The following is a 60,948-nucleotide window of genomic DNA, read 5'->3' as shown; positions in this document are numbered from 1 at the left end:
TCGCTCTCGCGGTACTTTGATGTCATCAACCGATCGGTCTGTGCAGCGCCGGTTCAAGTCGAACAAGCCTATTTATTCACAGTAGCGCCATATTTGTTTTTTAATGGGAATGAAAGCGAGGCTGTGAAGGATAGACTAAATCGTGTTTCAATAAATAAATAACAGCTGTATAAAGCTAGATTAATTATTTTCCACTGCTCGTGTCGTCTTTTCTTTTTTTTTGTCTACTTACATTTCTCGAAAATATATTTTTGCTTTGTTTCGTAAGTAGAACACTTCAAAAACACAGTAGAATCCCTCACAGCCTCGCTTTCATTCTTGTTAAAAAAAATCAAAGATGGCGCTGCTCTGAATAAGGTCTATTCCTGGTCTATTTTTCTAGGACCCTAGTTTTTTCTGACAAAAAAGGTTAGGTGGCACCCAAACCAATTTTACTCAAATAGAGGAAACCAGCTGATATAATATAATATTAGCCTATTTGTGGCGACGGTAATGCCAACCATGGTATCTCCGAGATCATTTTCACTTTCATCTTCTCATCTTGCCGATGCATGACTGACCGCTGCCCTCTAGTGGCAGTTTATTGACTTGCAGTCAAAACACATGAAACACATGGCAATCAAATTCTCTTAACAAAGCTTAATTTAATACATTTGTTTAGAAATACATTAACACCTTGTTCACAAACCACATTCGTGCATAATCCATTGTTGATGCACCACACTGGAATGTCATAGTTTGAGAGTTGTGGATCATGATGTTTAAGTCATCAAACGTAATGGCAGCAGTTATACCAGGCATAGCACAAAATAAGCTCTGAACCACTGGGAACAACAAAAACATTATAAGCAATGTTTTAATGCATAGTATGACTTTCATATCTATATAATAATATATATATATCCAAATGAAAAAAGTAGGTTGCTGTGAAAATCTGTGATGTGTGCGCTGGTTATGTGGGCAGTCAGTTTTGTTACTTTATAATTACAAACAAAATTCATTTTCATTTTAAAATGATCAAAATTGTAAACAGGGAAGCTTTATAGAGCCTGCAACTCAATAATGAGAAAAAAACATTAGAAGACATAAAATAAAACAGTCTTCAAAAATGGCCAATTCTGTTGAATCACAGATCCAAAATACCCAGTGAACCAGCAGCCCATGTCAGGCTAGAACAGGATAAATGGTGTACTTTCAAACCTATTTGCTGTCTTGGTATTTACCTGCGATTGAAATAGAACTCTACCGAGTACTGATTAAGATGAACAGTGCAATTTCACCAAAGAGACACCAAGCCAGTGATATTTCAGTGACCGCATCTATATGTAGAGTTATTCTTATAAAAGAGTCTGTGTGTCCAACATGGACGATTGCACACCAAACTGCATAATGAAGAAAAAAAAAAAGCTTATGTACAAGTAACTAACATACAGTATAATCCATATGATTATGAATTACATTTGGCACATTAAGGTGCGGTCACGTTGTTCTGCAAAATTTCACAGGAAAAATCCAGCCATTTCAATAGGAATCCACGCGATCTGGAATTGTATGAGGGCGAAAGATTTCTCCAAGCAGATTTTGTAACAGTGAGAGAGCTGTGCTTCATGCATCCCTACAGTCCGTGATGTTCTGCAGAAATGTGACCGCACCTTGACCCTGTGAGATTTATATGGTTTCCGTTAAGCAGTTTAACATCCTCAATACTATATGGCACGAAAGCAGCTGGTTAAAACAACGTATGGGCTTGTTCCCATATTACTTTTCATACAAACATAAAACATTAAGTAACCCTGTAACCAAAACAACAGAAGTCAGTGTTATCCAATCCTGATCCAGTTTAAAGGGTGTCATAAGCATAAGTGTTAGCCTGTAGAATCAGCGACATCGTATACGAGTGTTGTAAGTCAGTAGTAAAGCAGGCAGAGAAGCCTCTATTGGCACATTCTTCACCTGCACATAGACTTCAGCCAGATCCCCACAGCGGTCGGTCCGCACAGGGGCGTATCCTGAGGTCGTCCCTTAAACGCTCCGTCCTGGCAGATTCAGTCCGGTCAGGCCTGTATAAACGAGGTCTCATTACCCACAGTATGGGGCGACCATGTGACCTCTCTGTTAATAACAGAGCTAAATGGCACTTTCTGGAGACTGGAAGAGGTCAGGACTCAGTGTGTGTGTGTGTGTGTTTGTGTGTGTGAGGCAGTCAGGCTTTGAGAGGTTCAAGCACCTGTCAGCATCTGGATTCTGCCTTAAATCAGCGTCTGTCTGTCACAGCTCAGTCCTCGGCGGGCGTGAAGAGGCCTGCTGCCCAGGGCTTTTAGTCATAATGACTTGTCAATAACTGACACCCCTGAAATAGACAAGACAGCGGTTTAGTTTAGATTAGTTGTATATGGAGGGTGTAAGAGTGAAACAGACCTGCGTAGCTGCGGCCATTGCTCATGTTGGTGGGGATGAGACTCCATTTATCAGCAGCGGGGTCGTAGTATTCTACAGAGGAAAGGTTGCACGACCCGTCGTCTCCTCCGATCACATACAGTAAACCGTTTATGGCACACACTCCTAGAGACAAACACACGCGACTCAGAACAACAGGACTTTCTTGCTCTTACTTTTAAAAAACAACAACAATGATTTCAAGGGTCTTGAAACAGGTCTAGTTTTTTTACAACAGGAAAAATATAATACCATTTTCTTCAGTGCTTCAGCCCTTATACATTTTTTTGACCATTTCTGACCCGAAAGAGGTTTCTGGTATAGGATACAAACTTTTAAAATGTGTCAAGGCTACTAAAACAAAATTAAAACTGTCTAGATTTGTTTATGAGTTCAAAGAGATATAACCTTTTACAGCTTTTTTATTGTTTTGGAGCAGTTTTTACAAGCGAGTGGTACATTTTAATCTCAACAGATCAAAAGTGCACTTTTTTCAGACATTTCAGCATATTTTCAATTATGTTAGTACAATACACAAAATCACAAAGTGTCCTTTTCACTCCACAAAATAAGGCCCTGTCCACACGGAGACGCGTTTAGCTGTATACATACACATTTTTTATCGGATCGGCGCTTCGTCGAGACAGATCCGGCGTTTTGGGAGACTGAAACCGCTATTTTTTGAAACCGGGTCCCAGGGTGGATAAATCTGAAAACGACACCCTTGTGTTTTCGTGTGTACGGCCAATCCATATATTTTGTGAAACGATGATGTCATCACCCCACGTGTCGACTAGTCAGACGCGCTAAATCAGTAACAACAGTTCATGCTTCAGAAGCTACTGAGCCTCTTTTATTTCTTTATTTATTATTTAGGCCTACTTTAATGTATTTTTTATTTTATTTCTTTATTTGTTTATATTTCTTTCTTATGCTATGATGCTTGTATTTTGTCTGATTAAGACATTTCGTATTTTGTAGGGATGGGCATTTCAAGCTAAAATAATATTCGATTATTAGGTTATTAGGTAATTATTTGATTATTAGGCCTATTCAAAAACGCACCTCTGCCCCTCATGCTCACCGGTGACACGGCGTTCGCTCCGACATTAAATTTCTCTGTACTGTAGGCCTACATGTTGTAGCCATTAAAAAAAAGTTAGTTTCATATTTATGTTTAAATAATATGTTATTTTTTCCATTTCTTATATGTTGATTATATGAAAAGTGAACAGCGTGAGTAGCCTAATCATAAGATGCGCAATATCGAGACACATCATTTTGACCACTTCATTAAGTTTTGTTTTATATAAAGCCTTTCTTTAAAGTGAATTCCTTTTTTTTATAAATTGTAAATTAATTTGAATCAATGTTTCTTTAACCAATTGCCTGGATTTAATAAATAAGAAGCAAATATAGCAGACATTAGCCATCAGGACACGGAGGCGCCGACGCGATATAACTTGCATCGCACGTGAACTGGAGCTTGTCTCATAAATGAACAGAAACTCTCAGAAATATATCTAAGCTTGAAATGTCTACTTTTAAACAAAACAATTCAAAACGAAAAGAAAAAGACAACTCTCTTATAATCCGTATGAAGTGTGCATTTATCTCTATAAGCACCTTCACCTACTGCGAAGGTGGCGAGTCAGCATCGTCACAGAAAATACTAGTTTACTAATAAATAGTTAAAATGTCTCCTTGCTATATTTGACACATTCATAATGATTTGGCTATTTGCCGGTTCTTTGTGGCAAGCTTTATGCGTCTGCTAACTAATCGAATATCGTGACTCATTCCTATTTTGTGCAGGCCATTTAGGGTTTTTCATATTGTTCAATAAAGTTCTTGGTTAAAAAGAAAGAAAAAAAAGAAGCTAATGTTCCTAATATTATTGTATACAGCGCGCAAGGTTTATGCGCAAGTCTTCTTCTCTGTTTTTAGTGTATCTGTGTCAGAAATACAGCGCCTCATACTGGTCTGGCATGTATACTACATCGGTTTCAGTCGGTTTCAGTGGTTTCGTGTGTACGCAGATATTTCTTGAGACGGCGCCGTGTTTACGGAATTTTTTTTTAGAACGAGGAAAAAAAAGATTGGATAGGGAAAGCTCTGGCTGAATGCAAATGAAATGTTTTGTAATAAGGACTTTCATAAAGTCCTTATTACAAAACATTTCATTTGCATCTCGTCTCATTCAGTTTAATTCATTTGTCTAGTATTTGTCTGATCTTAATGGTTAATCAATGAATCATTTGGTACACCTATATATTTCTATATAGATTCTGTAGAACTTGTTTACAGTTTCCAATACAGATAACCAAATGTAATGAATTATTTTTACATTATAAGCGATACAGTATAAATTCAGTCATAAGGTGCAGTGAGAACATTTACTGTATCAGCAGCATACTCTGTTCTAGCACAAAACCTCATGGCCGTGTCATACTTCATCACACCTTTAAATATCACACTGGATGGATATCATTACAAACATTATGGATTTTATGTCAAATACATAAGTTAGGTGATGTAAGTGTATTTTCTAATCATCCGTAGCTTGTATTACTGTAATTATTTCAGTAAAAAGGGTGATTTGAAACACGAATCTGGCATGAACTGACTGTTAAAAGTACTAAATTGAAAGGAGTTCACACTGTTCTCATTACATAATACAATCATTTTATGTTTTGAGACAATAATAAAGTTGGCTGAAAATATGTATAACTGTTGCGGTTGAGACGATTTAGCCTCTTTCCCATATCTCACATTTTAAGACTGAATTTTGTTGATAAACATCAATATGCATGCATAAACTATTCATACTATAAACAGACAACAAATGTAAGTAACATAACAAAATATCAAATTAACTACAACCTTGTTAGTGGGTTGTTAAAAGAAAAAAATCAGAACTATTTCCTAAAGCTCACGCACAATTTAACATTTAAATGAATTTCTTGAAAAATGGTGTGTGTAGTGCAGTAATCACATAGTGAAACTTTGAAATGATTGAATATCATGTACATGAAGCGTGTTAATTCTACATGGCATGTAAGACTTTCTCGCTCTCTCTCTCTTTGCGTTTGTGAGAGCGCTCTCAGCTAAGCGATGGCGAGTCAGACGCTTCACACTATAGTTTACAGTGCGCCGTAAACACACTTGTGAACTTGACGCACAACGTAATGACGAACGCGGTTGCCCAGCCCTGTTTTTTTGAATCGCGAGAGGCACCAAAGCTTACGCTACTCCTACGTCATACATCGTCAAGTGTTACTCTTTTGGCGTAAGTCGACTTGAGTACGGCCCTCTGCTGGAAACTAGTTATTTTAGTCGATTAAGTTTTAAATATGGATATTTTTCTTACACAAACGCATCGCTTCGCTTCAGAAGGCCTTTATTAACCCCTCGGAGCTGTTTCAAGCACTTTTATCACAAATAGATGCGCTTTGATAGACTTTCAAAAAAAATACCCATTGACTACCATAAAAGGCTTAGAAAGAGCCAGGACATTTATTTAATAACTATTATTGTATTCGTCTGAAAGAAGAATGTCATATACAGCTAGGATGGCTCCAGGGTGAGTAAATCATGGGCTTATTTAAATTTTTGGGTGAACTATCCCTTTAACAACCCTGTAATGTCTTATTTTATTCATTGATAAAAATGTAAAAAACTCAAAAATAAAGATTATGCACACATTTAAGGTTAGGGAAAAATGCCCTTCATAAAAGTTAAAAAAAAATGTCCTGGGAATCAAATTAAGGGGACAAATATTAATATATTTAATATTTAAGGGGGCTAATATTGCTCCAGAATAAATTACATGGTTACACTTTATTTTAAGGTGTCATTGTTACAGTGTAATTAAATATTTAAGTACAGTGTAATATTCATTAACTACATGTACTTACTATAGGTTTTGGGTAGGATTAGGATTTGGTTGAGGGTTAATTGCATGTAATTAGGAATAATTTACTGTTATTACTATGGTAATTACGTAACATATGTAACAAGGACACAGTCACTGTAAAATATAGTGTTACCAATTACATTTACACAATTACAATCCAGACAAGTACATTTTTTACTCGCACAAATGAATGACCAATTTACTTATCTGAAAGACAAGCACATGACACTACTCAATGTCGAGCCCTGCGGTCTCATTTCCGGTTACTCACCTGCGTTCCTTCGGCACATGTTCATGTCGCACACCTGGCTCCAGGTGTTAGAGGCAGGGTCATAAACCTCCACACTCTTCCTCACCAGAGGACCATCATGTCCACCTGCAGCATACAGCTGTCCATTGAGCACTCCAACACCTGTAGACACAAACACAGACACACAGTGAATACATGAAGATGCCAACTGTAAGAATCAATAGAAGTCAGCCCAATGTTTTTAAAATCATGTCCAAAGAGGAACTAACCAGCTCCACTGCGTCTAGTGCTCATGTCCGCCACATAGCACCACTTATTACTGACTGGGTTAAACTCCTCTACAGTACTCAAACACTGTCGAGACGCTCCATCATAACCTCCAACAGCATAAAGCTTTCCTGTACAATCATCAGACACATTGTGTGAAATTAACTATCACAGCCGAACAGTTTAAATATGTAACAACAACAGCCTAAAGGTAAAATATTATTTGCAAATTCACTATTGCAAAATCATGCCAATTAAAACATTTTATTGTTGCATGTGTCAATATGGTGAGCAGATTGCTCAACACACATGTACTCAAAATGCTCACCGTGAACTACGCCCACCCCAACACTGCTACGCCTGGTGTTCATGGGAGCCACAAACATCCACTCATTAGCCTTGGGGTTATACACCTCCACTGACGCCAGACCTGGAGAGAGACAGAGATACAAATGAGGCTGGTTGTGCATGTGCTAAGTCATGTTAACGACAACTGCCCAAATGTAAAAAAATATATAGTAAAAATAATAAAAAATACACTACCATTCAAAAGAAGTCTCTTATGCTCATCAAGGCTGCATTTATTTGATCAACAATACAGTAAAAATAGTCATATTGTAAAATAATACAATTTAAAAAAACTGTTTCTGTTGTTCTGTGATGACAAAGCTCGTCTTCAGTGTCCCATGATCATTTGGAAATGATTCTAACATGGTAATTTACGCTACTATCAATGTTGAAAACAGTTGCGCCACTTAATATGTTTGAGGAAATTGCAGTCTAACATATATGGATAATATATAAAATAGAATTTTTTTGTATGGTTATAAATGGTCTTAACCGTCACTTTTGCCCCCTTGCTGAATCAAATTATTTCTTTATTTCTTTAAAAAACAAAACAGAAAAAAACTCATACTAATACTAATAGTGCATGAATAATCCTGAGATTGATTTTTCAAAGATATACCTGTACTCCCATCAAAGCCCCCGACAGCATACAGCAGGTCTCCCAGTACAGCGGCTCCTAAAGTGCTGCGGCGCTCCTGCATGCTGGGGACGGAGCTCCACTGATCCTTCAGGCCATCATACACATCCACCGTCCGGACACGCAGAGAGCCGTTAAACCCCCCCACAGCATACACCTTACCGGCCATATACACCACACCTAAACGAGACACACAGACAGAGAGTGAGACCAAGAGAAGAGCACACATCGAGAGATGAGGAGCAGAACAGAGAGCAACCTGCTCGACAGCGTCTGGAGGGTAAGTCAGCCACCTGGTACCAGCGGTCCTCTTGAAAGTCATAGCACTCCACGCTGCGGATGGCTTTAGGTGCCTGACCACCTACGACCATCATCACCTGCAAGATTCACAACAAAAATCAATCCATCTACCTCACTTACCTTCACAAGAAAGTCACATTCATCAGACTGTGACTAAGATGGTCAAAAGTACCTCAAAAATAAAAACGTAAAATGTAGTCTTATCTCATTATCACCACTTTCATTCCTAAAGTGAATTTTAGTGATTTGATCAATTGTTTTGGACGGCCTCCTTGAGAACACAAGCACAGAATGGCAAGTCTGGTGTGCGATACCAGTGAGATGTTATTTTTATGGTATCCACAAACAATGATTGACTATTCTAAAGGTATAAGACATTAAATGAATTAGAATCAGATTAACTAAAAAAAAAAAATTTTATCGAACCGTGATTTTGATAATCTGGTTTACTTCTGATTATTTTCTTTTGGCTAGTAGTTCTGAATGGCCGGTAACTTTAAAAAAATGTAGTAGCCAAATTTGCTGGTGAGTTCATTTCAAACCCTGAATGTGATGTTTGATCAGTACACAAACTAGTGTTCATTTCGTTAACTAAATCTGTGATGAAAAATCTTCGTCAACAACTTTTTTTCCATGAATAAGATGATGACAAGACAACACCAATGTCATCAAAAGATAAATGTGACTATATCAAGATGGAACATCGTTGAACAAAAAGGTGAGACTAAAAATGTTTTCAAAAAAAGGAGACAAAACATTACAGTCTGTTTTCAACAAGCCCCTACGGGTAGGGGTGTAACAATATATCGTGTCACATTATATCGCAATACAAAAATGCATCAGTACGTATCGTGGATTGAGACAATATGTATTGTGTATAGTTCACCCAAAATAAAAATTAAAAATGTTATACACAGCTACGAACAGCTATTTCCAACAACTCCTATCTACTTGAATGGGGAAATGCTTAAATTTGGAAAAACTGCTTGCCAAACTCACATTTAAATAAATTATTTCAAATCAGCAATAAAATTTGTCATGAACTGTCCCTCAAATAGCATTCAAAAAAACTTATTTTCCTTAACCAAAACTTATTTTTATACTATACTAGCCAATGCTCATGTGCAGTCATAAGAGGAAATTCTCAAGACAATGACTGTTTCATGATGACTTTACCGATTGGCTCTTTTATTTAGAAAGCGGGACATATTCTGTCATATTGTGTTGCACTGTTTTCTCCTTCATTGTAATTACGAGTGCAGCATCTTAGAATATATACAGTCTTTAACAGAACAGCCTCAAGCTTGCTTGTGGTTAGCGGAGATAATAAAGAACTAAGTACATCCCAACTTGCCTGGTACTGTATGTTTGAAGAGAATCTTTGTGTTGCAATATATTATTACCTTGGGCAAACTGACTGGTGTGCGCGGTCTGGTTCTGTCAGTCTTTATAAGGTGCCGCTGGTCTGCAGGTAAGAGGTGGTACTTCATCGCCTCAATGAGAAAGTCCTTACAAGTGTTGTTGTTTTTTATTAAGGGTTCCTCCTCAACAATCTGTTCAAGTACACATTAAATCCTAAAACTAATGCTTAAATAAAACCAGAAATGCAATCACAACATATATAGAGAGCTCGCTATAAAAACTGTGGGCAGTCATACCTGAACCAGGTAATCTCTGGATAGCAAGGGCAGTCGAACATGTTCCATGAGCTTAGGCATGTGCTCCAAACGGGCCTCTTTATCTTGCTTTATCCAGGCGATCATGGCCTCAAAAACCTGGGGGAGTAATAGACCAGAATAAAGTGAACTATATGTTTCTCTGCATATTGTATGATTGCAACTCACAGCCACAGCAGTGACACTGAGGCATCTGACAGATGACAGCAGCCATCAAGTGGGTGTGTGTGAGCGCAGACTGGAGACGCAAGTTACTCTTAAGCAGAGAGCAGCTAATGCAGTGTGAATGACAGATGGCTCGTCGTCTCCTACAGCTTCACACGTCAGGATACGTGTAAAAACCAACCATCAACTGTCTGCTGTCTACAAATCATGCACGGCTGAGCATAAAACAGGCTCTGTGATGTGACGAAACATTGAAATTGAGAAGCACAATATGCAGGTTGGACAACAACAAGGTAAATGAGCTGGGTAATGCGTTACCTTCTCTTCTGTGGACACAGTCAGTTTGTCACTGGAGATGAGACTGCACACCTGCTGCAAGGAGAGGGCCATGAACTCCTCACCGACCATGACATCTGTGAAATGCTGCTCTGTTTGAAACAAGCAAACATGTTTAAAAAAATGGATCGTAACATAAAAATAACTTATTGGTGGGGTGCTTTATCGACTAGCTGTTAACCATCCCACAATGACTCAAGAAAGAAGAGAGCTCACCGGCATAAGCGTGGGCCTGGTTGAGCAGTCCTGTGCAGGCGTGAAGGTCAGCGAATGCTCGGATGCCCAGGCAGTTGGTGGGATGGAGCTGCGTCTGCAGGAAGTCACAGCAAAGCTGTCGAACATCCATCAACTGCAGCAGGCTGGCAGCTGGGAGTAACACCTGAACACAGCAGGAATAACACAAAGAGATGAAAACACATCACACACACACTATGCATGAGGTAAACACCCAGCCTGTGAACCGGATTCATGATGATGACTAACCACCAGTAAAGATCTTGGGGAAGGTAATATCATCACGGATCTCTCTCAACCAGGCCACAGTCTGTTTGCACTTATGCCCTCAGGAAGATGCTACAGATCTCTGTGCACTAGAACATCCAGGCACAACAATAGGCCACCTCCACCTTGAACAGCTAACACCTTGAACTACTATCTACCTTTTTCAATTCTTTAGTGTTTATACCACACAGGCATTGGGCAATAATAACTCTGATGTACATACATAGTACATACATATTTATACAGAGCTTTTTACAGTATTGAATACAGTGGGTGGAGTAATAAAATATTCAACACGTCAACCATTATATATCTCTCTCTCTCTTTTCAGCAACGATTCATTAAGTAGCCAGTAGCTATTAAAATGAATTACATTTGTTCAAAAAGGTATTCTAACAGAAATTGAATTATTAGTAAATCACTGCAAAAGAGTGTAAACTAGTGACTCCACATCTAATTTATATACTGAATGAATTATTCTTAACAAAAGCAACAGCCACAGGGAAGAACAAGACACAGTTAGCTACAATGTGCAGATGCTCTTTACTAATTCAATGGACACTTTCTTCCTAGAAATGGCTTATAGGGAAATTTAACATAGGGTGAATCACTGCACTGACATGTTAAAATCGCAATGAACCAACTAAGCCATAAACAGCTGCTACCCCCACTGGAACATCTGCCCATCCTCTCCAAAAACTAGGCCACTTCACACTGCTCCAGCACAACTGGCATGAAGCTTCTCAGATCATCTGTTCTCCTCTGCTGTATTATGTACACCTAAACAAAAGGCCCAGACACAAACAACAGAATATACTGGGACAATCGAGCGCCAACACAAAGGGCATAGTGCACATCACAGAAAGCTTCCTCTCCCTCACTGCTCATTTCCTCTGCTAATAATGAGAGGAAATTCCCGCCTCTCAGCACTCACAACAGAGCCACAAGCACCAGAGAACCAGAGAGTTAAATCAGCCTTTACACAAAGAGCTACATTCATGTGCCTTGACTTACCTGAACGTTATCCTCAGACACTTCGATCTCAGCGGTGTAAATATAATCCACCAGCTTCAAGAGCGTCTGTCCCTCAACATCCCTGATCTCGACATGGTGAGCCTTGCTTTCACTCATGTCACCTGGACACATCAATCACAATACAGGATCAGAGAGCATGAGCGTTACACATACAGATCCAGCAAACTCTCAATCAAAGATCTAAAAATATTTGTTGAAAATGAGACTTAAGCGAGAATGAACATCATAATGTATTTATGCAGAATAATCAGCAGGGACACTTTATATCACCTAATGTCACTCATATAGCTTCAAATACCTTGTAAATAATTAAGTGTCAGTCTTCAATAAAGGGTTAGTTCACCCAAAAATGAAAATGATCATCCTTTATTCACCCTCAATGTTATTCCAAACCTGTTTGACTTTCTTTCTTATGTAGAACAAAAGTAGTCAATGGGCATCAAAATTTTTGGTTACTAACATTCTTCAAAGTATCTTTTGTGTTTTCCAGTTTTGATATGACATGAGGGTGAGTAAACGATGACAGAATTTTAATTTCTAAATCATAATCATAGATCCTACATGTCTAAGTATTGGAGAACATCCGTGTGCAGCGTGGGACATGTTGCTCCCATCAATGTAAGAAAAGCATTAGGATGTGTATATGTAGAGTACCTGTGAACATGGCGCAGAAGTACGGACTGCAGGACGCTAACACTACTCTGTGTGCTGGTACCTCCACTTCACCCGCCACCAGCAGAACGTCACAAAGCATCCTCCTACTGTGATTATAAAGAAAGGAAAAGAAAACTGAGGATCTAGACCAGGGCTGTTTCACCCAAATATATCATAAGCCAACATAGGTTGTAGAAGCCATTGACACTAATGGTCTTTACGATCTACTTCGACTCACGATAGAGATGTCAGAATACGCAATCGATAATTAACTCTTAGTCAGATTTAGCACTTTTCACAATACAAAATGTTTTAAAGCAGCGTTACAGAATATGTTAATGTTTATAATATTTTAATATCGTCATGCCACAGTCAAATTTAGCAAATTAGAGCTGGCCGATGATATAGTTTACATTTTGCCACAAGCAATGAAGCAGTTGAATAATGCCATTTAGTAGGCATACGAGTGTATACTGTAGACCTATGTATGAGGCTAAAGTTGGGCATATGTAGCCTATATCCAACTTTATATAAAAAGCTGGGTGATAATATAGGATAATATAGTTACATTTTGTGACAATAAAAAGAAGAAAAAAAAACATACAACTTCAAGACCATAACCAAATTTTTGATTTTGTGAGGAACCAAACTTGATGTTAAGAATCTATAGATATAAGTTAAAGGGTTATTTCTCCTAAAAATTAAAACTATCCCATAATTTACTCACCATCAAGCCATCCTATGTCTATGTGTATATTTCTTCTTTCAGCCAAACACAATCAGAGTAAAAATAAATAAAAAATGTCCTGGCTCTTTCGAGCTTTAAAATGGGAGTGAATGGTACCCTAGATTTTGGTACCCAAAAAAGCACATCCATCCTTCATAAAAGTAATCCATACAGCTCCGGTGTGTTAATAAAGGCCTTCTAAAGCTAAGTTAGGTGTTTTTGTAAGAATAATATCCATATTGATAACTTTATAAACTACAATCACTGGCTTCCGGTAACGAGTCTAGTTCCGGCGGAAGAGTTTGGAGGCTGGGATATTTTTTAATATAACTCCAATTGAGTTTGGCTGAAAGAAGATTGTCATATACACCTAGGGTGGCTTGAGGGTGAGTTAATAATGGGATACATTTATTTTTTGGGTGAACTAAACCCTTTAACCTCTGATGAAAAATCTCCCCATCAATGACTATGGTTGTTAACTAAATAACATGAGGTGCTGAGTAGGTTTACCAACCTTCTCAAGTCATTCATAAGACGAAAGGCTTTCCTCATGTGTGTGTGGCTGATGGTGTGCAACCCTGGGTCTTTGACATGATCCTCCTGCGAATCCAAACTAGGCAGAGGACAAGGGACTCCATATCTAATAAATTAAACAAAAATATATCTGCAACTAATATATTTAATTACACTAATGTTCTACCACCATTGAACTCTAAAATAACGGATCATTTGCTCTTAACACAGACTAACTTTTACTAGTTTCGTATGACAGCTTCACTGCACAGTTCTACACCTACCATTTTGATGATACGGAATGATAAAAGATATAGACCACATCAGAGCATCGAGAATCAAGTTATCGCACGAGACGATTAGCACGAGATTAACGTTACTAGTTTGAATGTCTCGTCAACTGCTGGCACAGCAATATTTCAAACGTTTACGAAGATATTTCATTATATTCTCATATATGAAACCTAAACATGAAGTATAATGTTAAAATGTTCGCTTCTGAATTCGCAGAAGAAATGTTAAGTGAATGCACAACATACCGCTAGCAATTTAGCTGCTACAAATAAGTGGTAACAGCAAAACAAAATGCGTTCTCCTGTTCTTTTCACGGTTCAAAAAACAACTTTATCGGTTACAAATCACGTCGGTTTCCTCTTTACCAAAAACATTTAATGAAATGCATCTCTTTTTTGCCGTTACAATACACACACTTACCCTTCACAGTCCATATCTGAGCAGTTTCGCGCTAGGCAGTTGGCTAAAGTTAGCTTGCTACATTATTTTTGTGCATGCTTTTTAAGTCTCAGGTAATTTTTAATAGACGTTAGTGGTCGCTTAAAGCCTCAAGTCGAGTGCTGAATGTCTTCAGTCTGTTCCCTGGTCAGTGCTGTCCCTCATGAGATGGCCGTGGTTGTTTACCTGACAGGATAGCAGCTCACAGCTAACGCTGGGCTCTTTGACTTTACACCCGAGAACGTCGTAATGGTCCTCCATCATCAGAGCGTTGCCTGGCAACAGTGATACAATCGCTCCTAAGTCACCAAGGTCACTGTTCATGGCACTGCCACACCACTGCACTAGCATGCATTTGAGCTTATCAGCTATATATATAAGTTAATCATTCATACGCTTAGAGTTTAAAGCTAGGTAAATGTTTCTCATTGGTCAGCTGATTTCCAATCTATAACAAAAAAACTTTGTTGTATTCATACTTATACAAATAACAGACTCAGAAGTTTGCCAGTTCATTTTTTTTATTGAATTAATATCAGACATTCAATGCCAGGTTCATTCCTGCTCATATGCACACGTACAATGATTCCCATCACTGTTTGCATTTGATTCAACTGCAGTCAAAAGATCAGATGAAGCCGCCCGCCAGGTACTATTATCGTGGCATCATTTTGGCACCAGGCCTGTAAAGACAACAAGACCAGGCATCTCTAAGTTAAGAGAGCATAACAGATTTAAACGCACAAGAGATAAGGTGGAAAATGCACTACATCAAAGTAGAAACTGTTTATCTGTTAACTTGAAGTGCCCCATTATGCTTTTTTTAAGATGTTACCCTTTCATGTAATAATTTGTTACATTTATATAGTGCTTTTCTCTGCACTCTAAGCGCTTCACATGAAAGGGGCGGAACCACCAATGTGCAGCATCCACCTGGATGTGACGGCAGCCATATTGTGCCAGAACGCCTACCACACACCAGCTTACTGGTGTAGAGGAAACTGGAGTGATGAAGCCAATCAGTGTCCACATTTTTCCTGAGCAAATGATAGCTGTGTCCCAATGTGAAGGCTGCGTCCTCCGAAGGCCGCATTTGAAGGCCGATTGCGTCACAGCGGCGCGAAGGCCGTCCCAATTCAAAGGCCCCATTTGAAGGCCGATTGCGTCACCGAGGCGCGATGAAGGCTGTCCCAATTCAATTCCGCATCCTTCGAAGGCCGTATTCGAAGGCCGGTTGCGTCATCGCGGCGCGACGAAGGCTACCCTGATTCAAAAGCGACGCCAAATGCACCCTTCGTTTCCCCGTGAAAGGAAGGATACATAAATGGATCCTTCTCGGTCTATCCTCCCCGATCCTACCCCATAAGTCATTGCGCCCCGGTGGCGACAGCACTTTTATTTAAAAAAATGACGGATGATTGTTCTTGTCGCCTAGAAACTGTGACAGCTACAGATGAAGAGCGGGAGTAACATTTGAACCGCACTTTTTTATATTCAACTGGGTTTTATATTCCCGTAGTACAGAGCCCAGAAAGTCTCCTGTTGGGGAAAAAATCAATCCGTGGCCACGGTTGTGCAATCCCTCCCCTCAGTTTATAAACCGTAATCTACTCACGAATTCTTAAACTGTTCCCTCGGTTTAACAAATCGTGCCCACGATGATTCAACCAGTCCACCTGTTTATGAGGGATGCTTTGCATTGTGTTTAAACTTCATTTTTTTAAATGGATAATTTCTTAAATTTTCTAAAACTCGATTTTTGGGAGAAAAAAACTCAGTATAATAGAATAAGCAAAAAAATACTTCACATATAAAAAATAAATATAACACAAACCCAAGGTTAGGTTTTATTATATAAAAATAAAACATTCAAAAATGATTTCTCATTTATAGTTATAATTATAAACACAAATAATAATAATACTAATTATCATTATTATTATGCCTATAGGCTACATTTAGGCTACATATTTAGAAGCCGCTTTTATAAAAAAAAGGAACAAAGCAATTCGGCAAATGTCAGTCATAATACAGGATAGACAATAATAATACAGGGCTAAGATTATCATAAATAAACAAGATTTCCAAGTTTCCAAGTGTTTGTGTGGAGTGTGGAGGCGCGCGGGTTCGGACACTTGCATTTTTCTATCAATAGTGGAAACAACTTAAAATAGGCTACTCTATAATTTCTGGTCATACAGAAAATAATACATCATTCGCAACTACTTGTAGCCTATTTGTGCAAAAACGAACGGACGCAAAAGTACACGGACCCAACACTAACTTTTTCTACAAATAGCCTACACTATTTGAAATAATTAATAATATAAGGTCCGTGTACTTTTGCGTCCATTAGTTTTTATTTTTTTAACCCGTGATTGAAAAACGAAAAAATGAACGGTTTTTAGGCTATTTTTAAAACGCAAGTTGAGCACCAAAATTCTAATTTGAACTGTACACACCAAATGCTGGGCAAAAAAAAGAAGAAAAAAAAGAGAAAAAAAAGATGTATTTTCAGATTTTTTTGGACTTTTTTCCCCTTTATTAAATATTTGAAATATTCACAAATTGATAGGGAAAAAAATGACGATATTACTGGTTTTCTAAGGCCAAATTAGAACCTGGAAATTAGATTTGAATTTGTTGTTTTAAAGTGGACATTTCAAGCTTGTATATTGGCTATATTTTGTTTGTTCATTTTTGAGACGCGCTCCAGTTCACGGAGATCATGAAAGCGCGCCTGTGATTTTTTATTTTATTTTACAAAAGCACAAAGTTTTCTTGTTATTGTGAGTTTACACCAATAAAATTGTGTATTTTTATTTACACATAAAATATTGTGAGTACAGTTTATAAACTGAAGGGACGGATTGCACAACCGTTGCCACGGATTGTTTTGTTTTTTCCCACAGATGGAGGGTTTTTCCCTCCATGATACGGGGTTTAAAAATATATTTATATTAATCATTTATATTGTCCATTTATGCTACATAATAAAAATACACTAGCCTACAAAATCGCATCAAGGTAAGATATAAGTGAACATTTGAACCATATGCCCATCATGTATGTTTTCTTTTCTTTTCATTACACTATTTACGTAAGTTAACACCCAATACTTGAACAGTTTAAAGTGTAATCTGGCAATTCAGGAAGCAGCTTCTGAATTGGGGCGCAGAAAACATCTGGCCATGATCCGGCTATTAAAGCCGAAAATACATGACTGAAAAATCCTCACCATGTCATCCAGTAAAATATAAACAAAATAATGTTTATTCAATTATATAAAATGATTTATCAGGATGGCAGCCGTAGGCTACTCTCGCACCGTTGCTTGGCGCCAGGAGCGGTAATCGGGAACACCTGGATGCACAATTCGGGAATCATACGAAGGCTACATGCGGAACGTCTGGGTAGGCTGGGTCCTTCGAAGGACGCGTCCTTCGGAGGATGCAGCCTTCACATTGGGACACAGCTGATGAGTGCTGTCATGATGGATCCTAACTTCCGCTTTGATGCTTTCCTGTTCCGGTCTCCATAGGACCCCATTACATAAAAGGAGAGTAAAAAAAAAAACTAAAAAAACAACTGAATTAAACCTTGGAACATTACTATGATCACAGGATTACGGCCGTTTCACACCGCAAGCGTCAGCGGCGCGTGAGCAGCGCGTATTTTTTTCGGCGTGCATGTTAATCAATGAGTGCGTTCACACCGCGAGCAGGAGCAGCGCGTGAACGTAAAGCAGGAGCGTCGCGCGCCCCCAGTGAAGCGGGGGTTTCGGCTTCGAGTCTATTTTCGCTGCGCTGCTCACGCTCAATTAAAGTGAAAGCACACTTTTGATGGACACAAACTGATTTCACAAAGTGCCCAAAACGCATAGAATTTGCATGTCTAGTGTGTTTTAACAAGAATTGCAGTATGTCAGAAAAGGAAATGAAGACTAACATAAAGAAAATAACATTTTATAGAAAATGTACCCATCAAACTTGTTTTTAATTATTCAGTTTGGGCTTTGAACAAACTTCAACTGTGCTTATGACCACCAACTTCTAAAAACAATTTTCAAAAGTCCTTGTAAAGACATGCTTGCTTATATGTAGCCTGGGAGCCGCTGTACAAACGCTTCCAGTGTGAATACTCGCGCGCGTCTGCAGCTTCAGTGACGATGTAGTTGCGCTGACGTGCTGCTCACGCGCCGCTCATGCTTGCGGTGTGAAATGGCCGTTAAACTGCGCTGCTGTTGACTGCAACATCAACCCAAAAAACGGAAGAAATTCCTGGAAAGTACTCGTTTTGAGGACCAGCAAATCTGAAAAGAATGTCTGTATACGGCGTCATATGCTTTGCGTTTTAAGCCAAAGACTGACAAGAGTAAACAAGCATGGCTTGTAGCACTTCAAGTTCGGCGTTTTACAAGTAAAGCCCTGTTTTAAGATCGTTTCTGATGAAATCGAACGGTTAAGATTAAAATTTGGACACATGCTGCTGTCCCGAGAATTTTAGGTTTTTGTGTTATAAATTAGCCCAGTTTAGAGACAACATTACCTTGAAATTATGTCAGCATCGTTTCCTAGTTGCTGCCTTGGTCAAATATTTCAGAGTTACTGAAATATTCAAGAGAAGGTAATGTATTCTTTAACAAACTCATCTAAACCAGGGCTATTCAATATGCGGCCGCAGCCCAGGTCCGGCCCATCAATCATCTCCATCCAGGCCGAGGGCAAACCAACCTTCCTCCTCCTCTTTTCCTGGCGGTGCAGCTAAATTTGGTTAGATATGCCCGTGGCCGCAGTGGCGCTTGCAGCTGTACGCTATACACACTGTCTGTGTACCATGAGGGCTCCGACTGACCTGAGAAACGTTTTCAGTCCGAATATTTCAAAAGTTATTATGCGTGTCCCGTATTTCTGTCGACTGAACCAGCGATATCAATCATTCGTGAATTAATCATTATTTGGTTCGATCATGTCATTTCCATGAATTGGCCAAACGCGCTTGCATAACGGTCTGAAACGATTCGGATTCGTTCGGACCGTTCTGTCGCTGAATCATCTGAAGCGGTCTCTCGGTCAGTAACAACAAATAGAGAACAAATAGCGCTGTTTTCAGTTGTTTCTACTAGTTTACTTTGAACTACGCGGCACGGCCCAGTGGATAACGGAACGCAAGCTTAAAGGAGTTGCGTTTACTCCCGGTCTATTATTAAACAGCGTTCCGACATCCAGTGAGAAGCGTTTCAAATCAATCTGACACATCTCTCTGTTACAAACCACAAATCACTCAATGATTTGAACTAGTTTTAAATCGGATGAAACGGCCTCAACATTCCCAACACGACTGATGACTAAGTAGCAGAAACATTGTGCCATGAACGAAGTTAGAAGACTATAAATCCCCTAATCACCACCCTTACACACATTTACCGTGAATGTACTGTAGTAATTTACCATGGTTTGGGCAGAAATGTGGAATATTTATATTGAATACTATGTTATAGTCATTTATATTGCATTAGATTTATTAGGGGGTTAGAAGAATATATAATTAATTGTGTGTATAGTTTTTACCCGTTTAGGCATTTTTTATACAGTGGGAGTGAGTGAGTAGCCATGCATGGTTTTACCTACGGTTACAAAGTCTCACTGTCTGCAGAATATTTTAATTGAAGCCTATAATAATTCATAATAAAATAATTCTTACCTTTTCAATTTAATTAACCGGCCCTCGAAAGAAGCTAATTGAATAGCCCTGATCTAAACGGTTGGTTGAAGGTGATAAGCGCATTGTCATGTCTTATAGTGCAAAAAATCTGCTTGGACAGGATAGTTCAAGATACTAAAAAAAAATCTAGTCTAAATGCATACAATAATGTGCACTAATCAGTTTATTCTTGTTGGCAGTTTTTTTTTTTAATTTTGATTAGTTTAATGATTATAAACAAATTACAATACCATGGCCAACCAAATTGATATAAAACTGATGAAACTCCACAAAGCTGACACGCAGGCATGTATATAATAATTACAACATAGTTGGCTGTTATTTTATTGTAAATAAGCTACATGTAGGATAAAACGGTGGTACTGGTGTTTCTGCGACAGAACACAGGTGATTTCAGACACAGCAATGGAGTCGACAACGAGTCGATTTCTGGAGTCTGGAGCTGAAATTCATATATGGTAATGGCCATTTTTTTTCTGACGCACACTGTAAGCGGTAGACCAATCACAACAGTCTGGACCATCTGACCAATCAGAACAGAGAAGACTCTCAGAAAGGAGGGTTTTAGAGACGGAATTCTTTATCGAACCATTTCAGACACTGTGAGAAAAGATGTGATGCTGCAGTGTATATCATGGGAAAATAAAGTGGTTTTTGGATTCATGTAAACCTACTGTAGGAGACCTCTAAAACAAAACCGGGAAACTGTAAAACTGCATAATAGGGGCACTTTAAAAAATGCATTGAAAAGCCCTACAAAAAGATAGAGTGATATTTGACAAATCACAGGAAATTCAAAAGGAGCATGTAATCTGATTTTACTTTTGAGATCAAACTTCTTCAAAATGCATTCACTGAAACTTACAATGCAATATATTACAAAATCTTACCAAAGGCATCTTGCCTTGGCATAGGCATCTTCCACAGAAATCTGGCATATGCGTTCATATGCAAACTCTGCAAAATGAAGAGGGGGAAAACAGAATTGTAAACATAACTGGTATGACCGTGTGTGATGTGTATGATATATATATATATATATATATATATATATATATAAAGATACATTTAAAACTAGCTCACCAAATTGACTGGAGTTCTTCCTTTTTGCCAAGCAACTGGATTCACAGCCACAGAAGGGGTTCATCAAGCGGCCACACTTGGAAGTGAGATTTTATTTAAATCCTTCCATTGCATACCCTCTGTGGGAAAAAAAGACAGATGCAGATGCATGTAAGTGTCAAGTCAACAAAAGGTGTCCTGAAACATGTCTGTCTGTCTACTGTCAATCTTTGACACAACCCCATCAGATTTACAGTCTTTAAGGAGGGTCTATGTAGGAGCTGTGCTTTAAGAATGAGAGTAGCAGATCTCACTTTAAAAAAAAAAAAGCCAATGCCAAGAAGTTTTACTGTTGAATCGTCACTAGTCTCACTGAATTATGAATAATATCCACTGTCCTCTTTAAGAGTCCCAGAAATGTAGGACAAAACACGAGCAAAACACCGAGATGAGGAGGGGAGGGGGATTGATAAGATGTAAAGTAAATAACTGAAAGCACAAACCTTGCTTAATAAATGCTGATCTCCTTTGCATTTGATGTCATTAATATCTGGAACTAATGCATCAAGTATACAGGAACTATAAGCTCCATTCTCCGGTTTGACCTTAAACTGGAAATCGGCTAAAATATTGGATTAACACATAACTACATAGACCACAATCACCACAGCGTCACACACATTGAACTACAGAGTATGTTCTAATTGCGACTTTTCCTCTGTTACATGGATCACCGCAAGTTAACGCTATTGACAGCTATTATTTAGGAAATGCTGAAATTTTGCATGCACGCTTTACTTTAACGACTCACAAATACCTGATTTTCTTCCAGGTGGATCCGAAGTATGTTAAAGACACACCTGATGTAATGTCTTGTGTATAAAGTATTTCTACAAACCTGGAAACCTGGTGCGATTATCCTATGGATTTTCAGCTGGGTTTCTACATCTCTGGAGTACCCCTGGAGAATCCAATGACGTAGTAGTGGACACAGCTAAGGTATAGATCCATCTTATTTGATCACTAAAAGTATTGGAACAAAGCTCTAAACATATTTTAAGAATAAAGACAACATAAGGTTGGGTAAAATATTAACATCCCCACATGTCTGATGCAAAGAAATGTAATTAATATTGAGCACTAGAGCCAATGGGTGCGCCTCCAATTTTAGTCTTACCTACTTGGAAAGACAAATCACTAAACGGGCCTCATATACGTCAAAACCACCCAATAAATCTCAGCTTGTAAAGAACCATAATGGCTACGGAGTAATGGTTTTTATTAACAGAAGTACATACAGTTCAGTTGTATCTGAAATAAACAATATTCAATAGGTTATTCCGTTGAAGCAGTAATACAATGAGACAAGAACATTAAAGTCCTTTACTGAATGATTAAACTGTAGAAAAACAACTCAAATCTGTCTTCAGAGTCCCGTCAGAAAGGTTCAATGCAACACCAATGACAATATTTTCAGTTTGCTTTAACTATTTAACAAAAGACACTAATTGGGAGAGACACGTTAGTCACTATATTAACGAATATTGAGGGGTTTTTAAGTAAGCCTGAACATTTGAAACTGAAACTAGTCTATTTAACTTTGTTATTACTCTAACGCCACAGAAGTTTGTTTATTCCAACACGTTTCTTATGTTAGGACGAAAAACTTCTAGTTGCCATCGAGCCTAATTAAAAAAGTACATCTTTAATTGGTTGGCAACAGACTCCACACCGAATCCTTCAAGTGCATTTAGTGAACGTCCACTTTTTCAGTTGCCATATTTCCAGAAATACACCCCCCCCCCCCCCCCATTTTTAATAAGTCGTCATTTAATAAGTCGTCATGAACAAAATCCACCGGCTACAATGTAAATCATATTATTGCAAACTTAAGTAAAAAAGTATTTGAAAATCAGACAAACGGTACAAGACAGTGTATTTAACTTCTATGATGAGTGGAAAAAACTACAATCCCAAGAAGCATTGCGAATGAAAAAAATGACCAAAAACTACTGATTTAAAGTTGAGTGTATACAGAAACAATATTTTATATACACACAATATTTAAGTAGTTTGAGAACGACTATTAAGTTATTTGCCGTGCCTCATGGGAGTAACGATAAGCGGTGCTAGTGTTTTAACAAGCACAATTTGCTTGTTTCAATTCTTTGATTGTGGAGGCTTTTTTTTGCAGAATCGTGGTTGTGGTTCATCACTAGGAATTCAACAAAAAAAAAAGAATAGGATTTTACGTCGAGTTGCACTCAATGGATCACGTGATATCCAGATAGTGCCTGTTGCCAGCCAATTAAATCTTTAATCTCTACAGGGGTTCACTTCGATTGACTTATTTATAGAAGTCGTGAATAGAAGAAAGCAAAGACACAATAAAGATACAATACATAAGTTATACTAACAGGAGAAACACATGCCAACACTAACAAGCAAAAATACTAATGTTAACTTAATCCCAATGCACCAAAAAAAACGTGTGAGAAACAGTTTCGCAAACAGGTAGCCTGCCACCACTGGCCAGTCTTATAATAAGTAGAGATCCAGAGTAACGTAGTAGTCCTATGTCTTGCTGGGAAAAAAACTCCCTAGTATTTCAGGGAAGAGAGCAAAAGGATGTGTTGTAGTAGTAACAGCTGTAAGATGTTGAGCAAAGTCGGATAGGTGAGCCCTACCTATGATTTGCTAGGCTGGATAAGTTGTGACCTCCTGAATGGAGCTTGAGTGATTCAGTCAATGCCACGCCATATTAAGGTGGCTAAATCTGGCTACTTAGCTGAAGATAATGTGTGGTCAAAACTGTGATGTGGGCTGGGGAAGGAGCTGCTCTTAATATGAGACCTAATAAACGCTCCTAATACGAGCCTCCGTAACCCCCCCTGCCGTAACCACCACCACCACCTCGGGAGTAAGGAGCGTTGCTTCTGCCCGAGTAATTACCTTTCATTGGGCCATAGCCAGAGGACTGCTGGCCATAGCCGCTGCCAAAGTCACTGTAGCCGTTACCACCGCCGTAGCCCTCCATTTGGTCCCCGTAGCCTCCCCCATACCCGCCACCGTATCCGCCTCCATAGCCGTCATTGCCCCCGTAGCCCCCGCCGCCGTAGTTGCCGTATCCTCCGCCGCGCCCGCCGTAGCCGTTCTGCGGTCTGCCCATCCCCCGTCCACCTCCTCGGCCTCCGCGGCCACCGCGACTACCAGCAGCCTGCATCTCCTGCTTGGTCAGGGCTTTCTTCACCTCCACTTTATGCCCGTTAATAATGTGATACTTGAGCACCACGGCTTTATCGGCCGAGTCGTTGTCCTCAAAATACACAAAGCCGAAGCCGCGCTTCTTGCCGGTCTCTTTGTCTGTGATCACCTCCGCCTTCTCCACCGCGCCGAACTGGGAGAAGCAGTCGCGAAGGTGATCCTCCTCGATATCGTCTTTAAGACCGCCGATGAATATCTTCTTCACTTTCGCAAGAGCCTCGGGCTTGCCCGCATCTTCCCGCGCAACGGCTCTCTTCAGCTCGACGTTATTGCCGTCCAGGACATGAGGTCGGGCCGCCATGGCCGCGTCTGCCTCCTCCGGGCTCGAGTAGGTCACGAAACCGAAGCAACGCGAGCGCTTCAGCTGCTGGTTCTGCACCACCACGCAGTCCGTGAGCTTCCCGTACTGCTCAAAATGTTCTCGCAGCCCATCGTCGGTGGTTTGGACGTTGAGACCGCCGACAAAGAGCTTGCAAAGTTGATTTTCCATTTGAGCCGTCATCTTCGTAATCTAATCTCTTCTGAGTTGATGTAAAATGGCGGTGAGATATAAATGGCGGCGGTGCGGGCGGAAGACGTCATTTAACCGTAACCACGCCCATCGCAGAATGAGATCACTGGTTTTCAGTTGGTTTGGTTTACTAGTATTCTCGTTTGTGTTTCGTTAAAATATTTTGTACAATTTTCCTAAAAAAGAAAAATTCTGATTAGCTTCCATTTGCTAGGACGGAAATCTTTTCATGAAAAGATAAGAACGTATCGTTGATTCAAAAAAGGACCCAATGCGCATGCGCAGTGAACACAACAACAGCCCACTACAGCAAAACAATGGCGACTGCCGTGGAGAATATCGTTAAAGTGTGAGTACATGTAGTTTTTAAACTCTTTGAATGAATCTCCATATGATATTCTTAAATTATTGCTGAATTGGGATGGTTTTATATACTAAAGTCAGGCTGAAGTATTGTGGTGGTGTTTGGTGATCTAATCTGATCCTCGTTCATTCATCGTTTTCTGTGACATCAAAGAGCGTTACAGCCATGTGTCTACTTTTTAAATCAGTTACACTAGCCAGTCACTGGTTAGTTTGCTTTTGTATTGCGTTCTGTTGTCCAACTTTTTAAGAAATGTCTATCAAATTGTCGTTGCTTTTTTAACACAGGCAAAAATGAATACATTGCATTGGGGTCCATTGATGTCCATTGTTTCCATTATCAACACGTTGTGACGCACGAAATGTAATTTAAAAATACTTTCCCGCTTACGAAAATTAACCATTGTTTTATTATAGTAAAAGTGGGGTAACCATGTTTATTTGGTGGATTGATTACCATTTGTATAACCACAGTTTTACCGTGTTTTTTGTTTGTTTTATTTGTAGTAAAACCATGGTTAATTTTCGTAAGGGCCGTTATCTTCTCAAGACTAAGATTTAACTAATGAAAAGTGAATATGTGCATCTAAACAGTAAACATGAATCACATGCTGTGCTGAAACTTATATATGCTGGTATTCTCTCTTGTTTGTGTGTGGAATGAAGACTTGGAGAACAGTACTACAAAGATGCTTTAGAGCAGTGTCATAGTTATAACGCCCGGCTGTGTGCTGAGAGGAGCATCCTCATGCCCTTCCTGGACTCCCAGACTGGAGTCGCTCAAAGCAATTGCTACATTTGGATGGAAAAGAGACACAGGAGCGCAGGTTTGGCATCAGCCCATTTACACTGCTTCTATTCTCAGTCTGTCCTACTGTTACTGACATGCAGACTTTATGATTACTATTTAAGGTACAGCACCAGGACAGCTGTACACATATCCCGCCCGCCGCTGGAGGAAGAAAAGAAGAGCTCACCCACCAGAAGACCCTGCTCTAGTTTTTCCTCCACTCAAATCTGGTATTCTGTTACAACATTAGTAGTAGATTTAGTTAATTTCTTGTTGTATGCAAATTTCTAAGGCCTATAAACTTCTGATGAATAACTTTGATGAAAAAACTGTTGCGCACAATCTTCTACATGTCATCTGAATGATAGTTTATATTACTTTAGCAAGTAAAAGAGTTTTTAGTAGAATTGTAAAAATGCCCCCGTTCAGGTCGTGGTACATGTCTTTTTGCTGTGAAATCTATTCTGATTTTTATAAAGTAAATGTGAGAATAACTTTTATATTGTTAGTTATATGTCAAGGTAAGCATTTATAGGCTGAAGCAACTGAGGTTAACATGATAAATCACACATCATTTTTAGGATATGAACAATCATATTAGGATATGAGTATCAATATTAATATCAATACATGAGTATCATTGAATTGCATTGCATTATATGTTTTGGCCCCCACAATTAAAACAACATTGCTTGGATCATAAAGCTGAGCATTTAAATATCTTCTTTCTAAGACATTGTGGGGAGATATAGTGAGACAACTGATTATAAAAATCTCAATGATTTACTTTACAAACTATCAGAACTCCGTCTTACTTTTGGCCATACAAATGACAACAACTGCGGCAAATTGCATATTTGTGACAGTTTGGGTCTCTGAATAAAAAATGGTGGTATTTTTTTCTCCTTGAGTATGGGCTTCATATTCTCCCATGTCATATGAGCCATAAAAGGCGGATGTATCAAATACGGTAGTCAATAGAAAAGCATAGAGCTGCTTCTTCTTCTCCTTTTTTTTAGATTGTGTCCATAGTTTCAATAAATGATTCAACTTTTAAAAAAAAATAGTAGTGCTGTAGTACTCGTCTTGATCTTGAGACCATTTTTTAAAGGTCTTGGTCTTGTCTCTGTCTTAGACTAAGAGGACTCAGGATTTTATCCCAAAATGAATACAAATGACCTGCAAATGATTAAGCAATATCACAAGAGCAAGAAAGCTGTTTTCGTGAATATGAGTACGATGGCAAATGTGATACTGATTTTATATAAACGTTAAGAAGTTAAGGACGTTATAAAGTGACACAAATTTTAGACAAAATTGAATCAGCTGCTTTAAACAAATAGGTTGAATAAATGATTCCGTGACTCACTGATTGATTTGTTTCATATTTAAAAGTAGACCTATCATTTTATTTTCCATCATATTTCTATTCTCAAAATGTTATTTTTAAAACATTAATCTCAACCTTATTTATGCAGATGTAATTGTACAAATTGAGATGCAAATTCTGTGCCACTTCTGCAACACAAAGATGAATGTTATGTTTTAGTGATTTGATTAGTAACAGCTCTATAGTGTCTAATTCTAATTGTATTTATTGATTAAATATAAGACATTTCTCAGACATTTGAGGAGGTGGCCTTGACTACAACACTAAAAAAATAGATATTTTGGACTATTATTTCATAGGTCAAGCTTTACATGTTTAAAAAGTTTAGACAAAAAAGATTGAGATATTTAAGTCAGAAAAAATATTTAAAATTAGATTATAAATCATAACTAAATGATTAAAGAGAGGCATGTTTCCAAAGCTGAGCTGGAGCTGGGCCTGAAAAAAGATGTGTTGGGCCCGTTGGATGGGAGCAGTCTGGAGGCCTTGCTGAAAGGAGAGCCGCTGGATAAAAGAGTGCCCACAGAGCTCAGACCACTTGAGGAAGAAACCAGTCTGTCTGAGATCACTGGAACCAGCACGGCCAGCAGCCACAGTGGCTCCACACGCATCAGAAAGGTATATATGCAGGGCTTTTCAATCTGGGCTTTTCATATATTTTCATATATGAATGCATGGCCTGATTGTTTTCTGTCATTCTCAGAGGATCCTTGAGCCAGAAGAATACTTGGATGATCTGGACGATGAAGATTTTGAGGAGGAAACTCCAAAAAGACGAGGAAAAGGGAAATCTAAGGTACTGTGCCTAGTCTGCTGTTGCTTAATTATTTGAGTATTGATTCAGTATTAATCATTGATAATCTCCTCTTGTGATGGTGGCTACTTGTCATACGATGGCCTGAAGGAATAGAGTTAATAAAATATAATTTTAATCTGCCAGGGTCGAGGAGTTGGGAATGGAAAAAAGAAAATGGAAGCTGCTGCAGCTGCCCAGGAAGAACGAGACAAACCGTATGCTTGTGACAGTGAGTTCTGACATGTTATTTTGGATGTGTGTATGTATATATATATATATATATATATATATATATATATCAAAAGTTTGGGCTAAGTAAGATTTGGATTATTTTTAATAATGAGAATTGTGACACTGAAGGAATGGCTGTTGAAAGTTCATTTTTTGGCATCACACGGATAAGTTACATTTCAAAATATACTAAAAAGTGATAATTTCCCCGTATTACTGTTTTCACTTTTTTTTATTAAATAAATGCTGCCGTGGTAAGCATAAGAGATCTCGTACAAAAACGATTTCTTTCAAAAATATTAAAAGATTTTACTGACCCCAAACTTTTGAACAGTAGTCTATGGAAATATGTTTTTGGCTAACCTTGTGTACTGCTATTGTTCATGGAGTTGCTGAATCTTGATGCCAATATCATGACAGCTGAATTCTGAGTGGTTCATGTTTACAGCTTAGTTCCCATCAATCGGTTTGGTTTTCTGGAGAGAGAGCTTTGATTGTGAAAGTTACATAGGACATTGAAAGCCTTTATGCTAAAAGATCAATGCAAATCCTGTTTTTCATAATGCATAACCCTTTTTACACGACTGTTTTAATTTTAAACCTTTTCTTTTTAATAGTCTGTGGGAAACGCTATAAGAACAGACCAGGCTTGAGTTACCACTACACTCACTCTCACCTGGCTGATGAGGAGGGCGAAGACAAAGAAGAACCTGAGATTCACACCCCTGCACCACAAGAGGAACCCAAGAGTGAGCGTTCATTCATGATGACTGTCATTACACATCACTTGTGCATTATCACTTTAAAGGATTTCTATTCTTTGAGTTTAAACCACACCTTTTATAGTTGTGATTGTTAGATCCTTGTGACTTAAGGATATTCTATATGACATTTCAAATATTTGCCACTTTTGTTACAGCTTTGATTTGGATAATCCTGCTAGTCAAAACATTAATAAAAGCAGGACAGCAGTTGATCTGATGCTCTGTTTTATTACAGCCCCTAAAAAAGGACCAAATGGCCTGGCATTACCCAATGACTATTGCGACTTCTGCCTGGGTGACTCCAACATGAACCAGAAAACCGGCCAGTCTGAAGAGCTGGTGTCCTGCTCTGACTGTGGACGTTCAGGTATGACACCTAGGCACAGAACGAACTCTAAACCTCTACGCTCAGATGCACATAATTCATGCATGGCCTTTTTCTCTTATCCCTTATAAGGACATCCTTCGTGCTTGCAGTTCACTGCCGTGATGATGGCAGCTGTAAAGACTTACCGCTGGCAGTGCATTGAGTGCAAGTGCTGCAATGTTTGTGGCACATCTGAGAATGACGTGAGTCTCCGCACATTATCACTCAAACAAACCCCTTATACAGAAAACCATCCGTTAATGTGTTTAAATCCTCTTTCCCAGGACCAGCTTTTGTTCTGTGATGACTGTGACAGAGGATACCACATGTACTGCCTCAGCCCTCCCATGTCAGACCCTCCAGAAGGTACTAGCAATTATTTGCATGTGCACCAATAATTAAAAAAAATTCTTACAATAATTGGAGTAAGGACTTAATCGCAGTAAAATGTGTTCATCAACTCCCGTTTCCATGCAATTTTCATTATTCCCTAAGAATTGTGGTTATTTTTACCGCCATTATTCATATATCCAAATGCACAGCACAAATAATGTACTCACATACAGTAAGTGTGTTATTGGTCACTGTTTTATTCTACTTACGTCAAATGCAAAAACACATTTCTATGGACGTATTGAATTCTTACATGCCTAAAATGTCTCCATTTCGATGTATTCGACCATGAATATACTGCATTTTATTCATATCTTAATACGTTGTCAATATAAGCTTAGTTTCTTAAGCCCCCCAAAAAATGTGATGCCTTCTTTACTGCTATGTATACGAATCTGCGCATGAAAACTTCATCCGTGTACGTCACAAGCACATACTCACTTTGGCTAGAGATGGAATAGAAGTTTGTCATAAGCCACATATTTTACTATGATTATGCTTAATTGCGTCAATTTGATCCAAGTATTTTGTTTTCACAAGGTAAATTTTAATTGCAAAATTTCTTCAATGTCATTATAATCGCATTATGAGGGTGCATGTAAATGTAGTTGTTATTTACTCAGACTCATGTTGTTGTAGACTCATTTTACTTTTTAGCTTTTGTGAAATGCAAAAAGTAGAAATTTTTAAGGATGTCTACATTGATTCTTTCAATAGTATGAGAGTGGGGCATCTCCAAAAATATGCACAAAGCGCAAAAAAACGATTTGTTTTATGCCTGCTACAGTCTATGCTGCCACCAACAAAACCAGTAAAGTAAATAAAGACTGCACTGAGATGTATCTGTATATAGAGTAGGGTGGCCCCCAAAAGAAAGATTTCCCTAGTTGATTCTATATGTTGGTCATCCATTTCAGCCATTAGTTGACTAGTTGCACTTTTATGATATTAGCTAGTGTTTATTAGCTAGTCTACCTGGGCTACAAAGATGGAGTTGGCGATGTTGACTCATCATCTTCGCAAGTAGGGCTGGAACAGCGTGTCGACTTAATCGGTTACGTTGATTACTCACTTTTTATGTTCATCACTAATCTCCTGTCATGTTTCACACAAAACAAAACTCTACAGCAGATGCTAATGGCTAGTATGGCAGTGCCACTTAATACGGTTGCGTTCATACCACGTTTTGTTTTTTACGAGCGTGACAACCCCATTCTACAACCCAAGGCCCTGTCCCAAATGGCGCAATTCATGCGGACTTTCGGTCTCTTGGACTTAAATTGTGCGTGCTCGCCGAGTCTATGAGTCCGTAGGCCGTCCCATCTAGCATTTTAACGCTCTGAAGTGTGCTCAGCAGCGCCCCCTTTGTACCCTTGAAGCGGTCTTCCGCGAAGCCCGCATAGAAGCAGGCTCCACGCACTTTAACTACCCAGGAATCCTTGCGAAATGCCAATCAGAAAACGGATGGGAGGAGACTGTTAACATGGCTTTATGATATAGGCGTACATTTTACCAGTTGCTACTTACAGTTTATACAAACATTATCGACCAGTGGTTGATATCTCAAACATAATAATAGTGTGTTAAATAATACGATCGCATTATGATTCATTACATAAATAGAACCGAATGTCATGGCTTTACTGAGTCATATAAACGTAGTATGAATATTGCAACCTATACATTTTTCTTAAACTCATTTACATTTTAATTTTGTGTTAAAATTGAACATTATGTATTATTATGTACAACTGTGATCATTTACATAACCATGACATCTATTCTAATGCCCAGGTGGCATATACAATTATAGAACTGTAAAGCAGGCTGTGTAGTTCACATGGACATAAGATTTGGGAAAATAAAATAAATCCTGTTATCAATGCTAAAGACTGTAATTTTTTTTAATGATATTTGTGATATTTTTCTAATAAAGGTACTGATGAGATGACCTTTAAGTTTATTCAGCTTCGACATCTCAGCTGAGACCTTCTTCCTGTTTCCGGCGTGACGATCGAGTCTGTCCCAAAAATACCTCTCAATGCGCCCTCGCGGACTCACGCTAAGGGCCCTATAGGTCTGCACTACATGACGTCACCAAAGTGTGGACTGTGAGGAAGTCCACGAGTCCGGAGTGTGCCATTTGGGACAGGGCCCAACTGACACCTGCGCATTTTCAGGACTCAAAAAAAGCCATTTTTTTATACTGTCGCTGAATGTGGTTGTGAGAGTCCTGAAAATGTGCAGTCTCGTATTAAGCGGCGCTGACATACTAGCCATTAGCATCTGCTCTAGAGTTTTGTTTTGTGTGAAATATGACGGGGGATTAGGGATAAACACAAAGTGCGTAATATATTACGCCGAAGCGTCGTTCCAGGCCTACTTCGCTGTATAGTGGATGTGCCTATAGACAGAAAGTGCATTTATTGCTGTTTTAGTTGGTACTAGTTATAGTTTTGCATTGCTGTTGATGATCAGTATTTGGCTTTAATCATGTTTGCAGGAAGCTGGAGTTGCCACCTGTGTCTGGCTCTTCTGAAGGACAAAGCCTCCATTTATCAGAGCCAGAACACCGCAATGGAGTGACGGAGGAACCGCGACGACAGTCTACCTTGAAGAACACGCAGAAACACTTAAACTGTTGTGAGACTTTCCAGAGTGATGGAGAGGCTGGAAGAGAAATCATTGCCCCTAACATAGCCATTGTTTTTTGTTTTTGTTTTACTATGACTGTTACTCACATCATAAGCAGTGTTTGAAATTAAAGAGGGCGCATTTGAAATAGATTATATACACTTCATGCATTATGTGCAGTATTTCCACAATCCTTCATGTTGGGGCCAATGGTTCAGATGATTAAGCACCTGTTTATGCATTGCCAAATATTTTTTTTCTTTATTCCTCATTCAAGATACATTTGTTTACATAGAGCAAACATATAGCTTAATCCTTTTAAGGATGTTATGGATTTAAATATTCATTTGTATAATTAGTGCATCTCTGTTTATCTGTCGTATATAATTATTTTCTTGCAAGTTATTCTTTCAGGAAGTATTTGTGCCAAGGTCCAGATTCAAAAACCAGAAGATGGTGCTGCATTTTTCATTTTTAATATATCATCATGTTTTTGCTACATTTTCTGGATTCACTCATTAATCCATTTTATTCCCACAAAACACTCTCATAAGGCGGAGTATCTTTCGTAGTAGAATTTTGTATGTGATATAACCAATATCTATTATTGTTGACTAACCATATTGAATTATCGTGAGTACTGTATCGTTTTGTATTCGTTTTTTTTTTTTTTTTTTTTGGTATATCATGTCAGTTTGTATTTGGTATTGAATGTAAATGCTGTATTTTTCTGTCTTTTTTATTTACATTTTTCATATTGGCCTTTCCATAATAAACATTCATGTAACAGAGAAATAATCTTAATTGATTATATTTTATGACCACTACTAGCACAGTAAATAAAGACTGCAATGTATCAGTGTATAGAGTCCTACAGCTCAGATCCACAGACCCAGTAAAATATCCACATGTGAAATAATATGCATGAGATATAAGAGTATACTTTTAAAATAGCTTTTGTTTTTAACTACAACATTTTAGATGAAACATTTTATAATAATTTAAGATCTTATATAATGTCATGACAAATGTTTTCACAGAATTAGAAAAAAAGTTTTGCATGTCACACTACTAATATAGTCTACAGCTCTAGCACAAATTTGTATGTTAAAGAGTTTATGCTTGATAAACACATAGCCAGATGCTACATTTGTATTTTAAAGGTGTCAAAGTTAGGCAATTCAAACCTGAAAACTGCTACATGACCTGCCAAGACGTGATTACACAAACAGACAATCTGAACCTCATATATTTGATGCACAACCTTGATCTCTGGGATCTTTTCAAGCCCACATGCTCTCTGGCATCCTAATATAGATCAGTATTTGTCCCTGAACTCATGACTTGTCAACCAGTGCTGAAACACCAATATCATGAATAGAAAATCCAACTCTTAATAAATGTCTTGATGAAGTCAGCCATTTCCTGTTGGGGTCCACCTGATCCCCTTCTTATGCTCCTTCCACCTACAGAGCAGCAGTGCCTTGAACGTGACCCGGAAGTGCTTGTTACAGAGTGCGTAGCAGAGAGGGTTGACTGTGCTGTTGACGTAGCAGAGCCAGTATCCCAGCTGCCACAGCCCCTCAGGAACGCAGTCGTCACAGAAAGTGGACACTAGAACCATAATGTTATAGGGTGTCCATGTTACAATGAAAGCTAGGAGAATGGCACTGAGGGTCCGGGCCGCTTTCTTCTCCCTGATCAGACACGAGGTCCGGGCTTTCCGGCCCTGCTGGCCTGTGGTCAGTGACAGAGCAGAAGGTTGAGCAGCACTTGTGGTTATAGGATTCATAGGCGAATTAAGCGAATTCTGACTGCCTGGCTGACAGCTCCGCGTGGATTGATTATTGACTGCAGTCTTATCCATTCGAACAAGTGGAATGTATTTCTTATTGTCGTCTGTTCTTGGAGAAATGTGGTCCGTGCATATCTGTGGATGGCTGTATGTAGTATATGAGTTGGACGTCTCGTCCCTCTCCCTTCGTTTCTTCCACCACGCTGCTGTTTGATGGGTGATGGTGGGACAGATGGTCTTTTGTCCCTTCCTGTGCTGCTTCTGGTCTGTTTGTGGTATTACATCCTCAACACTGCGAGAATTTCTGTGACAAGATCTCTGGGAGACATAAATGATGACAAAACTTTTTTTTTTTTACATCTTTGCTCTTAAAAAAAAGGAAAAAAACAAAAAATATGTAGGTTGCCCTGGCAGGGTGAAGTTTACTAAAATTACTCAAACTAAAACTGAAATAAAAAATGTAAATAAATGAAAGCTAAATAAATATATATATATATATATATATATATATATATATATATATATATATATATATATATATATATATATATATATATATATAAATGACAAAAGAACATAACAAAATTACTAAAACTGAAAATACTATAATAGTAGGCTACATAAATATTACTAAAATAACACTGGCTCTGACTAGCAATAGCATGTAGCACATCATGATTGGTTGGCATGTCTCTTAAGTCGAACTAAAGCTTGTACCTTATTTCTTTTCATAATCATTCTTTTTCTCTGGATTATTGCTTGAATTGGTCATAAATGTATTGGTTTTCCCATTCTTTTGAACAAGTCTTTTGTATAATCTCTATAACTAACAAAAACCTGTTCCTTACATCTTCCTCCAGGAAGTGATGTCATTTTAGGTAGAAAAACAATGGCACAAACATTAGTAAGGCTGCATCTGAATCCTTCCTTACTAAGCAAAAAACGCTGGTAGGTCACAATGATAAAGACTAATTCATTTGTCTCCTTGTTTTAGGTAAATCACGGCCATGTTGTAATAAATCATTCCCTCATTTTAGTTAAATCAAATAGTACACTGTAGGGAACAAATTGATAATTTGTCGTAAAGATTTTTTTAATTAGTAGCCACAATATCTGTTTTTACTTTCGCATGTCGTGTGCAGGGCTTCGTAACCACTAAAATTTTAAATAATGGACAACCCTTTTAATGTAAAACTCACCTGAGATGCGTTTCCAGTGCGTCCTCCCTGTGATGCTATCAGTCCAGCAAGCTGCTGAGAGCGTTTCTCTGTCTCACGATACACCCGCCAGTACAACGCAACCATAACACTTACTGGCAGGTAAAATGCAGCGATGGCTGTTCCAAATGTGATCACAGGCTGAGACAGGAACTGGATTGAGCACTGGAATTCTGGAACGGTCCGTTCGCCCACTATATACTGCCAGAACAAAATGGCTGGAGCCCAAAGCACAAAGGAGACGGTCCATGCTAGAGTAATCAGCACTGCTGCTCTTCTGGGTGTTCTAGTGGCTCGATAGGTCAAAGGTCGCATGACAGAGAGGTAGCGGTCGACACTAATGGCCAGCAGGTTCATAACAGAGGCATTGCTTGCCACATAATCCACAGCCAACCACACATCACAGGCTAGGTTTCCTAAAGTCCACTGGCCAATCAGGATGTAGGTAGTGTAGAGGTTCATCGAGATGGCGCCCAAAATGAAGTCAGCCACAGCCAAGCTTAAGAGGAAGTAGTTGCTCACTGTCCTCAGGAGTGGGTTGACCCGAAAAGAGATCATGACCAGGACGTTGCCTATGATGGTGATGAGGGAGAGTGGAATGGTTATGAGAGTGATCATTGCTGTCCTCCAGTTGACGGGACCAGAGACCGGTCCGTCTGTCCCATTGAGTAAACTGGAGAGATTCAGAGCGAATGTGGTCACGTTCATCATCAACTGAAGATGGCTGGATAGATGAGATTATCTTTGTCCTTTAAAAGTATGGTGCATGCTTTGCATTGCATTTTTTGGGGGATTCCTGATGTTTGATTACTCTGTGAAGACAAATAGGACATTTCAAACTCTAAATAGCTAATATTGCAGGTTGAATGAAGGCATATATGTTTTATAATACATGTTTAATTCATACAAACTCTGAAAGTTTTTTGTTGAAAGTGTACATTAAAGAGAAAAATGTCTCAGGTCACATATGTAACCCGGTTCCCATGAGAAGGGAACGAGATGCTGCGTCATGGAATTGACCCTATGGGAACGCTTTCACATGAGCCGGTGTCTGAAGCACGTGTCAAAACGAGCCAATTGGCCAAGCTTTATGGATGTCGTGACTTGACAAAGTGCGTGACCGAGTTCATTAATAGACGCATAAATCATCATCATACGTTACTAGGGATGGGTATCTAGAACCGGTTACATTTTAGAAACCAGCTCCAAATTTTCAAGAACCGGTGATTCGATAAGAAATGTGCATTTCGATTCCGCTTATCGGTTCCCATGCACATTTTAGTGTGATTTTAAACCATTCAAGCGCAAGACGACTGGTGCCTTGTTTACTGTGCTCTGCACACATCCAAAACGTGTGCACAGAAAAGTGATATTAATGTGATTTTAAACCATTTATGTGCAAAGATGATTCGTGCGCTGTTTTCTGTGCTGCGCACACATCCAAAACTTAAGCACAGAAAGCCACCTCTCATACTGAAGTGAATTCTCTTCTGCATATTTCTGCACTTGAACGGACAAATACACACAAAAATATGGCAACATGTTCTCGTAAATACAGTCGGTTATGTCTTAAGTGAACGTAAACAGTTGACAAAGAAATCGCATGTGTAACAGTATATTGGGTCCGTGTAGCTCTTAAAGTTACAGCAGCGCAATATTCCCTAAAAATGTGTTGTAAATCAAACAACAAAAGACAAAAAGAAAATTCACTTGCTGTTCAAGACTGAATAACTTTTGTAACTATATTTGTAACGTAGCCTATATTTTATGCATAAAGTGCAGCATATTTTACATTTGATTACAGTTTCTTTATCTGAATACCTGAAAATCTTAAAACACTGTTTATTTAAATCATATCTTTGCTCATTTGTATTTATTTGTGCGATTGCTAATTTGTTTATTTGTTCTTTTTTAATTACTGAGAGTACTTGTCTTTAATAATGCTTGAAATTTATATCAGTTAGGCTAGCTGTTTTTGCTATGGTAATTTTAAACCATAGGCAAAAGTTCCTTGTTTCAGTGTTCTTTAGCCTGTTTATTTTTGCTCATGGTATTCAGCCACAATGAAATGTTTTGCAGTAAGACTTAGAATAAATGTGAATATCTACACTTTTTTTTTACCAGAGGACCAGCCTGCCACAGCACACTAGCAAGACTCTACTCACACTAGCAGCACACTAGCAAGAGCTTTGGAAGATGCCATACTCCTAGTGTAGTGAGCCCTGACCCCTATAGGTGAGGCAATACCGCGCGCCTCATAGGAAAGGGTGATAGCATCCATAATCCAGTGCGAAATTTGTTGCTTGGTGACCACATTACCTCTGTTGTACAAGACCAAAGCAAATGGACAGGTGAGTGGATTTACGCCACTGGCCTAAGCGGTGGACACAGATCCTCAAGGCAAGACCGGACATAACAGATGCAAGCTTTCCTGCTCCTGCTTCTTGCAAAAAAAACTGTCTGACCAGTTACAGAAGGAACTTTTGGTGCAATAAGGCTCTGACATCAGCCAGAGCAAAATCCAAGCAGGATAAGGCAACTGACAGGGCCATACCCTAATACAGCTACTTTTATGGAAACGAATCTAAGGGCTCAAATGGGGCCTCTGTCAGGGCTCAGAAGACCAAGTCCCAGGAGGTAGATAGGCCTCAGTGGTCTGGCACAGCACAAGCCGTGAGACACCAAAGGATGTCTCCCTACCGAGGCTCCATCAAAAGGTGAGTGGTTAGCAGAGATAGCAGCGACATACACCTTATAGCCAGAGCCATCCCTACTGTGAGACGTTCTTGAAGGAACTTCAGTCCTGAACCCACATTTTATGGCATGCAGCTTTCTCGTGGAAGGAGCTTTATAGTTTAAAATTGTGTTAGCAACCTCAGCCGACAGACCAAAATCTATGAGCAGATGCAAACCCAGACCCAAAGTTTCCAGATGTCTGGTCGAAGATGAAATCCCTTGTGCTTTTGAGATAGGTGATCCCTCTGGACCGGAATCTCCCATGGGAGTCCATCCAGGAGAGTTACTGGGTCCGCACACATTTTAGTCCTCCCTCAAAAATATCAAAATGAATTTTAATATAGAACTTAAAAACATGCTCATTAACAAAATTTGATTGGTCATTATGACTGAAACAATAAAATACACACACAAAAAAACATCCGCCATGACCGTTAATAAGAATGGTCAACTCTGATTAGTTACAAAAGCAAAGGAGTATTTGTTCATGTTATCCTGTTTATTGATGGCCAGCCTGAAACACACGCTAGTCAGCCCTGCAAAGTCAATATCATCATCCTGAAATATCATCATCCTGAAATCAACCCTCCATGTGTATTTAATTTACTTGTGCTGTATAGCAACGGAAAGCATAACACTGTATGTAGCTGCATATTTCAAACACACAGTGTACTGTAAGTTACTGTGTATATAAGCATCTGCTAAATGAGACTAAACTCCTTGTTATTTAACCTTAAATGTTTTTACAGGGTAAGAGTTAACCTCACAATAGTGTCCGACTGTTGAAGTCAGCAGTGAATTGAATGAATGTCAAATCAATGGCATTAGAAGGATTCTGGGGTTACTATAGAACACCCTTAATAGTTACAACTGTCACTTGCGATACAAAAAAAAAATACTTTAAGTACTTGACAAACATAACGTTCTAGTCCACGGATGCAGATCCTTCTCCTGAATGCTACAGTTAATCCCGTTGGACAGGTTCCTCTGAATGGAATATCATCACTCACAAAATGCGATGCTCACTCCACCCTCAGCAATAAAGAACATAGAGATCAATCAAGTGTGGAAAATGGTTCAGCATAGCCCACTATGTCTTTCCCGTTTTCATCAATTACAATTATTATTTACTTTTACTAAAATGAACTTCCACATATAATCCATAACCTTTAACAGTGTAATTGTAATAAGATCATTCTAGTCCCCTTTAATCCACATGTTTCCCAAAGCCATTGCCAGGCTTATTGCAACAACTAACTGCTAAATTGTATATGCTCGTGGCTTTTTTTCGGTCCCATATGCAGTAGAAGTAGTAGCAGCAAACACACTGTGATATTATCATGGTCAATTTCTGGGGTACCTCTCAATCAACTCCCTAGCTCCTGAGCTTGTGAATCATTATATCGTGTACATAAGTCTGGGCACTAGTAAGGACCCTGGTTCACAACACATTGGGGCAGTGATTACTCAAACTGTGTACAACGTCCCCGTACAACATTTTACAATGTCACCGCTTGTATTAATCAACAGGCAGAACCTATATCTTTTTGATTTTATTTTTATGCGGTTTAAACATATTGTTCTGTTACATATCCTTACAACATTAGAGCAGAGTATTAACTATTAATGATTACTAGATGTGTTCACTGTCTGTCTAATGTAACGGACGTAGGCCAGTAAGAGCTGTGCATGTAAACCTCACTCTACTGGCCTCAAGAAGCGCACTAGCATCCGCGGTCTTTAGCCTACCACGCCAGACACCCTTGGTCGAATCCCACTCTGAACGGGTCGAGACTGGTTACATTAGCAATGTGTAGCTATGCTGACATAACAATAATAATAAAAGAATGAAAAAACGGTTTGTCTTTTTAAATCTTCTATCTCATATCATTGTATTTATTGAGTTTTCAGAAATGTCACTTCCAGTAAGGGAGCATAGTGGGCATTAATTCTCCCTGGTTTTTGCAGTGCATTGTGGGATTTTTTAGGGAGCGAACATTCCAGTGCACTGGAAGGATTTTGCGATTGAGACAGCCCTTAAAATGGCCAAATCCCTGATCAACGCCCTGATTGAGACGCACCCAGGACCAGGGCTGGGAACCACTGCAGTAGTGCTTTCAGGTGTGCTCTCTTTCAGGATTGCAGAAGAATAAGGAGCAGGACAAGTAACACTCTTACTTAAGCAATAAATCAACAACAACAAAAATAAACATGATGTAATGTTTCTCTTGAGTCATTTTTGCTTATTAGTATTGTCATTATGAATACATAAAGTAGCCAATATTTGTATTATTTCACTGTGGCGAGCAGGACGAGGCCGAGGGCCGTGAGAGATTGGTGATTGATAACGAGCGACACATATTTAATTATTGTAGGTTTGTGTTTCTCTGTTTTCATTTATTTTGAGGAATACTGACTCTGTTTTTGTGCAAGTGAGATAAGTAAATGCATGCTCACATTTAGTCTAGAACTACAATAATCATCATATTTACACAGCGCAAACAACGCCATAGCACTTACTTTTGATTTCTCTCAACAAGGGGACAGTAAATGGGAAAAAGTAACTTGCATTATACTTTGAAAAATAAATATTTTATTGAAATGAAGGTAATGCGTTACTTAGTTACGTGACAAAAGTTCCGTCAGGACCACCATCGTCAAATACGATTGACAATTAGCATACAGTTTGGAGATGCAGCCTAGCTTGGATAAGAGCAGGGTGAGCAGCAATAACCCCCCTTAGGGTAAAAAGAACAGAACCAACATGGGTCTATTGCAGACATCATTAATTCAATATTTTAATGTGCAACATAATTCGAGAATTGAGTCTGATTCAAAGGGGAATCAGAATGCCAAATCCTGATGGACGAGAGGAGGAGCTGGGGAAGGAGGAGGGTATATGGATGCTGTGATAGAGGTCGTATTCCTTGGTAGACGTGGATCAGCTGAGAGTCATGTGAGCTTGAATAACGTGACCTGCCAGAACTGACGCTATACGCTTGATTAATATGATTACGTAACTTGCATTTTTGGTAATGCGTTAGCCCCAACAGTGCACATTGTGTTAAGAATAGGGGACAAGAACAAGGTGATCGTAAGGCGAAATCAATTTTAGGCTAAATCTTGAAAAATGGGGAAGATGGTCACACAGGACCACTTGTCACAAAACCAATGCTAAACTTTTTTTTTTTGCCTCAAAACCATCTCAGTACCCAAAGGTTTTGAGACTAAACTCCTTTGTTTGTTTAGCAGTGGTTTTTCATGTTTTAAACTAGGTGCATTTTAAATAAATTTTTGCTATAGCGGGTGAACACAGTAAAACCACACTGACATAAATTTAGCCAAGGATCAATTGTAACTGCAAGATGTGTTCTCTATAGAGTATTTTTCAAAGATGTCAAGTTTTGCAGTTTCATGAATTCTTTTGTGTTTTATAATTGTTTTACTGTTGAAATTAAGCTGAAAAAATGTTTGTTCAAGAACATGAGATCGACATTAAAATAAATTATTACTTATAATTAAATAAATGTAGCCTACAAACACACACAGTCAAAAAGTAAAATTCACGTTATTTCGTGTAGGCTACCTAATAAAACATACAATACAAAGATTTATACCTGTAAGACTGTGTATTTTCAGCTCGTAAAAATGCATGTTTTAATAAGCAATTTTAATCTATAACAAAATAAAGCAAGTTATTTCTAAATTTCAGGGTTTTTATATAACACGTTTTTGTAATGTATAACTCAATAAAATCCATAAAGGAAAGCTCACCTGCAGTAGAAATGTTGAATCATCTCCTATCTGTTGTTCTCTATGTGTCTCTTGCTCTGAACTCTCCAGCACAGAACTATTCACTGAGCTGAACAATCAGACAAACTCTGAAGCAGGACAACTGCTGCTGACACTCCTCACTTCCAAAACAAACACCTTGGCACTGACTGCATCAGATCCCACCTATCTTTTTCGTAATTTGGCCAAGTGGCATGCAAAACATTTTTTTTAACTGAATGCTTTTTATTATATGATTTATTTTATGTTATTCTTTTGTCACGTGAACCTCACACGTTGTTCCGTTAATCGTCCTGAGAATTATATTTGATGGAGCCACTTTCCCATGTGCAGATAACTTAATTTCTACATTTCTTCTTTGCGCAATTGCCAACAGCAGGGGGCACTAAATAACAAGAAATACCGTCTGGTCACGCTGGGTACTCTTGGAAATATTTTAGAATGCTTGCGATGAAAGTTCAGACGTGATATGTGAGGAAAATAAAACAACAAAAACAAATTCAATAGCCTATTTCTCTGTAAAATATTTGTTGCTCACAAAATTCAGGCTGTAACTCGGGAAAAAAAACTCCCTCCATATCTGACGGTAGGGCACACAGGGGATGGTTGTAACATATTTTACCTTTCTGTCTTTACCTTGGAGTACTTTAAAGCCAGTGTGTTCAAAATGTGATTCAAACTAGTTTCATAATGACATAGTTATTATATTTGCAAAACAAACAGAAAATGCATGGTTTAGTTTCAAACAGGAGGAGTGAAATGTTACAATTCACCCCATAGTCTGGGTTAGTTTAACATACCCTGGGGTGAGATGTAACATTATGATATCCACCGAGGTTATATGTAACATAATGAGAAAAGGATTATGACAAAAAAATGGATTTTGAAAGCTTTTTATTCAACACTGACTTTTCAATATAGGCTAACTGATGTGTGTGTCTGTGTGTGTGTCACTCTCAGTCTCAGTGTGTTTGTCTCTCTCAGTCATAGTAATTGACCATTATAAATTTAACTTGAAAGAAAACATTGTTTGTGTGTAAGCATGTTTGTTACTGTCAGTTATAGTATTGGTTGTAATAAAATTTGAAATTGAACACTTGAACAGTGTGTGTGTGTGTGTGTGTGTGTGTGTGTGTGTGTGTGTGTGTGTGTGTGTGTGTGTGTGTGTGTGTGTGTGTGTGTGTGTGTGTGTGTGTGTGAGTTTGTAAGTCTCAGTCATAGTAATTGACCATAATAAATTGAATTTGAACACTGTGTTTGTGTAAGCACGTTATTTACTGTCAGTTAGTATTGGCCATAATACAATTTAAATTGAACTAGCTCACCTTACAGATAACAGGCAAAACATTACCACTAACAACTTGCATGAAAAATATCTACACAGCCACACAATAAACATAATTTGAATTTGATGAGTTTAACTACAAAGTAGAAATTCCCATAACAAAAATAAAGTAAAAAAAGTTACTTATACCTCATCTGCTGTTTTTGCCACAGGGCTCTACTTTATCACATGTAGAATAAGTACTAAACTCAGCATGTGCGAAGTGAATCAGGTGATATCTAACTAGTTCCTGATTGGACAGATTGGAATTGTTACAACTGACCCGTATTACAACCATACCCGGTCTCCCCTGCTATTTTATGCATATTGTAGAGCAATGGCTGTCGCACATGTCTACATGCATCACAATTGACAAAAAAAGTTGTAAAAAAAAAAAAAGGAAAGTGTGTTTTAGATGAACATCCATATCTATTTTGTCCTCAGAGGATTACTAAACAAACTAGATTAAAGGTTTGTCAAGACAAACTTTATGTTGGCTTGAGAGAGTAGTTTAAAAGCAGTTTTGAGTTTAATTTAGCTTTTTTAGTTGCTGCTGGGGCGATCTGTGTGATCCTGGGTTGTCCTGGGTGTTTGTTTAAGTTTTGCTAGGTGGTTACTAGGGTGTTGCTATGCAGTTACTAAGGCCTACATATGACTAAGCATCATGCCCTTCTGGAACTTAGGATGGAGCAGGAGGTGTGTTTCAGCTTGTTGCTGAGAGCCCTGGAGGATGTTGTGCATCCTCGCGCTCGTTTTCTTCTTTGCTACTGCCTTGTAGCCTATATTTTGAAGAAAAATTTTATATAATGGATACATGTCAACATTGTTCTAAAAAGAAGGGAAGTGCACTTACAAACTATAAAACAGGACGTAAAATGTCATAAAAATTTTCATTAAACGAGTTCAAGTCAATATGGACTTCCACAAAAGCATATGGTGTGTGTTACTGTTGACTGAGCAAACTTATAATAAAAAATGTTAACCTTAATACTTTTTGCCATTAACTATATGAATGAATTTGAATATTGAACATTATTTAGAGTATAATAATAAAGGGAATCATTATAAGTTATACATTAAGAATTTAAATGTATAACTGTTGCTAGTTATTCAACAAAAATATTTTGTAAAGTTAGTCCTGTTATGTCACATCTGTCTAGATTTTGTTCAAGCTTTCTGTCACATAAAGTCCACTGAAGGCAAGCTGAATGAAACCACAAAATAAACCAAACCAAACAATGACTTAAGGTAGGGTTGGCATTTTTTTTTCATAAACAACTTTTATCATTCGATAAATGATGAACCATGTTGGTTCATTTTATGATACGATGTTCTACCTGCCTGTCAACATGTGCATTTCCATACCTCTACACACTCTGTTCGCACATCACTCGTCATCAGTGCATTTCATGAGGCTATGCAGAGTTGTAGAGAGTCACTAAGTGGCAAAAATGTCTGGGGTTACCTGTGTAACCCATGTTCTCTGAATGGGGAATGAGACGCTGCGTAGCAACTCAATGGGAAACACCCTTGGGCGCTGCTGATTCTCTGAACACATATAGAATCACGCCAATTCATTTGCTGATGGCTCGGGCTCCTCCTCAGTGGAGCTACGTCACTCACTCTTAATACAGTCTACTCCTCAGATTTTCCACCAAAGAAGCCCCCCTCGGCAGTGCAAAGAGCTTGGCAGCGAACGCAGCATCTCGTTCCCTATTCATAAAACACAGGTAACCTGAGACGTTCTCTTTCATAGGTTAACTTAACGCTGCGTAGCGATAACGCAATAGGAGCGAAATACCACATACGCCAAGCTAAGCGCTGCCAGATCTGGCCCAAGAACTTTCCTCTCTCTCTCTCTCTCTCTCTCTCTCTCTCTCTCTCTCTCTCTCTCTCTCTCTCTCTCTCTCTCTCTCTCTCTCTCTCTCTCTCTCTCTCTCTCTCTCTCTCTCTCTATATATTTCTCTCTCCTCCAAAGAAAGGAAGCTTCTGCACCTCATAAGTCAAAGAAATTACGTCTCTCATCCAATGAGAGATGCTGTGCTTATAAGTGACAAACCCTCTGTGGCCGGACCCAAAGCATACAAACAACTGAGACGACTTGCGCCACTGGCCTGAGCGGTCCACATACACCTTTAAAGTGCCTCAACTGCTCCGGCCACAAACTTATCCTGCAGGAATTCCAACACTAAACCAACCGGGCAGCTGACTGGGTCCACAAGTGTTATCAAGCTCTCCCGAACATAAGCGGACAGACCAGAAGCCATTAGCGACCACCCCTGATTGGCCACACCCACAGTCTCCATATCTCGGGTCGAGGATACCAAATCTTGCGCTGGAGCTGAGACAACAGATCTCTCCTGATTAGAGTTTCCTACAGGGACCACTCCACTAGCGAGCTCAGCTCCGAAAACCACGTCTGGGATGGCCAGAACGGTGCTACCAATAGAAGGCGAATCCTGCAGTCCCATCATCCTTAAAGGACTGCAGGGATAAACTTGACTGGAGGGAATACATATAGTCTCAAATCCGTCCATGAATAAGCAAAGGCATCTATCCTGAGAGGTGTCGGATGAGACAGGGAGAACCACAGGGGGCACTGAGTTGAGTCTTGCTACGTAAAGAGCTACCATTTGGAGGTTCAGCATCCATTCCCCCGACCTGATTTACTGTGTCGACAGGAAGTCCGCTGAGGTTCAAGGCTCCTGGAATATGAACTGCTCTCTTCAGGGTGTGCGACCGCGAACCTCCCAGGTGATTTATGTGGGACACCACTGCCTTGTTGTCTAATCTAACAGTAACATGACAGCCGATCAAAGAAGTGATCCAGAGCCAGAGATTCGGCTCGCAACTCTAGGCAGTTTATATGCCATAAAAGAAGTTCGCCCGTCCGAACACCGCAGGCCAGTCTGCCCTCGAAGACCACACCACAACCAGTCAGGGAGGCTTCCATCGTCATAACCTGACGCGACAAACCATGCCCATCTTAACCCCTTGAAATGGGCAAAGCACGCACAGAGACTGGAAACTCGAGCGGGGCCAAGCGGGCTGGCATCGAGAGAGATTCAAGCTGGACATCCAAGAAAATGGTCTGCTGAGAAGGTGTTAAGACGCTCTTCTGACCAATCAGCCTGAGACCAAGAGACTGGAGATGGTGGAGAAGGACGTCCCTGTGACAACACACTAACTCTCTGGATTGAGCCAGAATGAGCCAGTTCCCAAGGTAATTTAGCCCACGGATGCCCCAGAGCCTCAAAGCGGCCAGAGCTGCATCCATGCACTTGGAGAACGTCCGCGGAGCCAAAGCCAGACCAAATGGAAGGACCAGATATTGGCACGCCTTTCCCTCAAAGGAGAACCTGAGGAACCCCCTGTACCGTGGAATGACCTAGAACCACCTCTATTGCTACCTTCAGGAGGAACAACGTCCCTTACTGCTGTAGAATAGAAGCCTAGGACACTTTTCGTAACAGTGGGATGAATCCCATTGAAGCAAGGAGGATTGGAGAGTGTATCCGAATTGGATTGTTCGTAGAACCCAGCTCACACACCTGGCCAAACCATGCGAGGTGGAGGATGTCTCTGCTCATCACTCCTCCCAGAGGTCTCTTTCCTGTGTGTGAGGCAGTCCCTATGCGCAAAGGCAGGATAGGGAGGTTCACGAGCCCTCCTATGCATGAATTGATTAAGGGCAGCAGATTGTGTCTTACTAGTACAGAATGTATCGACCATTAAGCTGACCGATTCTCCAAACAAACCTGACTGGGAGATAGGGGCGTCCAGTAGGAAGACTTTCTCCTTTTCACGAATCTCACGATTGCAGTGTGCTTAGTCGCACGCAACGGCAGATCAGTAGCTCTGAGGAGCTCCTTGACTGCTTCCTGTGTCAGGCCCCGGCCTCGTCCATTTCCTTAAGGATGTATGCTTAGTAGGCCCGAAGAATGGCCATGGTATGAAGCGCCATGAAGCCGCAATGTATGATTTGTCCACGAGGGGCGGAAATGGTCTTACAGGGCTTTGAAGGGAAAAGTGTTCGGGACTTCCAAGAGGGAGCAAGAAGGCGAAAGGTGAGCGGCCAGCATGTCCTCAACCGCTGGAATGCTAGTTTAGCCCTGCTCCACAGAACCATCCAGGTTGGTGAAGTCAGAGGCCACCGCATTAGTCAGACAAGCGGAAAAAGGCTGCTTCCCGGGTCTTAGATCTCGTAATGAAGATCGCTGAAAAATGGCAGCTTCCTTCTAATTAGCGCGAATTAGATTGGTAACTCAAAAAAGCTTGTCGAGGATGTCCACAAGTGTAGGCCGCAGAAGGCTGCGCTTCCTGGCTGCTAGAGAGGAGAGTGTCGGCCGCAGGTCCAAAATCCCAAATCAAAGACCAATCAAAGTAAGAACAGCACTGAAGGAAGCCGTAGTTAAAATAGGAAACCCTAAGGTTGTACAAGATGGAAAATACGGATATTCTGTAAAAACAATAACACCAAAAAAGAGTGGTAGCCATTACAGGAGTTTCTACGGATGTATCAGTTGAGAATATGGAGAGAAATATGTCTGGGGGAATCATCAATGAATGTTAAACGGCTGAAATATGTCCAAAAAAAAAAAAAGAGAAAGTGGACAGTCTTGATGAGACCATTTAATGAGGACAAACAAACTCCCTAATACAGTATTTATTGGGTTTGTTAGTTACATTGTCCATCCATACGTCCTTCCTCTTTTGGGCACGTGGCAGCACTTTGTAAAGGTAAACAAAGCTGTGCAAAATGCAGAATGTATAGAAACAGAGTGAATCTGATGTGTTGCAGATGTGGAGGTGTACAGTGGATGCCAGGCTAGGAAAGAGGCAGAAAAAGTAAAAAATGTAAAAATCTGAGAGGGCTTGATCATTGCGGAAGCAATCAAAAGTGTCTGGAGAGCATTACAGGTGGGAGAAATGCCTTTGGTGATCATGTGGCAACATGTTTATTAGAATATAGACACATAGACCAAATTAATTTATTGGATATTAGTGAAAGGATGCAAGAACGGTCACCCTGTAAAATATGTTCTTAAGAAATGCTGGAAATATGAATATTCACAATTAGCCGGTTTTGGATGCATGCTATGAGGCACAAAGAATGACATTTTTTAATTATGAAACCGACAGTGGCAGTATCAGCTTTACCTCCGTGGTTATTCCCAATGCCATTGGTCGATTTGTACTTGCTGGGGGAAATAAATGATTATCAGAAGAGAATCTCAAATATTTTTTGCTGGAACAATATTTAGATCAAGAGTTATCATTATTGTACTTGAATATGTACTGCTCAAAAGATCCTGAAATTGGGGATAACAGCTGCAGCAGCTGCACTATAAAGTAGGTAAAAGAACATCTAATAATTTATCTGTTTACTCATCAGAATTGATAGCAATTCAATTGGCCCTGCAATGGGCGGAAGAGGTTCATTAAAGTAGTTATTGATGCTTATTCTTTATCAAGCCTCATAAGCTTAAAAATGGAAAATCTGACTCAAGACGGGACATTTTCATAGAAACCGTTCAGATCTTGTTCGGAATTCAACATCTAGGAATTAAAGTCTACTTTTTGGGGATTCCTGCTCATGTGGAGATTATGGAAAATAAAATAGCAGCAAAAAATGCTTTAAAGTGTTCAAGAATACACTTCTTCACATCATATAAATGTATTCCCTTTCCTTTCTGTGTCCACATCTCATCATCTTCACTAGCTTTTTGATTAACTCCTTCATTTCAGCTTTCCCCGGAGGGACAATAATATTTACAAGACATTTGTACAATTTAAAGAGGTTGTCAAAAATTGTCAATAGAATAAAAAGCCTGAAAGTAAAAAATATTTGTAAGCAAGCAGGTTGCAGCAATGGCACGGCTAAGGAAATACAACAAAAAACAATCTTTAATTAATAAATTCAACAGGAAATCTCAGGAGATATAATACACAATGTTAAACACAAACGACACGGATCAATGAACCGACAGAACTAAGGGTTTAAACACAGACAGAGTAATCAATGTAAAACAGAACAGGTGTAGATCTAATTAACAACCAAGGAAACTAGGAACATAAACGGGCAGGCAGGCAAGGAAAACCAAACACAACGACAATAAAACCAAACATAACTGTTACAATAATTAATTCAAAATGGTTTATGAGTTGAATATCCATCAATTTTGTTTCAATTTTTATATGTACACTACCTTTTAAAAGTTTGGAGAAAGATGTCTCTTATGCTCACACAATTATTTGATTTATTTGAAGAAAAAAAAAACATTAATATTGTCAAAATTTATTTTGACAATTAAAATGCAATTTATTCCTGTGATTCATTGCTCCAGTCTTCGGTGTCACGTGATCCTTCAGAATTTTTTTTTTACAGTGTATAGCATAAACCTAATTTAAGATTTCTTTTTTTTAATAAAAAAAAAAAACGACACCAGTTTTTATTTATTTTTAAATAAGGCTTAATTTAGGGTCTAAGCATTGGTGTTGCCACTCGCCCTCAGTTTCTTAGTTTCATGCCTCCATCTGAACCCATGCTAGATGCTGCAGGCTGTCACATGGACACCTACGGTACGACAGGCAATTTAGTTGAGTTAAACTCACATCCTGGGCAGCGATGAACCAGCAGCTGTTATGCTGGGCAGGACAGAACTGGAGTATCGCAAGGGGGGGAAAAGCTCAGAAAAGCAATGGCCATAATCAGAGCTCCGCTGATAAAGAGGCATGCAACCCTGTCTTTCCTCCGATAAGACCCGGAAAAGCTGATTATTCTATCCCTGGTCTCTTTCTCGCATGCTCTCTCTCCCTCTCTCTGTCATTCTCCGTCCATTGTGGCCGGAGGACAAGGTCTGTTATTTTTAGAGATGTGCGTCCATGTTATCTGACTTGTTCTTTTCAACGCCTCTGAAGAGTGGGCCACTATTGTAACTGTGTGACCTTTCTCTTTACCTCTCAGTGGCCCCATATTTGACTTGAATTGACAGTCATCCACAGTACGCATTCTATTATATTTCATCTGTAAATGCTGGCTCAGGTGGATGGGGTCGAGAGGGCGAATTGTGTTTACTTATATGTGTGGAGAGGCCAGAGAGATGCCCAAGGACAATCTATTAATCATTTGAAGTGGTTGCAAATGTGGATCTCCCAAGTCTTTGCATGCACAGCCATGCACCCTACATATGTCAAGCAAATTGTGCCATTCTGCAAACTAAGCAGAGCACTTTTGTGTTGTCAATCAAGGGTGACACCAGCCTTTACAAAAATAGTACACACACACACATAAACAAAATTAAAAACAAAATTATAGGTTTGGGTACACTGTAAAAAAGAAAAGAAAAAAAAGATGCTGCCTTAATTTTTTTTAAGTTCAATCAACTTGGTTGTTTAAGTCATTTCAACCTAAATTACAATAAACTGACATAAAATGAGTTGAATCTTGTATCATTTATAAAAAAAAGTTGAAAAAGTATTCATTACTTCAATAAGCTCGTTGTTTCTGCCTTAAATTATTACATTGTTTAAATGAATAAAATTTTAGCTAACTGTGTGATTTATGTACATTTCTGAAATACATCACTTAGATAGTTACAGATTACTCTAAATTGTAATGTGGACTCATGCATTTTCTGTAAAGCTGATTTGAAACGGTGTGTATTTTGAAACGCGCTATTTACAAATAAATGTGAATTAATTGAATTGCAAATCATCTTTTTTTTATTTACACATGTTGCCATAACTTATTGATTCTGTATTGTTTACGGTGTATGTAGTGTAGCCATAACAAAACCATTTTGTGGGTGGATGTATTATATAGGCTAGAGTTTACACTCTTAAAAAAGGTTCAGTGGGTTAGGGTTCTTGACTCAAATAAATGTATGCCAAAAAGGTTCCGTATAGAACCTTCTAAACTTTTTGTCTAAAAGTGATATAAGATAAAATATTGGATAAAATTAAGATAAAAGGGTAACATTTTAAAATAAGGTTCATTAGCTAACATTAGTGAATGTATTAACTAACATGCACTAACAATGAACAAAACATTTGTTACAGTAGGCTGTTTATTAATCTTTGTTAATGTTAGTTAATAAAAATACAGCTGTTCATTGTTTGTTCATGTTAGTTCACAGTGCATTACATATTGTTAACAAATACAACCTTTGATTTTAATAATGTATTAGTGAATGTTGAAATTAATATTAATAAATGCTGTAGAAGTATTTATCATTATTTATTAACTAAGGTAGTTAACTAATGTTTACCAATGAACCTTTACATTGTAAAGTGTTACTGATAAAAGTTAAATATATTTTTGAATAAGAGTGATATAGTTTTAACATTAATCTCAGCTGGTGTCAAACTGGATTGATCGTCGCAATAACCACCAACTTCTAATCGGGTCAAAGCGTTTTACTCTGAAGACCTGTCAAATCAAATCACGTGATACGCTAAACAGAAGAATGTCCTCTGAAGCATTTGCGACTTGGGATTATTTCTAGACGTTTATAGTGCAAAGTACTGGTTCATGTCCTCACTGAAACACATGAGAAACACTGGTCCTTAAATAGCCTATTATTATTATTATTTAAAATGTTCGCAAATATTTAGGGGCGAATTCAGGTTGATATATGGACACTTTTCAAGTCATCTCAATGGGAATCCACCATATTTTGATTTATATTGATAAGTTGTAGTAAATAATAAGTTAAAAACGGTTACAGTGTGCATTTATTTTAAAGTGTCTAAACTATTGATCTTCCACAGTGTTTGAGTGTGCGGCTGCTGTATTTTTACAAGTTTCCATAATGATTTAATGTAGCAGCACCTCTAGACTTTTTTGACGGATGAGCGGTGGTTCTTTTCTATTTTTTCTATTTCTAAAGTGTCTAAACTAAAATTTGTTTACCAAATGATAATTGATATAAACGTCACATAATTGAGAAAAAAGCGGTGCATTTTTTAAAATCTATAATATTAATAATAATAATTCTTATCATAATAATAACACTAAAGTGATTGAACGTAATTCGTAAACACGATTTTATTAATTAATTACAACAAATGTTAATTATTATTATTATTATTGTTGTTGTTGTTGTTGTTGTGTTAATATTTTAATTGTTATTCTACACAAACCAAATAATAATTGAATACATTATTGAAAAGCCTTTATTATGTTCTTTCGAAAAGGTTACATATCAAACGTACACAGGCAATAGTAACAAAACCTTAATTAGAGTCGTATTCGTGCGGTACTTTCTGGCTATAGGCCTACACAAAGAAAAAAATATTTCCTTGATGTCCTTTTATAAATTGGTTGCAGTCTACCATTGATCTATCCACGTCAAATAAAATTAATTAAAAAAAGAGAGAAAGAAAGAAAGAAAGAAAGAAAGAAAGAAAGAAAGAAAGCATGGTAACTTCGCACGAGCTTTATAGGCTTTACAGGCCTCATTATAGGCTACAATCTGGTGAAATTATAATTAGGCTATCTATTCCACGTGCGATTAATCTCTCATCAACTCAAGTGCAAGCAAATTATTCAGACAGTTTTTAAAGTAGCCTATACGGGAAATATGAAAGCCAATAAATGTTTCTGGTATCGGATAGAGCAAAACCATCTCGGCCAGGATTATTAAAATAATCGTCAATTACGAAAAGGTCGTTTGAGTGTAAATGTCCATAGAAATGACATGCAGGTAATGTCGGGGGGTATTCTTCACCACGCTCGGATGCCGTGTAGTGAGGGAACCCCGCTGCTGGACTGAAAAGAGGCCTGGACGTTATTCAGATCCCCAACTCCAAAGTTCATGTAGCTGCTGTTTGACTGCGAGGGCGGGATGCTGGACATGCTCGACGGATAGTTACATGAGTAGTTCGTGTTACCTGGACTCGGGAAATTACTAAACGCAGGGTATGTGTTGTAGGTGAAATGATTGATCCCCACATTATACGAGGTGTTATACGTGGACGTGTCTCCCAGGCACGGTTTCCCATCTCGAACCAGTACCGGTACCGAGATGCGTCTCGGCGGGGCGATGCCCACCATCTCCAGGGTCTGATCCTGACGCTGCCTCTTGCACTTATAGCGTCTGTTCTGGAACCAGATCTTCACCTGTGTGGAGGTGAGCTTGAGCACGTTGGCTAAATGATCTCTCTCGGGTGCAGAGAGGTATTTCTGCTGTTTGAAGCGTCGCTCCAGCTCGTACACCTGCGCTTGAGAGAAGAGAACACGAGGCTTCCTCCTCTTCCTCTGTTTGGGTCGATCCGCATCATCCAGCTTCAGATCTTCACTCGGATCTTCCTGAGAGCAGCTGATGTCTGAAAATAGTCGATAATTAATCAGAGTTTATTTAACTGATAGAATTTAGTGGGACACACTATAACTTTGTCATTAGTACTAACATAATTCTTTCCACACTGTGAAAAATTATGTGATCAATACGTTATGACAACATCTATTTTTTTACATTGCTTTAACTAATAAGTTAAGCAATTTTCAACTAGTTATTTTTAATTTTTAATTAAATTTAAATTTAAATTTTAAGTTATACAAGATTCAACTAATTTTTAAAGTTAGTTTAATGTCATTTAAGTTGAAATGACTTAAACATCCAAGTTGATTGCACTTACATTTTTTAAATTAATTTATTGGCTACTTGTTTTTATTATTATTATTATTACTATTGACTAAAAAGTGCACTGATCTTTTCACTTGTAGCTTTTGAACCTCTTGGATTAAAAAAAACCCAAAACAAATAAAACTTACTTTAAAACTTATACATTTTCAATTATTAAATTGTGTGCACTTTATGGCAGGCCTATACTTTTATTTATTTAACAGGAGGCGTAGTCAATTTAACCATGAACTTTATTTTCTGGTGAAAAACGATTATTCATTTCTAAAGCTGAATACAAATAATTAAAAGTACAATAAAAAATATGATATATGGCTTAGTAATTAATCAGCCTATTATGTTATAATTGATTAAGACGCGTGGGAACTCTTTGGGAAACACTCAAATGTTTAAACGATTCAATATTATAATTTGTTTTTTATTTATTTTTACATTTGAGATTTTAAATAAACAGGAAACACAATAAATGTCCGTCTACTCACTTTTTTTCTCTTTGTCTTCAAACGTGTCATCCGCCTTTGCGTCTTTAACATAGTCCATTTCTAAGAAATTCTTCCCATAAAAGGCAGCAGTACCGAAGTTCTTGTTGCCTTTGTCGTCCTGCAGGTCTTCGCTGAAGAGAGAGGCTCCGGATGGCATTTCCATGAACTGCTCTTGTTTGAAAGTGGACAGCATGCAGGATGAGGCCGGAATGAGGGCAGTGTCCAGCCGCTGAGACATGTCCAGAGAGACCATATCCTCCTGATTCTGCTCCAGGTTCAATATGTCCCGCACTGAGAAAGGGGTGGAAGTCATTTGGCTAGAAAACATTGCCATGGAGTGATGGTCCTCTTGGGCAGTCCGGTTGGCATTTATCAGGGGTGCCTAGTCGTTTAATGAATAGGGTTAATCTGTTGTGTTTAGAGGTCTTAGTGCGTTCATCTTTCTAATAGACCCCTCATAACACACTTTCGGGGTGTAAGGTAAGTCTAAATGACGGCATAGGCTACTGTAGTGAGGCAGAGGGCGGGGTCAGCTGCGCGTACGGCATTTCACAGCTTTTTATTGGTCGATGACGCATAATATTAAAATGACTTGTAAGACCTCCACAAGAAGCCTATGTGCATAAGAAACAATTTCCACCCATTTTAACAACTTTACTAACACAAACAAATTGCATTGCTGTTGTCTAATTTAGTTTTTTTAATGGTCTTAATACTGATCACTTGTGTTGCCTGTTTTTTTTTTAGCTACATAAATTCACGTCGATGCTTTTTCATAGTGGCAAAGTAGAGTCTGTCAGTTCTAAAGATGAATTTAAGTCATCCGTTTTAATTATAGGCCTAGTTACATATGAGTTGGCAAATAGGCCGTTTGCCCTTAACTGACTTAAGTGAGATTGCGCTCTCAGTTTGTTTGTTTTCTTCTTAATTGCTTGATCCAGAGGAAACAACAGGCCAGAGAGGAGTTTTCTCCAAGGGACCAGACACTGCCATTGCTGGAACCTGAAACCTGCAATGACAAACCCAACTGTCTACCACTGAAAGATTCTGGTGCCACTGGTTTGTTATCAAGACGTGATAACAGATGACAACAAACCAGAAACCCACCCACGCCGAACAGCCGCATGCAGCAGAAGAGCAACACATGTCCATTCATAGAAAATATAGACCTGTGTGGCGGAAATTGGTATGAAATTGGTTCAAAGCAGACCTTTGGGCATCTGTGATTGATAGTTTGCTAAAACTTTACTGCAGTGTGTATGTTACACATAGCAGATCTGGTTTGCATATCTTATGTATGCTAATTGATTAAAATTAATTTAATGTAGGCTATTTTTAATTAATCTGTATTAAATTAATTGATATTCATTAATTATTAATTATATAATATTATATATTAATTCTACGGCCTGCTTAGATTTAAAAATAGGTTACACTTTATTTTAAGGTAGGCTATACCGTGTTACAGTGTAATTATCCATTTAGTGTAATAATAATTAACTACATGTAGCCTACTATAGAGTTAGGTTTGGAATTGGGATTTGGGTTTGGGTTAGTTGCATTATGCATAACTTATAGTTATTACTATAGTAACGTCACCTTAAAATAAAGTGTTACCTTTTATTTTAATGGTTAACTTTATTTTGGTTATAATGGTTACCTTTAACAGTGTTGTTACACATACCTACCATGGTAATAACAGTAAATTATGCATAATAACATGCAACTAACCCTCAACCAAATCCTAATCCTACCCATGTACGGTTGTTCATTAATACCTAAATATATCATTACACTGTAGCAATGACACCTTAAAATAAAGTGTAGCTAACCTTTTAATGTTGCTATCTATATTTATTGTAGCCTACTTTTTTTATTTCAGATATCATAACACGTTTCACTATCCTAGCACATGTTTTTTGTAATTTATTACTGTAATTGAGTTTGAGTAATTCTTCACAGAACAAAAAAAGTAGTACAAGATCCTCTATACTAATAGGCATTAAATATGTAATTGCGCTGCAAAACGAGCACTAATCCAGGTTTTTGGCAACATCATAAGTGAAGGACCAGTAGGCTATAGGCTACCGTTCCTCTGGATATTAGCCATGAGTTGTGCTTGTGTGCGGAGGAGACAGACAGTATTATCGTTTATTTGATCTCTAACGGTTAAATGGTGGCCGTGTCTGCACTATAGAGCTTCGTGTTTATAGTTTTGCAGAAAATCTTTGTCTGAGTCTCAGACAGGCGTTTCTGATAAATGGACGCAAGCACTTTTCTCTATGAGCGAATCAACACTCCCTTATCCATCCCTGCAATAATTGGTGAAATAAAGTAAACTGACTCTGCAGCTTATGGAAACTGCTTTATATCACGATGATTTATTAGGCATCTCCTCCGCTGCAGTTAGTGACCGTCCTCGTGACGGATGGAGCTGGAAACTTGCAAATGTTTTCGATAGTTCACCACGATTTTTTTTTTCTGAGACAGGGGTTGTTTGAATAATTCGTCTTGTTTGATGCATTTCTGTTAAATATTATGACAGACTACACGGTCAAGAGAAGAAGAGGAACAAACTCCCACAAAGCAACTGCATCTGAAGGTTTGTCTTTCAACAGCGCATTTGGAGCAGATAAAGAGTTGGATAACGTTCTTGAAAACTTCCTGTAGGCCGACCTGTTTAGGAAATGATGGGGCAGAGGGGTGAGATGGGTGTTATCTAAATGAGTCTGCTGCAGTGATGAAACCACAGACCTCTTCATTCCTGTCAATCACTTCCAAATTTAACACCTCCTTAAGGAAGCTCATGCCATAAGATCTCTGGGGATTTTTAAATCTCTTTATTCAACACATTTTGACGAAGAGGCAATTGCGTTCTTCAACTATAGGCTATTTGACCCGCACTCTTAAAAAAAGTTTTTTTATTGGCATGGAGAACCTTTAAAATTCATTGAAACTTTCAAATGCACAAAAGGTTCTTCATTATGGAAAAAAGCCCCTTAGATTATTAAAATTTTCTTCACACTAAGAAAATCAAGAGAGTCAAGATTTTTTTTTTTTTTATAAAAAAGAATTAAACATTCACAAATGTTTCCTGTGATTGTGACGTTTGTTTGAAACAATGTCTTATTGTGTTAAATTAATTTTGTATGATGTAACATTTAAAATTTCGTTATGTATAAAATTATATAATAACATTTTATAATGTATTTATTAATTTGTTTATCTTTGGTGTTATCAAGAACACGTTTTTCTAATACCATAGCCTATACGTTTCTGCCTGCTACATGTTTTTATCTGCAATAACTTTTATATTTTAACTTTTTCAACTGCTTCACTTTTTCCCAGTTGTTTCCATTGTTTAATCAGCGTGAGTTTATCAAGCAGTTTTGCGTCATCATATGGATCATGTGTCTGTTAAATTAGCTATTAATAGGCATGGACAGAGTTTTAACATAAAGGAAAGAAATTTTATAGCGACATGATGCAAAGTTGTAAACTGCAAAACAAAACATTAAGATTTTCAATGTTTTTGAAAGAGGTGTTTTAATCAAGGCTGCATTTATTTGATTAAAACTTCAGTAAAACACATTCAAATAAACTGGTTTCTGTTTAAATACATTTTAAAATGTAATTTATTTTTGTTATGTTAAAGCTGAATTGTCAGCATCATTACTCCAGCCTTAAGTCACCTGATCCTTTCTGTATTATTATCAAAGTTAAAAAACAGTTTTTGCTGCTTTTTTGAGAAAATCACACTGCCAAGTTTGTTATTCAGCAAAGGCACATTACATGGATAAAAAAAAATGGCAGTAGCCTAAACACATTTATGAAATTAATAAAGGTTACAAAAATATATATTTCAAATATATTTTGTTCTTTTGAATTTTATTAATCAAAGAATCCTGAAAAATATCACTGTTTATAAAGATCATAATTTGAATGATTTCTGAAGGATCATGTGACACTTAAGACACTAAAGTCTGGAGTAATAATGCTGAAAATGCAGCTTTCCATCACAAAAATAAATTACATTTCACAATATATTGCAATAAAACCAGTTAATTTCATAGTATTACTGTTTTTACTGTATTTAGATCAAATCAATACAGCCTTGGTGAGATTAAGCAAAAGAGATTATATAGCCTACTTTCAAATACATTAAAAACATTTGGACTAATGTTTTCAAATTTTTGACCGGTACTTATAAGTTTAGATATAGAATATGAAATGTATTGAATGAAGAAGAGAAGAAGAAAATCATTACGGTTATTTTAAAGCTGCGCGCTTTGTCATCACATCATTTGTCTTCCATTTCTCGGGCAATAACAGTTTTCTTTATGAACTCATGTTCAGGGCTTTGGCAGTGGATTAGTCGGGGTAGACAGTAACATGATTGCTCCCTCAGGGAGTCAGATGACCTGCTCTGCTTTGGATGGCTCAGAATAGTTTTGACTACTCGCTCACATTCACACTGAAACATGTTCATATGCTCACATTTCAAAAAGGCTTTGTAACTATATTAATCATAATTAAAAGGGGCTTTTGCAGCTGGTTCCTCCCGTATGATTTCACATAGCATCCGGCTGCTGAGATCATGGAATGCCACTGGATGTGAATTTTAGACTCCTGGACAAGTGACTGTCTTCCAGGCAAAATTCCCTGTAGATGGAGACCAAATACACATATTCTTTATATTATTTATTTATAACATTTTATTTTACAATATAATTTGTTATATATTATTAAAAAATATGTTGCCTATGAAATTAAACTTGGCCTATATTGTCGGCTATGCCTCATTTGCTAATCTAGACACTTTTGTCCTGTAGTTTTGCTTAATCCGCCTCCTGGTGGCAGATTTTAACATAGCAGTGTCTATGTTTCATTCATGCAGGCCTACTCGCAGTCAACAGTCAAAACGCTTCTCTATAAAAACTTAAACAAATGTCCATTTTGCAGTTTAGGATTTAGCCAATATATTTACTAAAGATCACATACTAGGCAATACAGCTCAGGGAGAAGTTTAAAGTCGGCATGCATCGGAAGTTGCAAGTCTTTTCTTTCCTATGTGGTTTGGCCTATATTCGAATGATACCGCAGGTATATTGCAGTATTATTGTAGTACTACTTCATTGCAGTAATATTGCAGTTGTATTGCAGCATTATTGTAGTACTACTTCATTGCTGTAATACCGCAGTTATATTGCAGTATTATTGTAGTACTACTTCATTGCTGTAATACCGCAGTTTTATTGCAGTATTATTGTAGTACTACTTCATTGTAGTAATATTGCAGTTGTTTTGCAGTATTATTGTAGTACTACTTCATTGCAGTAATATTGCAGTTGTATTGCAGTATTATTGTAGTACTACTTCATTGCAGTAATATTGCAGGTATATTGCAGTATTATTGTAGTACTACTTCATTGCTGTAATACCGCAGTTATATTGCAGTATTATTGTAGTACTACTTCATTGCCGTAATACCGCAGTTATATTGCAGTATTATTGTAGTACTACTTCATTGCTGTAATACCGCAGTTATATTGCAGTATTATTGTAGTACTACTTCATTGCAGTAATATTGCAGGTATATTGCAGTATTATTGTAGTACTACTTCATTGCTGTAATACCGCAGTTGTATTGCAGTATTATTGTAGTACTACTTCATTGCCGTAATACCGCAGTTATATTGCAGTATTATTGTAGTACTACTTCATTGCTGTAATACCAGTTATATTGCAGTATTATTGTAGTACTACTTCATTGCTGTAATACCGCAGGTATATTGCAGTATTATTGTAGTACTACTTCATTGCTGTAATACCAGTTATATTGCAGAATTATTGTAGTACTACTTCATTGCTGTAATACCAGTTATATTGCAGAATTATTGTAGTACTACTTCATTGCTGTAATACCGCAGGTATATTGCAGTATTATTGTAGTACTACTTCATTGCTGTAATACCAGTTATATTGCAGTATTATTGTAGTACTACTTCATTGCAGTAATATTGCAGTTATATTGCAGTATTATTGTAGTACTACTTCATTGCTGTCATACCGCAGGTATATTGCAGTATTATTGTAGTACTACTTCATTGCAGTAATATTGCAGTTATATTGCAGTATTATTGTAGTACTACTTCATTGCAGTAATATTGCAGT

General features: G+C 38.3%; 5 protein-coding genes across 8 annotated transcripts; 1 reads left to right on the top strand and 4 right to left on the bottom strand.

Annotated features, from left to right (window-relative positions):
* Positions 1-624: 624 nt before the first annotated feature.
* Positions 625-14,935, bottom strand: klhl3 (kelch-like family member 3). Of its 3 annotated transcripts, XR_013205846.1 has the most exons (16): positions 14,476-14,935; positions 13,763-13,888; positions 12,522-12,628; positions 11,847-11,968; positions 10,548-10,710; positions 10,314-10,423; positions 9,813-9,929; positions 9,558-9,707; positions 8,114-8,231; positions 7,837-8,034; positions 7,198-7,299; positions 6,872-7,000; positions 6,624-6,764; positions 2,419-2,562; positions 2,228-2,350; positions 625-2,060 (listed from the first exon to the last, which is right to left on the bottom strand). XR_013205846.1 is itself a non-coding variant. In XM_077235945.1 (15 exons), exons 1-15 carry the CDS (start codon positions 14,487-14,489, stop codon positions 2,322-2,324), a joined length of 1,770 nt encoding a protein of 589 aa, XP_077092060.1. In that variant the 5' UTR covers positions 14,490-14,935; the 3' UTR covers positions 625-2,321. The 3 variants fall into 3 exon arrangements, 2 of the variants coding, with proteins under 2 accessions (XP_077092060.1, XP_077092061.1); XM_077235945.1 differs by having other exon boundaries at positions 625-2,350; XM_077235946.1 differs by having other exon boundaries at positions 625-2,350; positions 13,763-13,861.
* Positions 14,936-14,996: 61 nt separating this feature from the next.
* On the bottom strand, positions 14,997-25,045 carry hnrnpa0a (heterogeneous nuclear ribonucleoprotein A0a). The gene is made up of 4 exons (XM_077235917.1): positions 24,232-25,045; positions 21,301-21,419; positions 21,108-21,174; positions 14,997-15,176 (listed from the first exon to the last, which is right to left on the bottom strand). Exons 1-2 carry the CDS (start codon positions 25,043-25,045, stop codon positions 21,364-21,366), a joined length of 870 nt encoding a protein of 289 aa, XP_077092032.1. The 3' UTR covers positions 14,997-15,176; positions 21,108-21,174; positions 21,301-21,363.
* A 54-nt stretch (positions 25,046-25,099) lies between these two features.
* On the top strand, positions 25,100-33,577 carry dpf2l (D4, zinc and double PHD fingers family 2, like). 2 transcript variants are annotated; one of them, XM_077235916.1, is made up of 11 exons: positions 25,100-25,403; positions 26,084-26,244; positions 26,330-26,437; positions 28,019-28,215; positions 28,301-28,393; positions 28,538-28,622; positions 29,242-29,373; positions 29,624-29,755; positions 29,846-29,958; positions 30,040-30,121; positions 32,652-33,577. In XM_077235916.1, the coding sequence occupies exons 1-11, from the start codon at positions 25,372-25,374 to the stop codon at positions 32,732-32,734; spliced, it is 1,218 nt and encodes a 405-aa protein (XP_077092031.1). In that variant the 5' UTR covers positions 25,100-25,371; the 3' UTR covers positions 32,735-33,577. The 2 variants fall into 2 exon arrangements, with proteins under 2 accessions (XP_077092031.1, XP_077092030.1); XM_077235915.1 differs by having other exon boundaries at positions 25,244-25,403; positions 29,846-30,121; positions 32,652-32,862.
* Positions 33,578-42,389, bottom strand: chrm1a (cholinergic receptor, muscarinic 1a). Its single transcript, XM_077235914.1, has 3 exons — positions 42,305-42,389; positions 35,777-36,606; positions 33,578-34,895 (listed from the first exon to the last, which is right to left on the bottom strand). Exons 2-3 carry the CDS (start codon positions 36,503-36,505, stop codon positions 34,197-34,199), a joined length of 1,428 nt encoding a protein of 475 aa, XP_077092029.1. The 5' UTR covers positions 36,506-36,606; positions 42,305-42,389; the 3' UTR covers positions 33,578-34,196.
* A 10,983-nt stretch (positions 42,390-53,372) lies between these two features.
* Positions 53,373-55,269, bottom strand: nkx2.5 (NK2 homeobox 5). Its single transcript, XM_077235911.1, has 2 exons — positions 54,775-55,269; positions 53,373-53,975 (listed from the first exon to the last, which is right to left on the bottom strand). Exons 1-2 carry the CDS (start codon positions 55,106-55,108, stop codon positions 53,374-53,376), a joined length of 936 nt encoding a protein of 311 aa, XP_077092026.1. The 5' UTR covers positions 55,109-55,269; the 3' UTR covers position 53,373.
* Between the last annotated feature and the right edge of the window lie 5,679 nt (positions 55,270-60,948).

The sequence above is a fragment of the Siphateles boraxobius genome, unplaced genomic scaffold (genome assembly GCF_051911475.1).
Source record: "Siphateles boraxobius isolate OS27281-9 unplaced genomic scaffold, OSU_SipBor_1 2, whole genome shotgun sequence".
Lineage (NCBI taxonomy): Eukaryota > Metazoa > Chordata > Actinopteri > Cypriniformes > Leuciscidae > Siphateles > Siphateles boraxobius.
This window is presented reverse-complemented; position numbering and strand designations above follow the sequence as displayed.

Excerpts from the sequence above, each read along its gene's own strand:
- hnrnpa0a (XM_077235917.1), bottom strand. The coding sequence starts at position 25,045 with ATGACGGCTCAAATGGAAAATCAACTTTGCAAGCTCTTTGTCGGCGGT. Across the intron at positions 21,420-24,231 it reads TGGCTATGGCCCAATGAAAG|AGGGTATGCAATGGAAGGAT; the intron begins GTAATTACTCGG and ends TTTTTCCCACAG.
- dpf2l (XM_077235915.1), top strand. The coding sequence starts at position 25,372 with ATGGCGACTGCCGTGGAGAATATCGTTAAAGT. Across the intron at positions 26,438-28,018 it reads TTTTCCTCCACTCAAATCTG|CTGAGCTGGAGCTGGGCCTG; the intron begins GTATTCTGTTAC and ends ATGTTTCCAAAG. Across the intron at positions 29,756-29,845 it reads CTCTGACTGTGGACGTTCAG|GACATCCTTCGTGCTTGCAG; the intron begins GTATGACACCTA and ends ATCCCTTATAAG.
- klhl3 (XM_077235945.1), bottom strand. Across the intron at positions 10,711-11,846 it reads TGTCTGAGGATAACGTTCAG|GTGTTACTCCCAGCTGCCAG; the intron begins GTAAGTCAAGGC and ends TGCTGTGTTCAG. Across the intron at positions 9,708-9,812 it reads CCAGAGATTACCTGGTTCAG|ATTGTTGAGGAGGAACCCTT; the intron begins GTATGACTGCCC and ends GTACTTGAACAG.
- nkx2.5 (XM_077235911.1), bottom strand. The coding sequence starts at position 55,108 with ATGGCAATGTTTTCTAGCCAAATGACTTCCACCCCTTTCTCAGTGCGG. Across the intron at positions 53,976-54,774 it reads TGAAGACAAAGAGAAAAAAA|ACATCAGCTGCTCTCAGGAA; the intron begins GTGAGTAGACGG and ends GACTATTTTCAG.
- chrm1a (XM_077235914.1), bottom strand. The coding sequence starts at position 36,505 with ATGATGAACGTGACCACATTCGCTCTGAATCTCTCCAGTTTACTCAAT. Across the intron at positions 34,896-35,776 it reads GCACTGGAAACGCATCTCAG|AGATCTTGTCACAGAAATTC; the intron begins GTGAGTTTTACA and ends TATGTCTCCCAG.